A 72,089-nucleotide genomic window follows, 5' to 3' on the forward strand; every position below is an offset into this window, starting at 1 on the left:
AACAACTGTAGACATACACTTATCTGACTTTGCTGCTTTCAAAGTAGATAGTGGGAACAAGAAAGCAAGGGACGATTCAAGCTTTTAGTGACCACTCATGTTCCCATGTGGCCTAAAACAGACTTCAGCAATCGTCCTCATTTTACTAACTACTTGCGTACACATGGATGAAAAAAGTAAGGGAGATAGAAAGTGCGTGTGTGAACTGCCTATTTGCGTGTTCCCCTGCTTGAGCAGGAAGTGAACAGAGACCTTGTCCACAGGGATCTCTGTTTCCCCTTCTCGCTTTCTTGCCCCCCTCCCCCCACACACACACACACACTCAGGACCCCACCGTAATGGGGGAAAGCCTGGCTGTGTGTGTGTGTGTGTGTGTTAATTTCCTGTTTTATAGAGGAAGCAGTGTTCGCATGTACAGATCATTATTCAGATTTTCTCTGTGAGAAAAAAAGGACAGAAAAAAAGATTGTGTCAATTCTCATGATTGTTGTATGGGAAACAACGAGCATTGTTTCTGGGAAGCTGCCCTACTCTCCAAGTAAAAACATTTTGGTTCACTGGTAAAGTGCAAATGCAATGTCTAAATGAATCTGTGAAAAGCATGTCACTTCATATCCTCTCATACTGTATTAAATGTTCTTTTTTTCCCTAACTTACTAATGAAATTAAGGCCAGATTGCTTAGACACAGAAAGCTGTGGTCATTATGCAACAACAAGAATCTTAGTCCAATGCATTAGGGCATCTAAATGAAAGTTAGCTGCTGTGGTCTTAGCCAGAATGCCCTCTAACCATGGTCTGGGCCACAGGTTCACCATGCAGTGGTCTGTTGGCTTTCTGCATATACGTGTATAAAGGCCTTCTGGTTTTGACTCATTTACATGTCTTGGTTTCCTATGATGGGGGAAGAATGACTCAGCCTTGAGAGTTCAGCAGAAGATTGTTTAGAGCGTTGCCCTCCTCTACTTATCAGCACTCTTTGTATGACTGCAAGTCAATTAGGGCTCTTGTGAAAATCGCTGCTGCATAATAATAATAATAATAATAATAATAAAACATAAATGTGCAATTGTGCAAGCTATTTAGTCTGAACATCTTAATTGCAGTATTTTCCAAAAATAGAAATTAGTTTGTTGGGTGAATGTTTTTGAAAAATAAATGATTTTATGATTTCAAGACATTTCTTGAAATAGGTAAAGGTACATTCCTTTCAGAAATGATCACTGTTTTCAAGGAAAACAACATTTTAACTTAATATTTATGGCTTCAACTAACAATTGTTTTCATGTTTCATATATTCTAATTTTTGTCATTTAATCTGTGAAATATTTTGTTGATTATTGGATTTATTGTTTGGTCTATATAATGTCAGAAAATAGTGAAAAATGCCCATCGACATTTCTTCAAATCAAGGTAACATCTTAAAACAGTCCAAATCTTGGCGATATTCCCATAACTTCCTATTAGACAAATAAGAACTGCAAATCCTATCAGCAGAGAAGCTAAAGAACGGGAGAATGTTTGCTTGAAAAATGATTTTGGACAGGTAACTAATTATCAAAATAGTTGCCAATTAATTTTTTGTCAATTGATGAATCTATTTGATCATTTGTTCTGTTAATCTTAAACTTTTTAGAGTGGTCTTGCGGTGCTGCTGATAAAACATCCCTAAATTTAGAGTAGTTCTTACTTTTTTCTCAGATGAGAGTCTAAACATTTAGGAATCGCACAACTAATCTTTCTCACACACGGTGATGACCTTGAAGTTATGGTGGCATCACTCTAGATCGCCCCGATAGTGAGACTGTTTCTGCATGTGCCTCTTTGTAGGCTTTCAGTGATCCTCTGGGTCTGAGCGGGAACAGAGTCCTGGCCCCGTGGAGAGGTGCTCCACTGTGGGAACTGGGAGCTGCCTGGTGTATCGTAACGCAGAGTGGTCTCTGTAGACCCGACATGGATGAGAAACTACCTTTACTGGGATCCCTCTGAACCAGGAGAACCCTCTTTCTCTCTCTCTCTTCGTCTCTCCCTCCATATCCCGCTCCCTGTCAGCGAGGCAGCACTAGTCATCAGTGTGAGAACTGTTGCATCACAGCTCTCGTGGTTTCTTAGCCCCTGGCCCCTGTGTTTCTTGGTCAATCTGTGGGAATCCTGATTTTGGACGGCAGCCTCTGTTCCCACCACCAGTCGGGTTAGAAAATAGACTTCTGGTCGTGTACCAGGCACCCAAACCAAGCCAGTTCTAGCCCGCTCCTTCTCACGGGTTTGGGGGAGGAGAGGTCAGCGGCTGCAGAATAGGGCCTAATGGGTTTCGTATGCAGGTACCGCAGAAGCGACACGGGATACTGTGTTCATGAGAAATGAGAGGGTTTAAACGATTCTGTGCTCTTTCCAAAACACTCCCTCTCTCTGCTCTCTCTTTCTGCTTTTCTCCTGCACCTCTTCCTCTGTCTCTCTCATTTAAATTTATAAATAGCGCTTTAATCTTTCTCATCTTTCTGATTAATCGAAGATAAGCTCGTGTGAAGGACAAGGCTCGATTTTGTTAGAAGACAAAATCAAAAGACGTGCTGTTCACCAGAACACATGATTGACTTGCCAAAGTATTTTTTCCTCAATGATTCTCATTGTTTTAGGGTTTCTTTCCTGTGACGTTCACAATCATGCCTCCAGTTGTCTTTATATTTCATCCACTTAAAAGCAATTTTCTATGTCGTCTTATAAAGCAATTCATCATGCCTTTGACTACAATTGCATCCAGACAAGCAGCCTCATCCAGGCAAACGTTTCCCCTCTTTCCTGGAGTGTTTCAATTTTCGGAAGAAGAACAGTGTAGCGGGAACAGAGAGAAAGTTGAAAAAAGCAGCTCGGCTCATGTACGTCCATGACAAAGACGGAGCCAGATGAGAGCTCCTCTGCTCCCCACATGTGGACGAGAGAGACGTGTGTGTGTGTGTGTGTGTGTGTGTGTGTGTGTGTGTGTGTGAAGACAGCTGGAAAATTCCCCTGAGCCCAGTCTAATTGAAAGCTTATCATCTTCTCTTTGTGCTTCCTGAGCGGTGGGGGATCAGCAGGGAGCGACGCAGAGAGCAACTCTGTGATGAGACCTGGAGGAAATAGTTGGGAATGTTTAAGACACTGCAGATCTGTCATACACTCGCACTGTGAAGTGGAGCTCAGGCTGTCTGGGTGGAGGGTGGTGTGAGACCTGTCAGCAGGGGATTGAGCGTGAGGGAGTTTCTTGTGAGTGTGTTTGGGAAATGCTTTGAGTGTGCAGAGTTAATTGAATACAGTGTGTATCAAGACTGCGTGTGTGCGTCCTGAGGCTTTGCTGTTCTGCCAACACCGCCCCCATAGAAGGCTTGACACAGACACAGCAGAAGCCATACAGAAGGAAAGAAAGGATTGAAGTGAATAAGAAGAAAGGATAAAAGAGGAACATGTATAGATACACTACAGGAGTGTATAAACAGGAAAAAATAAGACTAATTTGAAGATGGAAAAACAAAGCATTTAGAAGTGAAAGCCCTTTCATAGTACATCAACGGGTGGCATTAGTTTAAGAGGGAGGAACTGTGGGTATTGTATTTCAGGTTAACCACATGAGACATTTGAAATCAGACCACCCGACAAGGTAGCATCTCAAGTGTTTAATCTTGTGGCTCTGCTTCAAATGGGCCAAGCAGATGCCATCAGCGCCGCACAAATTAACAACCACATAGTTGGTAAAAAAGACGGCCGACATTCCAAACTTCTCCTGTATTGTTTTTTAACAAGTGACAACTTGCCGACGTGCGCTAACATGGAGGCTGCCAGGGCGGTGTTGGATTCCTGAGCTCCGCTTCATTTATGCTCTGGGTACCGCTGTGTTGACAGCTGAGGCATTTTCAAACCCCTGAGAAGTGTGGGTAGTTGCCAGCGAGAGTGTCACTAATGGAATAGAATGAGGATAATTATTAAAAGGGAGTTATTGGGAACGAGCTGCCAATGAACTGCCAGGGTTATGAGATTGAGACAGTGGCCTGTATGGCATTTACTGTCTGAAGCTCAAGTAAGAAGAACAGAATTTGTTGGATCAGAATGTGCTGGCATGAAATTGGGTCCCATGAACGTTTTATGGATCTTTTTTTCTCTGCTCATTTGTCAGCTGATGTGATGGTGTCTGGGTTTCTGTAGGTGAATTATACCCTGGGCCTCCACATTTAATGTTTTCACTCTCAACACCCCCATATATAAAGCTATATGATTTTTCTCAAGAGGGCAGGTGGTGGCTTTGTTAAGCTGAAAGAAATATGTTGTCATAACTCTCTCCTGGAGTTCCTTTTTAATTATTGATTATTTTTTTTCAAGTCATGTTTTATTAAATAAACAGCAGCTTTCAAGACAGAAGTGAGACATGTTTTTTTTAATTAAAATGATTAAAAACTACATTATCCGCAAACTTTACAAGCACTCAATATGGAAGCATTAACGATATTATTACATACATAGATGGGATTCTTAAATTAACATATCAGTTTCAGATGTACATGCTTTGAGCATAAAGAGAAATGAAAGGAGCAAAGATGAATTAACATTTTGGTATATGAAAAGAAAAAGGGGCTTGTAAAAAAAAAAAAAAAAAAGTAACTGTTCTCTTTAATCAAATATACAATCAAATAGAACTCAATTGTATATTTTTGGCTTCCTAGTTTTGCATAAAAAATGAGATCAGGGATCAATCAAGACATCCTTTCCTATCATCCTAACAGTATTACAGGCAATTGTGAAGATCTTTGGTTTTTGTTTAAGGAACCACACAAATAAAAGTACACGTGGTTTCTCTAGCTGCATGATTTTTGCCCATAATACTGTATAAAAGCTCCAGAGGAGAGAGCAGGGAAATTATTCCTCTAAATCAAAAGGAGATAGGAATGAGACATTGTTACTGATTTAAAAAGAAAAAAAAGAGGAACAAGGCAGAAGGTCTTTATGCGAGATCTACAAAACACCTTGCATATCATATTTTTACCTGAGCTGCAGATGCAAGCCTTTTTGGATCACTATTCACTTTTGAAATTAAATCTCACTTTTGTAGCAACTAAATCCCTTCCAGAGTCATGGATGCTTCCCTCTTTTTCTAGTAGATATTAGACACCTGATACCTGCTGTAAATGTCTTTACACCGCTCCTACCCCAGATCTGTGCAGGCGTATGAATTATTGGCAGAGCCATGAGCGCCTGGCACCGATGATCAGTAAATTAGACCAAAAAAGACAGAATCTGGGCCATAAAGGCTTCAAAGCACTCACTGATTATACAGAACAAAGGGACCTGTGCACAACAAGGGAAGGTTTCTTTTTTTTTTTGCATAACTGCCCTTGGTGTTGGTAAGAAGATACCACTCCACTCTGACCCCACCTTCTCCTTCTATCCCTTTATCCTCACACTCTTCCTCCCCCAGGGATATAGGGCTCACATGTGTAACTGCTGGGGAGAAGCCCTCTGGACAGGGGGAATGTGCACACACACCTGTGTTGCAGGAATGTGTGTGTGTGTGTGTGTGTGTGTGTGTGTGTGTGTGTGTGTGTGTGTGTGTCTAATCATGACATCACTAATTACTTGGCAAATGATTTGTTTAAAAGGACACTTTAAGTGTGTGTAGCAAATACATGTTAAGGAATAATTAATATTTAGTTAGGCAGAGTTTCAGATATTTGTAAATACATAACCAAAAAAAAGAGAAATGAAAATTCAAACATAGTGCAAAAATTAAGCGAATGGCTTATTTAGCGCAGGAAGGCAATTTGGAAATTGTTTAGAGGATTATGGCTCTAGATACACCATCTCACTAACAGAATCTGTCGGGCGTGGTTCATAAGGAGTAAAGGTTTTTAGTGCATCAAAGCTTCATTGGAAGACAAAATAATTACATTAAAGGTTTTTTTTTTTTTATAATTTAGTAGCAATATATTACACAAATTCCAAATTTATACTTAACAACAAAATAAGGCATATATACTGTATATATATAAAAAAGGAAAGGAAGAGAGAAATGCTTAGGGATTTTGGGTATATGCGCACATTTCCTCACAATTTGGCTCAAATAAATATTGAAAGTAAACTGTGTCATCAAGTTCAAAAATACTAGAATAGGAGGGGTCTTTTTCTTCCATAAAAGGGCTTGGATAAGAAATGTAAGGAAAATGTAAAGAGTAGGCGCCAACAGGATTTAAATATTCCTGCAGAAAAAATAAACCAATAAACACCCCTCTGCATTAGTCTTTTACATTCCTCAAAATAGCCATTGTCCTGATGAAACTCGATACACTGATGACAGAGAATTCATTTCTTAAACGTGAGTTCTGACAGAAAAAAATGCTTTTCTTTTTAAGATGCAGCGATTGCGTTGAAAAACATCCTACGCATACTGTAGCACCAAAGGCTGTGTCCATTTGGATAATAAATTAGGCAATAAGGTACTGCATAAGTACATGTAACAGCCCTGGATCCAACTGAAGATGTTTTCATAACTGACACAATATTTTCGCTATATTCAACTTTTACAGAAATATAAAGCTTAAAAGGGCCGATTGCTACAGCAGTGCAGCCATGCCTGGAAGGATGTCGAAGTCACTCGGGAAGCAAACAGCCAGTCCAACTGCTGGTCTTCATCGACCAAATGAGTTGGATCAGTCTGAACAGTCTGTTTGATGATTGTCTTTCTGTTTTTTTCAGTTCATCAGCTGTACTGATTGATACCTCCATTGTCTTTTTGTTCTTTTGTCTTTTCACGAGTATCTGGCAAATGATCCTGAAACATTACTGTGGCTTCCCTGGTTTTACCCTCACGTCTATTTACAGCTTGAGCTGAACACCTTCTCAACTTCTATGGCTTTTATAGTCATTTTTAAGAGTATATGATTTAGCACAGTGCAGGAGTTTACTCAAAATGTACTACTAAATACATGTAAGTCTTGAGAGAGTTGGTAAAACAGAGAAAGCCTTTAAAGCGAGTGCTGGAGAAATTAAAGACAAACATGCAGCATTTCTCTTTTTTTTCTTCTTTTTTTTTTTGCTTTCAGTGTTCATCTTTTTTTTGTCATCATCCTCTTTACTTTTCCTCCCTCACTTCTCCTGCAGCTTCTGATTGTCTAGCTGTCTGTCAGTCAGTAAGGCCTCCAGACGGACTCATCCAAACGGCCTGAGGCGCTCATGGCAGTGGGGGAGTTGCTGTGGCTGCCGTCGGCCTCCACGCCCTCGCTCTGGTTGTTCAGACCCGGGTTCATCAGGCTGTTGGTCCCTCCGGTGCCCGTGGCCCCCGAGCAGGACAGCAGGCGGGTTGGGGAGCGCTCACCCCCGGTGTTCCCCGGCGCCACCATGGAGAACTGGTAGGATCCAGAGCCTGTGCCATAATACAGGTAGGAGTTGGACTGGAAGTTCTGACTTTGGTTGTTTGAGTAAGGTGGCGGCAGGTAGGTGTGGTATCTAGAAGAGGCTGACATGCTGAGGCCGCTGATGCCAGTGCTGGAGGTGTTGGTGGAGTAGGGGAAGGCCCCAGGGTAGTGCATGCGGGGGTCTGAGAAGCGAGGGTCAGTCAGCGGCGACAGAGACGGGAAGGTGGTCCTCTGGTTGAAGAGATCTGGGGTCCCTGTTGGCAGAAACAAAGAGACAAAAAAGATGGAAAGAGTCAACAAACATTCGGCACAAATGAAAACTGCTGTTGTGATTATAAAACAAGGGGCTCATAGATTTTCTCGTTTTCTATTCTAAAAAATAACCCCCATCTCCAGAACACTCTCCAAATCATCCAAATTCTGATCTCAGATTTCTTGCGATATGTCTGTCCATGGAAGTAATGAACTGAGACATTTTTTTTGCTTAATATCATCAAGCACTGACAGCACATCTTCCCACAGCACCATGTTTGCAAGACTGAATTTATGAAAAGGCCCCCTCGCCACCGCCCTCCTACCACTCCTTCAAAAGGAGAGCAACATACTGTATTCTGTCTTTCTCAGAGCAATGAAAAGAGGCATTGTCAGCTTGTTGCGCTGTTGTGCTACTCATAAATCATAGTTAGAGGCAGACGGTCACAATCGGAGACAGACAGCGAGACAGAGAAGGAAAAAGTAAAGAGGGAAGGAAGAGAAAAAAGAGAATGCTTTCCACGTGAATATCCTCTAAGCTAAAATGTATCACAGTCCAGGACCTGTCAGAGTTAACTGCTAAGTGTAATCTAACAGGTAACAGAGCGCTGTGAACCTAGCTGTTAGGGCTTCAATTTCACTGCACACTTTATAATTTACTCAGCTGACAAAAGGGGGAAATAAATTTTGCTTGAGGGTTTGACTTGGCAGTTTGCTTCTCTGAGATTAGGGGCCACTACTGTCACAATCTTTTAGTTCCTTGACTCAAACACCATATTGCCCCGTCTTACTTAACTGAGGAGTATTATTGGCTGATCTTACATCCTGAGCTTCGGATATGAACCCATTCACAGTTCTGCAGTTGGGTAAGACTTCTGAACGCTGCCTGCTGCCACCTACTGTAGTATTTGGTTTTGGACCCTGGTGCAGGAACAAATATGTTCCATAGTTCTGCTGTATTATGTAAGTTACTGTAGAAGGTGTTGTATCAGTTTTATGCAATGTTTAGTAAACCTCTGTTGTTTTTACCTCTCCTGCCGATTTCTCAGGTCAGTGTGTATTTTTTCATGAAAAAGCAACTGTCACACATCAGCATCATAAAGTAGCTGTTGTGGTCCACAAACACTGCATTATAATTCTCATTTAGAGGCGTGAATTAAGTCTTGCCTGACAAGTTAGGCATGTTGTGTCCTTGTGCTCATGACACTAGTATTATTTTAAGGAAAGTAAGGTAAGGCCGAAATACTGTACACTGTAAACGCCCTTAACCTGGTTGTACGAGACAATGACGAGGCAGAGTTCCTCATACCTGATGTCAACATACACATGCTCCTTCCACACCTACTGCTTGTGTACACACACACACACACACACACACACACACACACACACACACCTCCGTGGTTATTTGTTTGTCCGAATGTGGCTTTCATGGGTCCAATGTGCCCACATGACTGCAAGTGTAAAATGTGGATTGGATGGCAGAGAAAAGAGAGCTTGTATTCGTGAAATAGCAAGAGCTTGCACGCCATAGCCCTGAGGGGGGAGAATGCCAAAGTTGCGTGCCACAGTCTTGTTGAAATGTCTTTTCCCTATGTCTGGAGAACTGGGTCCATTTTCAGCTTCAAAAAAATCTGTTCCTTTGCTATTTCCATGGCCCCTTCTATACTTTTTATTTTTTTCAACAACACACTTCTGCAGTTGAATTTCCTCTTATTTTTGGGATGAGGGAGTTTGGTGGTGGTGGGGGGGCTGTTTCTTTTTCCAGAGTCTACCAGACATCGGAGTCGGGCTCCATATCTGATTTCACGCAAGGAAAATCCGAGCCTTCAGCTGCTGTTGATTCGGGGTGAAGTGGAGTCGGTCCACTAATTCCTACCGGACTCCCAAAAAGTCTCTCTCTCTCTCTCTCTCTCTCTCTCTCTCTCTCTCTCTCTCTCTCTCTCTGTGTCCCTTCATCTCTCTCCTCTCTGAGCTAAATTTAGGCTTCAAGGTGAAGCTGGGGAGGGGATGTGTGGCATGGGGGACTTGATGGCTCTTGCTGCTGCGGCCCACCCCGCACATGATCTCCATTTAATTGAAAAAAAAAAAGAGTCGGTGGAAACGTGTTAGCTAAACTGCGGTGGGGATTGACTCCTGTGTTCTGTCAAGGGAAACTAGTCTGGACACTTATCACAACACCTTAATGGGCTTGTGCAGTATCAGGCACTTGGCTCTGAGCCAGGACGAGCCTGCTACCACCTTAAACTCTCTACAGCACAGTAGCTCCCTCTAGGGGGGAGGGCTGAACAAACTGTTTTGTAATTGAGAAGCAAAGTTGTGCAGTCTGCTTTTTCTCTTTCTTAACCATGTTGCATACCTACTGCATCCCCACCCTCCCCCACCCAGCCAGTAAGTACAGGCTTCGCTGTTGTGGCTGTGGTAACAGTGGTGTATCTTTGGCAGAGAGGGTCTTCCTAACTGAGCCTGGTAGAAGTTGCCTGTAACCTCTGCGGCCCAAAACCACATATGATCTCCATTAGGCTCATCTGAAACGTGTTGACTAAATTGCAGGGACAGGAGAGGGGATGGACCCCAGAGGGCTAGCTGGCACAGTCTGCTGTCTGTGATGTTCCCAGTCTATGAAGCTGGGAATCAGGGTTTTTATAGAGAACATAGTGTTCCAGTGCTTTCCTCCTCTAGCTCTCCAGCATAGCGCCACGCACTTATTTAATTTTGCCACACCAAGGGTGGAGTTGTGCTCCTCCTTTCTGCTTAGCTCAAGAAGTCCACTAGTCCACAGTCAAGCGTGTAACCCAGATATGACCGGAGGTTTGCCTCATTTGCGTATGGGAGAAACTGATTTTGGTTGTTAATATAAGGCGCAAGTTTGAGGTGGTCATGGCTGTGTGTGTAATTGTGCGCGGAGATATGTGTGTGTATACGTGTGTCCGCATGTGGCGGAGCTGGCGATGGGGAGATGCAAATACAGGTGCTCACCTGTGAAATGTTTACTCAGGCTTGATGCAAACTGTGACGGCCAGCGCCCAGGGAATGGTGTCTCAGGCAAATAAGTGGAGGGACGGAAACGAGAGAGAGAGAGAAAACCCCAGACTGGTCCAGCTACACACACTGCGCTGTGCAGTGAGATTGTTTTCCTCATATGATCCGGGAAAGAAACACTGCAGCTCCTTTCAGAGGTAGAGAGCATCTGTTTGATGTATTGACTGGTTTGGGTGGTATTGTTGATAACAAGGTGATGATGACGCAACATAATGCTAGGGCAGAGCTGCCGTGCAGGCCAAAGAATAGGAGACACAAATGAACACAAATGATCTCCAGGTGTTTTTTTAGGCACCAAGGCTTTGGGGCCGGAGCATCATGTTGAATGCAAATGATAATCACCTCTGTACTGTGGCACCATGGTCAACAGCCCCAAAGCCTCATTCATGTTAGGCACTTTATCATGTGAGCACAGAGGACTTTGCATGTTGCCAACTTGTGACATGCAATACAAGCAAGGGTAAAGGACGTTTGTGATTGCAAAAAAAACTGCAATTTTCCTAATGCATCAACAAACAAGGTGACATGATTAAATTTTTTGTTTGTTAAATAAATCCTTTTCTGTGAGAGATATGATACGTCCCTGCAAAGCCACTGACGTGATGTGTGTTTTGCTGACCCTCGTCCATGTATACTGTTATTGTAAGGATGAAATATATTTGAATACAAGTAGCATCATCATTTATTATACTTTCTTACATACTCTTTACTGTCTGGATGTCCTGGCCTTTCAAGTATAGGCTGTAATGCCTCAAAATGCTTTTACTAACCATCGCTGTCGATCACATTTTTTACACCATCATGAATGCGTTGCTGTGCACTGAATCTCTGGCTAGAAAATGCCACGTACAAGCAGTAACACATGTAAATATGTAATTTCCCGGTCTCAATACTTCCTGGCTTCAGGCGTTGTCTTCTTTCTACTAAACTGTAGAAAAGAGAGCAAGATCACTGAGTCAAATCTTAAAGTCTTTTTATTCTTTTCTTTAGTGTGTCTGAATGTGTCCTCAGCACAGTGTGAGTGGATGATTCAGCATGTCTGGTGTGGTGTCGCAGTTTCTGGGTAGGAGATAGATAGGAGACTGAGGGGTCTGTTAGACAGCAGCAAAGACCCACATCCTCAAGAAACAAATTAAAGAAAGTGGGAGGGAGAGGAAGAAGAAGGCAGGCAGGTTGGTGGCGTTCTAGGAATGTTCTGGGTGTAGTACTGGCCCTACGGGCAAAACGAAACAGACTCCAAAATGGTCACAACGAATGGCATACCCTGTTATGCCCGCTTTTCCTCTTCAGTATTGTTAGTTTTAATTTGAAAGGCTGTCGCAATGTCTAATTAAAGTAAATTAGTTCGGAAGTCTTCAGTATGTTCTGAAATGTTGTTAAAGATGTACTATTTGAAAGGTGTGAACACTTTGGCAGTCCATAATGCCTCCATTATCTCCTCTATATTTTTTGCGCCTATTTGCCCACACTTAGTAATTAAGGCCATTGACTACTAGTGACCTCACCCCTCATTCTGCTTGTTGATTGCGGCGCACATGATGATTATTTCTTAGCAGCTAACAAATACCCTTCAAAACAATTTTCTCAATAACACCGAAAAGCACAGCTATGCACATGTACACACTTTTTTGAGGTCAAACTGGAAAAGCCGAGCTTTATGTGAGGAAAAGTTAAAAGAAAGAGTAGCCAAAAGCATAGTTATACAGACATCTATGGCATAGTAAAAACAGTTAGGAAGCAGGGCATTGCAGTGTCTCACCTGGCCATGGTCTCAGGTCCTCCTCCACCTTGCATGTCTTCAGAGTGGGGGTGTCCATCTGCTCCTGCCACAGGGCTGGTGTAACACACAATAAGACCAATAGGTGAGAACTAGGGTCTGCTTATCAGAAATAAGTCAGTGAAGGAATTCTGTTTGTGCAGGGATGCTAAAATTGAGTATTTTGTGGAACACAGATAAATGTTTGGGTTGTATTTGTGTACAGGGTGAGGAAGGCACTGCCTGCGCCATAGAAATTTAAAGCATGATCCAGAAAACCTCTTCATGACAGACTTGTTAAAACTGTCTTGACATCTGGCGGTTTGGAGACGTGTCTTCCTGTCACAGGTTCGCCTCTGCTGACTGAGCAGGGAAGATTGGGAAGAGGAGGGGTGGTTTTCTCACCAGAGTGAGACCAGTCTTGGAAAAACATGCTTGATGGGTGCATGGGAGATATTTTTGGGTCTTTCAGGCGAGACACTGGAGGGACAGCGGAGACCTGTGAAGTGCAGGACACTCGCTAGCCTGTCCAGCCAAGCTGTCAGGATGCGCGGGAAAGGATCGAGGACCTACTGGCCCAATGCGTGGGACCTTGCTTCACACTGAACGGCCACACCGCACCAGGGCTAACACAAGCGGGGGCTGTTTGCTCTAGGTCTGAGACAGGGCCGTTGTTACAAGACAACTAGCACGGAGCTCTGTGGACATGGGCAGTCCCAGCACATTGGTTGTCAGAGGTGTAGTCTACAAGCCTCTGAACAGCATATTGTAAAAAATGTACATGTAAGACAGAAACATGCATACAATTTTTTTCTCATGGTGCTCTACTTAAAATGACTGCAGCAGTCAGCCATGTGGTATCACTATGACTCTGCCCTCCGCTGTTGAGATACCGTGTGGTATCACTATGACTCTGCCCTCCGCTGTTGAGATACCGAAATATAGTAAACTCCTAACCTCCTGTAGTGGCAATTAGGATGGAGAAGGATGCCAGCAGCAGAGGGGATGGGGGGGGGGGTGGTTATGGGCTGTTCACCTATAGCCACACTGGGCTCAGCATGTGTAAGATCTGTGCTTCCCCTGGAGCTCCTCCACTTCCTTTGCAAAGGCCCAAATCAGCACTCAGTCACCGAGAGGTCCCGCACTATACCTCACAATGGCAAATTCTTACACATAAATGGCCTTATTCAGAAAGGCTTGCAAGCAGCTGGTGCGATTCGCTCAAGAAAATAAACATTTCCTTCAAATATTTTGATTGGCCAGCAGACAACGTCAATACCAGAGGCACAGATTACCCCTGTTAATAAGAGGACCAACCCCCTGGGCGGAGCTGAGGAGTGGGGAGGGGTGGCGCTGGAGTGGGAAGAAGAGCCCACTGCGTCACTAATAAGTAGCTTTGGGGTAGTGCCAGTGTAGTTTTGCAGAGGACACAAATAAACACATGCACTGCTTTTGAAGTGCCTGAAAAGACGATTGAGCCAAAATGGTGTCCATCCTCATGACTCCGGATCCAGCAACGCCTCTGAGACATGTAATGCGCCTGCCGTAATGAAGCGTGTCATTGAGACACAGTGAATGCCGACCCTTGTTGCTGGCTTCCTGTTTCGCTTAGGCCTTAGGCGTCGCAACGGGGAGAGAATGTGAGAGAGCAAGCAAGAGAGAAAGAAAGACGCCAGCGAGGGAAGGAGAGAGAAAGAGAGCGTGTTAGAGAGGGGAGGAACACGGCCTTGGCTCAGCTATGTGGGACATTTGATATGTCTTTTGAGCCCTCACTTATAACGTGAGCAAAAACAAACACATGGGCTGAAAAATCCTACGCTCTCTTTGAGAGCTCGTCGTCCTCCCACCCTTCCCCTCTCCCCAGACTCAATAGAGACTGTTCATGGCACACATGTAGTTTCTGTAATTGCTGAAATGTAAAACTCAGCCTGACTCTGATGTGAAATTATAACTTACACAAACAGTTGAGTCTGGTAAAAAACAACTTGCTCTCACTTCTCTTTTTCTTTCTTTTCTTTTTTTCACCAAAGAGGTGGCTTCAAAAGATTCTTTTTTTTTTGTTGAAGAACAAAAACATTTTCAGTTTGAATTATTCATCTCAGGGTCACAAAAAGAGAGTAACCACAAGTGAAGCTTTCAGGCACCATAACAAATAAACTCTGTGACGGCCATTGACATATTATGTAAATAGTGGAGTGCAGAAGTAAAACAGAGTGTCTAAAGGACTGGTCCTGATTCCTGCTCGTATTGGCCTCAGAGGGCCAGCTTCCTGCTTGGGTTTGGCAGAAATCAGCATGAAACCCAACTAGTGTGACGGCTATACTCTAAAGTCCACACCACAGCTACCTGACGGCGCTAATTTCCTGTCTCGCTCTCGCTTGTAATTGGCTGATCATGTCTTTCTGGATGTGTGAATTACTGAGAGCCTCTCGGGCCGCGGCAGTAGCAGAGTGCCGCCTCGAACCTGGGGGGGCCGACCAGCTTGTTTATGTGGTGTAAACAGTGTGGTCACTGTGGACGAGGCAGGAGGGGCACGGCTGCATCGGGCTGGTCCTCCATCAAACAGGACTTTCTCAAGTGAAGTCCAGTACTAGAGGCCACAGCATGAACATACTGAACAAGAGGGCCAAAGCACAGCTGCAGCAGATGTGTGCCAGTTGTGCAGGAGGAAGCCAGAGGTACCAACATTTGTGGAAGTGTCATTAATAGAAAGTAACTAGAACTTTCAGGATAAATGCCAAGGAGTACATTCCAAAAATGAAATCTGTAATATATTATTTCGGCAAGATTCTACTGACCTTTTTTAATAACATCACCACATGGGTCACACATCAGACAAACAGACAGGCAGACAGACAGACAGAGACACACACACACACACACACACACACACACACTTATGGGCCCTCATCAAAGCAAGCACTTGACTTGATGGCGGAACGTTATGCTAGTATCAGATATTCATCTTCAGAGAGGAACACACAGGTGTTGGAACAAATAACATGTTAAATGATACCACCTCAAAAGTGCCAGGACTTTTTTTGGATGATTAAATTGCTGCTGTATTTCTTTTTTCCCCTCTCTCACTGTTAAAACACATTTAAGTTAAAAGAGCCGCTTTCGTCTCGGCTGTCTGTTAGAGGTTGTGCCAGGGGCTTGTTGAGTTTTGTCTGCATTTTAAATGGAACAAGGTAAAATTGGAATCTGTTTTCTACTTTGAGGAAAATCTAATTTTCTATCATCGGTTTGCTTTTCTTAAGAGTGTGTCTAAAGAACTGTGTATATATTATAAATGCAGTGTCACATTGACATGTTAAAGGATTAACTACATTCTGTATCAGAGGTAGAAAAAAAACTGCCACCCACAGACACATAGTATACACATGTACCTCACTTGAGGTTTTGCAAACCAGAATAACAATTTAGTACTTGATTGTCTAAGTGTCAGATTTGCTTGAATGCACTAGATGAACCACGCATTTTCAACCACACACTCCCTCCGCCCTTGCTGAGAATCATTCCACATGTCTAGCAGGCTTACCTGTGGCAACAGAAGAACGAAAACAAGCAGCGAATGCAGCGTCTGCCAGCGTGCAGGAATCCTGTCACTGCATGCACTGTAATGAGCTCTTAATTACCCTGTCTGTCTGGGGCACTAGCGAAGAAACTTGCAACACTAGCAAACTCTGTGTGTGTGTGTGTGTGTGTGTGTGTGTTGTATTTTGTATTTTCAATGTGGCTATGGTGCAATCGTCTGTGTGTGTGTGTGTGTGATTTAAGAATCCAGAGTAGCATTGAGCAGATGTCTGGAGACACCTCCTGTTGACAAGAAAACTGAGACAGTATTTCATTGCTCAGACAACAATATGAAGCAAGGAGGCTTTAGGAGGAGATGACACTGTATTTTCTTATGTAGCTGTCTTCAAGGGGAAAAACGCAAGGTTCCAGCCCCGGATAATGGAAAACATCTTTTGTAACGGCGAGGCGGGAATCCATTTAATTATAACGTGTTGACGCGCGATCTATCACCCGGCAATTCTCAAACAAACAGGCCCCTGGATTTAAAGTATCTGCAGAATACAACAGTGTCTGGCAGTGCTGCCAAAAGCAGAGACATGTGTGCTGTTGATATGTAAACACCTCCCTGTCTCTCTGAATGGGATTTATTACAACAAGTCTATTTTTGTTTGAGCTTTGCTTGTAATACTGCGGTGTTGTTGTCTGTGCATGATTCCTACACATAACGGGAGCGCTGTGTGTGATGTGTGCCGAGACATACGTTTCCAGTCTGCTGCTCAGATGCTCCAACAGATAGACGAGGTGGGAGGGAGAAGGGCCCTTCCCTCTGTTATTTAATTATTTTACCACTCTTGCCCTGCAGTATGCCGTCATGATGGTAATACCACAGATTAAGGTGTGTGGTTTTTACAGCCCTTCCCCTCGTCTGTCTCACTCACACAGTTCTTATAGATGGCCTCCAGTCACTGGCAGCTGTAACGCGGAGCTCAAGGCCTTTACCGTCTCTGGCGGTTCCAACTGATGTTAATGTGTTGTGTCTGCTCACGGTATATGTACTGTACATGTGTGTGTTGCAACAGCACTTTGAAGCCTGGCAAGCCTATGACGCTCTAATTCCTGCCCTAATCCCGTGCGAGGCAGACGAGAGCAGAGCAAAGAGCTCCTCTTCGTCTTCTGTCTGGACCAAGTCTGCACACCTCTCCCTGCCGACCGGAGTGCTCTTCCCCCCCTATATATTCAAGTCAGCCCTCAGAAACTTGAAGCTCCCAGTATAAGCTTAGCTGCAGGGGGCTTTTTATTGGCAGACAGCCTACAGAGCTCACTCCAAACTCTAACCCATCCGAAAATTATCATCACAGTGGCTGTATTGTGTTAAAGCTCAACAGTGTTTATTTTCAGCGTAACCAGTCGGTGGTGTTTCTAAAATGGCTGACATGTTTTCTCCTCGGTACAGGCCGTGCGAGGGAACAAAATCAATATCAACAGTAAGTAAGGGCATGGGGGAGCAGGGCAAAAGACCCTAGTGTTCTCCACAGTCAGCTGTTAGATAGGCCCATACTGGTGACTCAGCGCTGGCTAAGCTAAGCACAAGGCCAAACACCGGTGTACGGCTGTACACACTGATAGAGTTCCACCCACACATGGCCCAGAGCTCCCACACAAGCAACATGCAGATACAAAGGTAATGAGATTCATTAGTTAGCATGAGAACTAGAGAGTGGGTGGGAGAGGAGGTGTGTGTGTGTGTGTGTGTGTGTGTGTGTGTGTGTGTAGTCTGTATGCTTCCAGACATGGCATCCTGTTAAGATGTTCTGACATATGACAGAGAGTGAACACTCATCCTCACTCCAACCATCACCCACACAGCTGTCCACAGCACACAAACACACACACACACACACACAAATTAAACAACCCCCTCCCCTCCATCGCACCACCTCAGTCTGAGTCTCAGCCCCCCACCCCCGCACATTCGACCATCCTGAGAGTGACGTGATTGCCAAGGTAGCGGGCGGCTGTTACATTCCTGAGGCTGTAGTCTGCGGTGTGCGGAGGCCAGCTTCGGCACCCAGGCCAAGCTCGGTTGGCAGCACCCGCCATGCCACCTGGCCGCAGACTCAAACCTGCACACTGTGGGGCCCGGACCCACCAACGCAGGGCATCCGGGGACAGAAATGACATGAGCTTCCCCTCCGACGGCCAACACATTTAACAGCTCCCAGATCAGTGGAACAGAATTCGAAAGCCCCCCGTGGAGAAAACGCACATAAAGGACTCTTGGCTTAATTGTATGCTGGGTGGACTGCATGTACTGTGTTGATATGTAATAGATTTGATGATTACTTACCATCCGGCCAAATAAAACAAAGATATGTTTGTTTTATTGAAGGAGTTTTTTACTTCTAAGTAATGGCGATTAATGTGAGCTGATATTAGTGTGTTATGGGGATGTTGGTAGGTTGTGGTTGTATGTATCAGTGGTCCTCACCTTGTGTGGTGCTTAGGTGGGTTTGGTGGATGGGGCGGGGATTATTGTTCACTGGGCCTATCCGCATAGACCGCTGGTAGCGCTCGATCTCTGACAGCCTGTCCGAGAACTGCATCTTCTGGGTGTCTTCTATCTTCACTCTGTGCCCTGAAACAGCGACATTAGAGGAGGACGGGTAAGAGAGAAATCAAGGACTTGCCAATTTAACACCTACACAACCAGGAAAATGGCACGTTATATTTCCAGAGTTGTACAAAAATAGCAAAAACAATAACAAGAGTCCTGTTGGAAAACCTTTCCTCCTCCCAAATGTCTTAATGAAGCCGGGCAGTTTGACATGTCCTGGCAAAAAAACAAAAACTTCTCTTTGCCTGTCTAAACTGTAATTAGTGTAAAATTGACTTGGACTGTGAAGACCATCAATATCCTTCATTGTAATTCACAAACACTTACACAGGATGAAATTATATAAATGGGGGGGCATTGCCACTGTCAGACACTGTTTTCAGCTTGCAAATACAAAAATATTATTAGAATGTTAGCAGACCTTGACATACATTGGCTAGACACTAAGTGTTACCCAAGCTGCACCTGCTGCCGCGTCATCTGCAGATAACGGTAGCGTAAGTGGTTGAAAATAATTGCTTGAGGAATGCAGTTTTCCCTGAACCTAAAGTCTAAGAAATAATAAACTATGAATTGTGACATTATGCACTTCTATGAACTGCTGAAGCTAAGTGATCTTTATTTTGCCATCCTGCTTTAGAAAAAACAAGAGAGTGAGTAGATCTGTCCCCCCATAACCACCCCTCTCTCTCTCACGCACAGAAACACAAACTCAGGTCTGACTGACTGACACAGCACTTAGTCAGAAAGAAACACCCAGACAAGGCTACCAGACCATATAGTCATCAGTGTTAAACTTAACAGATAAAGAAAGAGACAGACAGAGAGCTTTTTGTAGGTGTGTTTGTGTGTGTAGGTGCGTAGGTGTGTAAGTGCAGGATGTGAGAATTAACTCAGAAAAAGTGAAGCATATCTGCTGCATCTCTTTTTGCCCATGCCTGGAGAACTAACCAACACACTTAGCGCCCTTATCACTTTGATGTCCCGTTCAGGGAGATGGTAAGAAGAAAAAAACCATCTGAACATGCCTTTTATGTAGACACACGCGTACGCAGACATGTATAAATACACATGTTCACACACACACACACACACACACACACACACACACACACACACACACACACACACACACACACATACGTGCACATGCTCTACATGTGAACACACCTTAAATGTCAGACGTGAGTCCGGATGAGGGCTATGCCTCTAATGGGAGGAAGAGATTTTAATGTAACTATCAATGCACCAAAACTGTGTGTGAACCAGCATGTATACATTCTGTGGTTTTCTCCCTGGCATCTCTACAGAGTAGCCTAATGTGAAGTAATGGCTGGATTTGAATATTTTATCACTATATAAAGGGGGCAAGGCAGACGGACCAATATGGATTTTGCCCGTCCTTTTCTCTCCACATGGGCAATATATCTTCCCTCGGAGGCTGACCCATGGGTAAAGTTTCCTCTCGTTTACCGCTCTGTCCATTTGTTTGTGCCCACCACCTCCCCTCCATCCTCTCTTTACGAACTATATAGAAATATCTAGCGTCGACAGCCACAACACACATGCATACAGATACACAAAGGGTTTGCGCATTGATGCACAGACACAATGTCTAAACGCAGGCAGCCACTGATACAAAGAGCAGCACAGAATGGTACTTTTTTTATTCACACCCACTGATCAACGGATCTGTTGCACTTTATGAGTCAGTGTGTGAGAAAGACTCAGTCATGACTAATCTGTCTGACCAGAGACAGCAATTCTGTTGCTGCTCCCCAGCTGTTTGTTTTCCCTAGCATTTGGATGTTGGATGCCGAAGGAAAGGACGGAGTGTGTGATTCCATCCACTGGCCCACCGGCTCCGTGCCGTTACTCAGGAACATGGGTGGACACACGCAGACACACACTCTGTAATATCTTTTTTATTCACACTCTTATGTGGTCAGTCTGCCTTCTCTTTAAACTGTGATGGAAGGAATGAAGGCTTGCGTTCTCACTCTTTTTCTCTCACTCTCTCACTCGCTCTCTCTCTCTCACACACACACACACACACACACACACAGCGCCAGGTCCAGGCTCTATCGCCCACATAGACACTGTGGCTACTGTCTGTTCCAGGCCAGAGCAGGGGCGGCCAGGGGAAGCAGCCCTCCAAATATAGCCCCTATATGTGTCCTTGTGTAGTTATTAAGAGATTTACACCACCTCAAAAGGCTGAGGTCAGGGAAATGATACATCCCACCGCTGTCTGGTTGGGGAAAAAAAGTCAGACTGCAGGGGGAAAAAAATATAATTGGTCAGTTTTTCTGCGGCCAGTGGTGGTCCAAGATGAATTGGCTGGCTCTTTAGGGATGAAAGTGATCATTCAGCTGCCCACAAACACACGTACACACACTCAAGCCTAGCTTTGGATCCCGCGGCCCAGTTCCAGTTGGCAGGGACACACTGCGTTTGGCGACACAGCTTCCATTGGGGGGTTTAGTGGGCTGTGAGAGGGTGAGTTTTGGGGGGGAGTGGAGGCTTCATTACAGGGTTTCTGCGGGGTCTTAAAAAGTCTAAAATTTAAAAATCTAAATTTTAGGCCTTAAAAAGTCTTAACTTCGCTGAAGAATTGTGTTCTAGGTCTTAAATAATTTTAAACAGGTCTTAATTTTCCTACGTCCATGCAACGCTACCTTATGCTCTTTTAAAAAAATTGTTTTTATTCTGTGGTGTTGTAGTTCTTTCTTTCGCTAGTCCAAATATAATTTCGCTGTATTACGACTATAAAACTGATTTTGTTCTTCAGGTATGGGGAAGTGCAAGCTTAGCAATACTTTAGCGAAAAACTGAATTTAGGGCTTAGTTGATGTTGTGATCAAGGTCTTACATTTCATTCATAATGGTCTTAAAAAGGTCTTAAAATGTCTTAAATTTGACTTGGTGAAACCTGCAGAAACTCTGCATTAGAACGAGGGCTGGAGTTCATTAACGCAGGGGCCCACAGTTGCTGTTAACACCAATAATCAACAGGAGGTGGCTTTCTTTTCCCCTTCTCCTCTTTTTTTTCTCTTCTGCCTTTGTCTCTTGGATACTATAAATATACAGGAGGGCGGCACACTCACACATACTTCCTCTCATCTTTAAGACACATTTTGATTTTTAACTGTAGCTACTAAAGAATAAAACTTTTCTTTACCTTTTAATTTGTATCTGTGTGCATTTTGTAAGGCAGTTTTGTCTTTTAAACCTTTGTGACTGCCATAGGGATTGTGATAAGATTCCATAGTTCCCTCTCCACTCTATGTGCATTCCATGAAGTTAAGAGGCTTGCTATGCTTAACAATACTGAATGAAAGGGCAACTATTTAATCGTTATTATTTTCATTTTTCGTAATAAAAAGGATTGTTTAATTATTTTTCTGGACTTCGCGCATACGGGAGATCTTTGAATTACTTGGTTGTTTTCATTACCCAATACTGAAAGTGATTTTAAGAAATGAATCACGTGGCAGTCATCCTATAAACTTTTTCCCTCTGTATTATTCCCCTGCACATTGACTCTTAATTAAAGAAAACAGCGTTATTCACTGTAGACAAGTTTTTTCCCCCGACTATCTAAATCATTACAGTCTCTGCAAGATATCACCAAAGACACTCAACCTGTATATTCCAGTTAAACCTTGTGTTAATGCGCTCTCTTTGGCCAGTTGACCCTGCCTGTAGCCACAGTGTGTCTGCTCCGACCGCCAACATTTGACTGCAGGTCCGGGGGCCAGAGGGGTGCCAGCGCTCCACACCAGCCCCATTTCAGAGGGGTTTCTGTGGTTGGATGAATATTTAATGTGTCAGGGTGCACTTAGGAGAGAATGCCCTTGTTTTTCTCTCTATGATATCATAACCACAAGATAGAGCTGGGAGATGGGGGCCAATGCACACATGAGGCCTAAACAGCAGTGCTCAATAAGCACCCAGAGCTGAAATGGATGCTAAAGGTTGTAGATTTACTAGCCTCCTCTCAGAGTAGCGGCCGCATCATCTGAAAGCATTATGGAAGTCTATGAAGAACAAATAAAATGCTTGATATAAAATTTCTGGTATTAACGATGCACTGAAAGGCGATGGCTGTGTTTTAGAGAAATGGGTGTGCCGTTCTCAGAACCCGCTTTGTTTTGTGTGTGTGTGTCTTTATTTCCTGATAGTTTCATCTTTGCTGTAGAACAACTTGAAATGTTGCTTTGCTCCTTTGCCCTTGTGCTTTGAAGCACATGCAGATAGATTCAAGTGTAAGTGATGTGAATAGTGCAAAGCTATTTTTCATGAGATTGCAACCGGTGCTCTAAGACCAGATCACATGACCAGCAAACTCCACCGAGTCTTGCCCAGCCTTCCCTCCACAAACCCCATATCAGTTCAACACAGAGACAGTGTTTGCTCAGTAAGGTGACAGCCAGGCCTTAAACACCGACGCCACAGCTGAATGATCACCCAATACGACCCGTTTCCTTCCTTCATCCCCCACTTTTTCTCTGCTTCTCCTCTCTTTCTCTCTGTCTGTCTCGTGTCTCCATTGAAAGAAAGAAACATATGTTCCCGTCCAAAGGGAGACACATTAAACACAAGCTCTTTTTAGTAAAGGGCTGGGCGCTTTTTCAGGGGCAGAGTGAAACTCTATCTGGACGGCAAAGGGCAATACGTGCCTTGGCCCCGGCCCAGGTCTGCACTGAATATATTTGAAGTGTAAATATTTGTATTCAACATATAAATGGACTTGATAGGCCCTTGATAACAGACTAGAATTGATTTGCAGTGCATGTATCTCACTTAACACTGAAAACTATGTCTGGATTGTAAGGTCTATGTAAGTATGCTATAGGATTACATACAAGAATGCCTGGGCAGTGTGAGAAGCATGTGTGAGTCCAATATAAAGGCTACTACGATAGACTTTGATAGCAGCTTTCTGTAGGTTATCCCGTTTGAATGACCTTTTCTGTTGTTGTTGATGAGTCAAATCAATAGTAACGCAACTTAAAATGCATCTAGCTTCCCTCTTGGGTATGCCCATGCTTTACATGCTGAAAGCGTTGAAAAGATGTGAACACAAGAGCAGCGTCCTTATCTAACTTTTGAATCCCAACAGTGCGATGTGGGGCGACAGTTGAACATATGTTGCAGCGAGGCCTACTTGCCTGCGAGCAAACTTCCGTTTGCCCTCAACAGACACTGGGGACGTTTCAACATCTGTTGAGCAAAGACTACACCTGTCTTCCTCTTCCTCCTCGCTAGCAGACCTGAACCCCCAACGTTTTTGTTCCCACCCTGTTTCTTTCCGCCACTCTGTCTTATACTTCCCTTTTCGTTCTATTAGTGGCAGCTCAAAAAGCATCTCTGCAGAAGGGTGTTTGGCACTGTGTTTCCCAAGGCCACCAATCACACAGTTGGGTATTTACAGTGGGACGAATCAAAGTTCTTGTTTTGAGGCTGACCCTGAAGGATGTGGGTTTTACCCTTGGCTGGTGATTGTGGCTGTCTGGTCTGGGCCTAAATGAGTCGATGCTAGCCACACGCAGACGTAACACTACTATACGCTCATTTACATAACATACTTGTAACACTTTCAGTATGAATGCACTAAGTTTTACGACTATATAATTACCATGGATTAAATGCACAGACTGTTTATTTCCCGGGACATAAACTGGGTGTGAGTTTAAGTCTGTGCCATAAACAGGAGGTCAGCAAAGGTTTTGGCATTCTTTTATCAGAAGTTCAACCTCTCTGACCACAGCTGGGTGATCGTCGGTCCCTTAGGCAGATGCATCAGTCTCTCTCTGGGGACATCGGCAGTGTGAAAATTCCCCTCGCAAGTCTGAAAACAAGCTGCCTCACAGCGGAAGTTGCTACATGAGACTGTTTGAGCAAAGAGCACAGCCTTCCTTTTCTGATAAGGGGATAAAGCTCTTTGTGTGTGTGTGTGTGTGTGTGTGTGTGTGTGTTGAACAGAAGCAGTACCACACAAGGACAGCCCTACAGCGAGGCAGGTTGAGGCAGGCAAAGAGAATGAAGGGGTGTCAAAATAAGGTCCAATGCACCCGGATTCTCTGACAATACAACAAGGCCCATAGCACATTGAGAGCAATCATCCCTCTTTTGTCCCTCCATTCCATGTATGTGTGTGTGTGTGTGTCTAACTGTCTTCTACTCAGGGGCTGAGGCGTGTTGGTGTTGATAGGAGAGTGGCTGTTTTTCAGGCCGTTTTGACAGTGTGCCTGCAGATTTCATAGATTTCCCAGTGCTGCTGCTGCTGCTGCTCTGGCCTTGTCTAGCACAGAAGGCCTATTTGGCTCCGGTGACAAATCATATTAAAGCAATAAGCTGCTTTGAGTGTGTTATTTTAGCTCTAATGGTGAATGGGGTTGTTGTGTGTGTGTGTGTGTGTGTGTGTGTGTGTGTGTGTGTGTGTGTGTGTGTGTGCGTGTTTGTGAGTACGTGGTAGTCAGGTTGTTCGAAGCAGCGAGGTGGAGGGAAAGGTGGGGGCCTTGCAAGACTGTGGGAAAGGAAAGCAAGCTGCCGTTGTCACATACATCAATGCAACGCCAGCAGATGTGTCAAGCGGCTTCGTGTTCACACCTTTGTGCATACTAGTTCGCACACAATAATATGCAACAAGTGTGCATTTGCCCATAAACATGCACCCAGTGCCGCAGAATGAGAGCTGATATTCCAGGTGGGTCAAAGTAAATGTGTAAAATGTCAAATGCCACTGTGTAGGCATGCACATACTTCACTTTCAGTACTTTCTCTGAGGTTATCATGTTAGTGGACTGCTGCAGCCGTGTTGAGGTTACAAAGATTGACCTCTTCTTTTCTGTGATGTTTCCAAGGCTTCCCTCTGTGTTTACCCAGAGGATTACAACTTTCTCCGCTCCTGGAAGCAAAGGAAAGATGTCGCTACACCTATTATTTGCTCACTGTTCCTAACCATTAAGGCCTGAAGAAATAAATATTCCAAACCGCAGGGTGGTGGTACACAGCGTATTTTCCAGTAACCGGCAGGTGCCTTCTTCCCACAAACCAACCCCACCCCACCCCCGTACTGCCCCAACACAGAAAACGGTTTATTGTCATAATGCAGCGGGGGAGAAAATATTCCTCCACTCATGGGCCATTTATTTTTCTAAATGCAGAACGGAACTTTTATTGAATTACAGCTGAAAGGTCGTAATGGCTCCCTCCTGTATGGGTCAGTGTAAATAAGGAAGAGTGAGCGCACACACAGAGTGGGCATTTACTTCCCTTCATAGGTAGTAAACAGGAAAAACGCTTGGCTAGTGAGTTTAGGGGGGAGAGGGTGGAGAGACAGAGAGCGGAGTAGCGACGTTGGCCCAGCTTGTCAGTGACTCTGAGAAAATGTCTTTGACTTGCATCATCAGAATGAATTAGAAGCGCTGTCTGGGGCCTCTGTAAATAATTCGGTAGTTCCTAGTACGCCCTGCTGTTCTATCTGGCGTCAGCAAATACATGGTGGAAATTTTTGTCTAAGTGGAAAAAAGAAAGGGCATTTCGCCCCGAGGCTTTGTGCGTGTGTGTCTCCGACAGTCATCAACTGGCCTGAGGAGGTTATATCGCGCCGTTTCAAAATGTTAGACAATGCTCTTCTTTTTTTCCTTTTGGCAAAAACTTGTGCGTTAACGCTGCAGCAACATGCCGCAGAGCAAACAGAGGCAGCAAGGGAAGAAGAGAAGAAAAGTGCCAGTAATAGACTAATGGCTATATTTTCTTTGTTTATACCTCAGTTTAGTTGAGGTATTTAGACTAATTAGCTCTGCTTTCACAGGAAAGCCTAAGTACAAAAGCCTAAGTAGGATTATCAACAGCTGTGTGTGTGTGTGTGTGCATGTGTGGCCCTCAAAGGGAGTTGGCCTCAAAGCTTCTAGATATGGTTAAGGTGGCAACAGTGGTCAAAGAGCTTCCATCTCAGTCCTTTATTTACCCTCCCCCAACACAAATTTAATTATATTACAGATGCTTTCATGTCTTTCCAGTGATGCTTTAATGACTCTTACAGCAACAGTCCTGCATTCATACATATCTAACATTAAAAGACATAAAGATGTCTCCCCAAAATATTTAACAATGGAGTGTGGTTGGTTGTCTCTAATACGTAGACATCTTGCATGACTACTGGAGGAAACTGCCCTCATCTGCCCCCCCCATCACAAGCCTCAGACCTCAGAATGTGGTGAAGTTCCTCTCTGAAATCCGTACAAACCTATTCAATATGCACTGCAGCATTCCAGTGGATTTATCAGTTGGCCAATATTTGCTCTGCTTCTAATCACTAAGGCTAAGTATGACGCGTCTGAAGTGACCCCAGGGAGGGGGAACGCCGCAGTCGACTTCCTCCAGTCACTGCAGACGCCACGGAGTGTCATGTCTCTGAAGAAGACATAAAATCTCATCTTTATCTGTTCCCATCTGTCTGTCAGTGGTATTGTGGAAGACTATGTTCTCCGCCAAATCATAAATTAGGTGGTCATGAGTTTGGTTGTTGAGATAAGCTGCTATATTTGTGTGTGTGTGATTGTGTTCATGCTTAGGCCACTTAAATGTCTCCAGGTTATACGTGTGGGAGTTGTGGCAGGCCATCAGCAGTCAGGAAAGCACCCAGCACCAGACATGGCACTGTTGTTCCCCTCCCCTGGCACTGATACACCTGTAGGCCTTTTCTTTCAAAGACACCCATCTCCCTTTTCAAACATCAAAGTTGCCTTTGAGAGAGCAATTTGCACCGAGGGTGAGCCTTTCATGTGATTTGTGGTGCATGGGCGTGGCCCGGGGGGGACTTAAAGAGATGGACGCACCTGGCAGGTGTATGAACTGAGCACACGCAAATACATACGCAACAACACGCATGCTACCTTTTGTTTACTTTACAGAGAGACTGCAATATCACAGGAAAAAAAACACAGCAAATGTCATTGTTTGTCTATTTGCATACTTTGTACAGTCTGTGTGCCAAATGCAAATAGAATCAACCCGCCAACTCCAACATGCACCCCCGCCGCCCCGACTCCCTCCCCAATGCCCGTCATTCTCCTACTGGAGTTGTGTGAACACACCCAGCCGAGTAAATAGAAGCAACAAAACACGACAGCACTTGATTTCGGTGGATACGTGAGCCTATGGTTGGGAAGGTGTTCAACTCTATCTGAATGTATGCAGGTAATGCACTGTATAATTCTGTGTTAGCGTTTAGGGTGTAAGTCTCATCAGACAAATTGCCACTTTGACCTCACTACAACATGCTTCCACATCCTCAACATTCAGCAAACAACTGTCTCTCCTTTCTGTTTCTTTAACATGCTCAACCCTCAGACCTCTTGGTGGGAACAAAATGGGTCTAATAAAAAAGAAATAATAATAATAATAATAATAAAAAAAATAATAAATACCGACCAGAATCATTTGCTGATTTGCCTGGACAGTTTTAACAGGGTTAAAAAAAAAAAGGACTTTCTGATTTCCCTAACAGATGCAGCTGTAAAATTGTTCCTTGTATCTTTAGCATCACACACATAGACTTGAGCTTTGAGTGTTGATTTTCACACACAGATAGCAGCTTTGAGGTCAGTCCCCACATATTCACAAAGATGACTTTTTTTCTTCCCTCAAAATCATTCACGCACCAATTTTATTTACTTTGGGTTTTTTTTCTATATCTTAAGATGAAAAACATCTGTAAATGATATCTGTTTATCTCTATCTGTACAAATCTTTTTCTACACATTCACAAACTTGACCTTTTTCACACACTCAAATACGTTTGTGCTAATGATTTTTTTTTCCAGGCTCTAAAAAAGTGATGGCTCCCACACACTCTGAAAATTATTTCATCATTTCACAAGCTCAAAATATTTTCAACCCTTTTTTATCTCTCTCTCGCCCAGCCTGACCTGTGGTGAGTTCATCTTTTCTTACCGGGAACTGATTCATTTGGAGAGATACAGAAATACACCCCCCCCCCCCCTTTTTGAGTAAATAGGTAGGAGGTGATGTCATATGTAAGTGAGGGAGTGAGAAGAGCACCGAAAATATAGTTGTGGGAATAATTGGTGAGAATAACCCTGCACCAAGTGTGTGAGTGGTAGTGAAGAGGCATCTGATAACAGCGACAAACAGGGAGGGTCTCGACACTTCTTCATCTGCTTTCCTTTTTCTCTCTTTTTAGCGCAGCATGCTCTCTCTTGTCATTGGATGTGGTGTATTGTTAAAGCTGCTGCACAGACAGAAGTGGACGGAGTTTTTTCAGTTGCAACAGTTGTGCTTTCAGTGTGGCTTCAGCAGAAGTTTGATCATATAGTATGACAGATACATAAGGGGGTGGGGGTGAAGGGGGTATGACGAATGCCGGATGTGTGATGAGGAAATTAGCAGCAAGGGAGACAAAAATACTTAGCTGAAATGTTCAGCTAAGTATTTTTGTCTAGCCTACTTTCTGTTCAGGAACATAATGCTTACTGTGTATGTTTATTTCAGTTTACGTGTGTGCGTGTGAAGATACATTAGTGTGCACATACTATCTTATAGCCAAGATAGTGTTTTCAAAGTGTTTTCAGAAAGGATGGTGTCCTTTGTTACATTGCCGTAGGCGAACCGCTGCAGTCTTGTCCATCAGGTTCTCCTGACTGAATCAGTAAACATTAATAAAAACCTCCTCCCTCTGTGCCAACTTCTGCCTCGGCTCAGCTGGCAGCCATGCAAATGCAGGCCCTACACAAACAGGCTGTAAGGCCCGACCTGCCAGCCTGCGGACAGGTGAGCACAGCGTGGCCAAGTCTGGCTTCAGGCTGTCTGCACTTTATGAATGATAAAGCTGAGTTGCACAGGCAACATTGTGTGGCAAAACTGGGATCAAAGCAGTGTTGGAATATATAACTGTCTCTGAGAATGAGATTTGTAATGAAAAAGTGTTATTAGTTTTATGTGTTGGCAAAAGCGCCTCTCTGCTTTGGCTCTGAACGTTGTGCCACCGATATAATGTGGTGCCTTTTGGTTAGAGAAGAATCTGATTATTTTTTTGGCCCTAATAATGTCTGAATGGTAGTGTGTGTTCCTGTGCTCTGACTGTGCCGGGACATGACTGATATTATACTCTTAGAACGTGCTTCTTGTTTAAATATGAGAGGTCCTTTATCTCATCCTACAAGTTATTTCTATTTAAGGGCTACCAGTCCTTCAATGACACGGAATTGGACTGAAAAATCATGTAAACCTCAGATCTGACAGCTCATTCACAACAATATAACGATCATGATAAATAAATGTGCCACATTAAAAAAAAGCTTATTCTATTAACCATGATAAGCTGTTTGAACTTCCTGGTTGACACTGCACGGTAACTGGATGTATCATTCATATTTCAGATAAACTTTGACTTAGTATTTCAGCCATCTTAACATTTGTACTTATCAAATGATCTCTGGTTCCTGGAGGTTAAGCTAAAGGAGGTTCCTATTTGCAATGCTTTTTAAATCAGCCTCTGCAGAAGTTTATTTGCTGTCTATGAATTCCCTCTCAGCACCATGTAACAGCGTTTATTGGAGCCCTAAATTCCTCCTGTCCTATATTAAACAGTGTCACTTTATAGCACCCAGCGCCAGTGTAAAAGTAGCACGGCCACTCTGACGCCTCAGCTGGAGCCTTGACATGTTGACAGACAGACAGGAGACAACCTTAATGTACGCAGTTATTTCAAGCTGCGACACTCGCAGATGCACATGAGATGCATTTATGCACAGACACACACAATTTTTCTTTTCTTTTAACAAAAGACGATTAAATTGAAACCATCCACCCCCCCAACCCCCCACAAACAAACACACACACACACACACACACACACACACACACACAACCATACACGCACAGTGTTTATAATTATCTCCCTCCTTTATAGTCACTGTTCTCTTTAATGCCTCTGCAAATAGCATCCAGTCTGGCAGAGGAAGGTGGGGGGGGTTGATGCCCCTCTCTCTGTGCCCCTCGGCTCCCTCTCTGCCAGCCATAACCCCCCCCTCATGTGGCACTTGCTACCACTCTCTCTTCCCCTGCTGTGGTCTGTTTTGACTAGGCTAAATCCACCCTGTCCCAAATATCCCCCTCCACAGGCATGAGCACAAGCCCCAGCTATCCGCCCGTTCAGAGACCTTTAAAACCCTGCACTCTAGGACCATTACAAACACAATCCCTCCATAGGTAGATCATGAAATCCCTACCCATCTCGTTTACCCCAACTTGGGCTCACACAAAAAGAAATCTATGCACATAGCCCCTGACTCATGTGAGTAACACTACTCTCCACCATCCCTCACACCAGCAGTATTAAACCACATGAGAATGTAGCTGCGGCTGAGCGGTGGCGCTAACAGCTTTAGCACGCTGGGCCTCCCTGCCAGGCCTAACAGTGGCCAGAGTCTGCCCTGTGTTAAATCAACGAGTCACTTATGTGGTCGGTCAGGTACGACCCCTCTGACCAGCACTAGGGAAGGTAGGGAGGAGGAGGAGGAGGAGGAGGAGGAGGAGGAGGAGGGTCGACTGAGCTGAGCGACCTGCGGCTTGGAGACTCACTCAGCCCCTCTTAGTGGTCTTGGGTTATGCCTTAATATGCTTTACAGTTTCCTCTGACTGGGCCTGTCCCTGTGCCCCTGCTGCACACACACACACACACACACACACACACACACACACACACACACACACACACACACACACACACACACACACACACAAACCTTGCACTACTATACTTCTGAGGACAATGTACCACCCTGCATTTATTGTCTGGAGGCTTACCATAACCGCTACAAGCCTAACCCCAATCTTAACCTAGTTTTAATTCTAATCTTAACCCCGAAACCAAGTTTTAACCCCAAAATATATCTAGTGGAAACCGAATTTTGTCACATGTGATCGTGTGAACAGATACTCTACCACCTCAATGTGAAGAATGCATAGCACACACACAAACACACTATCAGACATGCTCACAGTGTTAGATGTTCATATATCATCTGCATATGACCCATGCAGTTAATTTAGCATGTAGAGATAGATACCCCCCACATTCAGAACCAGGAATAGCTGCTTCTGACTGGGTGGCTCTGCAACATTCACATCCCAACACAATGCATTTAAGCAACAACAAAAATAGCCTGTGTGTGTGTGTGCGCGCGTGCGTGCGGGTGTGTGTGCGTGCGTGCTTGCGTGTACTCACTGCGCGGTTCTCGGGGTCCATCCACGGTGACTTTGATGGCGCGGTGGTAGGTTGCCACTTGTGGCGGTCCGGTGAACACGGTGATGGTCAGAGTGAAGCTCTTTCCTGCAGCAAAGCAACATGTCCATACGATTTATGGAAGACTTGGCATTTGACTTTATAAACGGCCCTTACCAATTGTCTGTTTTCCCCTCTTGTTTGCAACAATACCTCGCTTGTTCAATTTCAAATCTTCACCGGCTTTTATCCCGCTGCAGCCTTTAAATTAAGGAAGGGAGGGGGGGGGTAGACCACCTCTTTTGATGGCCTGACTGCGGGTATGACTTAGATTATCGAGAGAATGTGTTCCAGATTTTCCGAAAGGGGTTTACAGCGATAGTTTATTGTTCAACAAGGCAGGATCTTGCTCCCATCTGCATCAAAGTCCGTGCAGAGGGAGGAAGGCTGTATCATAAAGCGGGTCCGGACGGTGCTCGTCCACGGCTCTGAGCAAGGCAGTCCTTGTTAAAAAGAGACTGCGTGGGAGGAAAGAAGAATCCTCGGGTGGGGTAATTGACTACAGAAATGAAAGGGAGGCTATATGCTACTTTTTTTTTATTTGAAGACGGGGACCCATTTCTCATTCATCATATCACAGCTATTTTAACATGCAATGGAAATATAAAGGGTCAGAAGAGGCTCCGGTGGGAGTGAGAGAAATTAAAATCAGGCTTTTAAAATACTTTTTTTTTAAATTTTTATTTCAGGGCATTTAATTATTCATGCCTGAAAATTGAGAGGTCGCCTATATTAATAAAGCACAACAATGTTGCCTATGCATCACAGTCCTATGCAACAACATCCCATCCTGCAAACATGCCTGTTGATGATGCTTTTTTTATTATTATTATTATTATTATTACAGCAATTAAACAAAATAGCCATGATAAATACTTCGTACTAGACTATAAGCTTTTTTTTGTGGCCAGGATTGTTTGACAAATCGCCACAGGACGTGAATTGCAAGTGGTTTTACATCCATCCCTCAGAAAATTATTTATATTCCCCTAGATTAAGAAAATTACAGTCACATCGCAACTGTTCACATGACGCAAGCCAGATGTTTCGGATGACATCCATGGACGTCAGTTGGCAGAGTGTGTGCAGTCATACCTAAATGATTCCAGATCTTTGTAATAGACAACAGAGATCAGACAATTTTTTTTTTTTTTAAGCTATATTTTAAGGAGTTTCCTATGTTGTGCAACATATCTGTTGACCTAGACGTTAAATAATTTTTCACATTTAGTAAAACATAATACCATGCTGTCAGTTGTTTTCCACTTGGGCACTTTCTATACAGAAATATGATCCATCATATTATTATAAGCGCGTTTCCAAATGTTGCTGCAAATACAATCAGTCTCAGCCATTCTCTTACTGTATGTGTGCGCCTGTGTGTGTGTGTGTGTGTGTGTGTGTGTGTGTGTGTGTGTGTGTGTGTGTGTGTGTGTGTGTGTACAGAGAGAGAGAGAGAGAGAGAGAGAGAGAGAGAATTTCAGCTCACCTCGTCCGCTCCTGCCCACGAAGCGCAGGTCGTTAAAGCGGGCCACCTGGTTCTTCATCACGGCAGAGGCGTTCCTCAGCTCGGCCGAGTAATTCTCGTCGTTGCCGGCCATCACAGTGACCAGAGTCCCGTCGGGGACATCCCCGAGAGCCACGACCTGCACAGTAGAAAGCCGACGGTCACTCTGGGTCACGAAACCAAATGTACACAATGCGCGCGTAAAACCGCATTCGACTCCCATAATATTAAGCAGGAATATCTTTACAATGTCACCAGCATGCCAGGAATAAAAACATCACAAAAATAATAAATCTGGGAGATTTCATTAAGTAGACAGCCTCCAATGTAGATTAATGACATTTCAATATAGATTATATTATAAATGTGTATAACATGCGTTTCATTCCTCTATTGTTGTTGTTAATTTATTTTCCTTGTGTTCACGGATCTGATCCAAATCCACGATTTAGACAATGTAAGGCTTTTTATTGACACAGGCCACAAATATTTACCTATGAGGCATCACAATAATATATAATACAGAACAATAAAATAATGGAGTTCAGATCTATTTGCTCAGACGTCTTGTAATTTCAGACCTCTCATCTGTAATATTTTCTGGCCCTACTCCTGATGTTATTATTCTGGATGGAGCCGTTTAAAGACAATTAAAGCAGAGCTGTTTTAATAATGTAATACCCTACACAAATACAAAATGCATAAACCAAAAAGCAACTTTCAGAGCCCACTCTTTTTTTTTCTTCTTTTTTTTTTTTTTTAAAATAAGTGCATTTAAGTATAACTTCCACATAACATGTATCTGGTTGGTTTTCAATCAGTTTTCATGCAACTTCCCACAGTTAGAAAACCACAGTGTGCGTTATTAAAATCAAAATCAAATAAAGTAAAATTAGAAGCCATGTGTCTTGCCTTGAAAGCCACGGGGAGCGTCTTGTTGCACCTCCAGTGAGACGGGAGGACGGAACAGAGGAAGTTGGGGCTGTCGGTCCTGACCAGCTCGCCAGCGTGGTCAGCCAGGACGTCCACCACGTTCCGAGAGTCCGCTCTCGACCTGAGGGGCCCCGGGGTGGCCATGGCCCCGTTGCCGTCTCCAAGCTTACTGCAGGGGAAGGACGTGGAGGGCGGCGTGAACCGTCTGGTGGTGGGCGGCTCTACGGGAATATGCATTACAACAGCTTGGGTCAGTGCCACCTGACTGGGTTGTAACACAAGAGCAGGACAGTGTTTTTATTTATTTATTTTCCTCCAGACGCTGATGGTCTCGGGAGTCCACTGTGGGAGCGCAAAGGATGGAGGCGAGAGCGCACTAAAGTCTGAGTGAAGAGAGCCTCGCTACCTTAACAGAAACAATAAAGTCTGATCACTGTGTGCTAGATCACCTGCACAGGATGTGTCAGCCTGAGGAGCATCAGGGTTACTCTGTTTTTTTTTTTTTACTAACTTCAGCAAAACACGTAGGTACAAACTACGTCCCCGAAGTCTCTCACAGTGCTGAGCCTGTCTTATAACTTGATGGACACTTTCAGCCGCGTGTAGGCTAGACACTATATCAACACCACAAACGACTTGGCCTCTCACTTTGAAATCTCAAATGAGTCGGTGAATCTTCTAAATAAATGATTGCCGATCAGTGCAAATCTGTCGGCCTTAATCAGGTAATCCAGCCGTGATGCAGAAAGTTAGACAATCCAGCTGACTGGGTTTCTCGGTTTAAGATTTTAAAAGAATGATCTCGACTGAAACAGCCAAACTGACGCCTCGTCAGGTCTCAACAGACTCCGCTGGCGGAAAAAAAGGCGTAAATCTAAATGTCTCAAACCCGAATATCTACAGCCAAACTGCCGTAGTACGTCAGTGTCCTTTTCTTGCGTAAAAGTTCTTGTAACTTTATCCTCGTTGGATCTTCACCGCCACAAAAGACAACGTTATTCTGGTACAAGAGGAACTGTTCCGTCGCTCCAGCTGAATTTCCTTTACAGTTATCCTTTAGCGCAGCAGGGTTATAGGGCGCACGAAGGAGCCGTAAGGCTGAGCGGAGTGCAGAGTGCCGCGATATTATTTTACCCGAGTCATTTTAGTGTTTAGTGGTTGGGAGTGTGGAGATGATTTCCACCAATGAATCCGCTGGGTTGGGCTTTCACCAGACCAATCAAACTCTCCGCTGCTCCTTCTTCAGCCCTGTACTGTTGTCACACACGAGCTGAATTATTGATACACATCCGTGCTTTTCTCTCTGCTTGTGTTTTTATACAGCATAGGCTATAGACAGACGTTAAAGAAGTGACAGCACGAGTTAAAAGAAGAGATGCATGGTTTTCACAGAGCTGCATGAAAAATGAATCATTTGGACATTTTAAATTATAGCCAGTAACCATAAGCACCGTTGGCATTAGATGAAGAAACTGTCTAAATGTGTAAGACATTGAATGTAATGGGATTTAAATGTTAAATTATTGACTCAACAGCCTCTGTGTTGTTAGGAATTATCAGTCTTACATGGAGCCGGCTTAATTAATGAAATAATATATAAACTGAAATATCTGCACCTTTTAACCCTGTCAATGGTTGAGTTGTTTATACTTTATATAAAGAAGGATTTAGGCTGCAAAGGCCTGTGGTTTTACTTTCATTTATTCATTTAGAAAAGCTATTATATCTGGCAGCTTCGCACCTCCTCTCCAGGTAAATAACATTTTCATAAAGTGAAATTATGAGTGCAGACAGATCTGTATCATTTTAATTGACTGAAGTGAATTAATGACAGAATTAAAGCAAACAGGCAAATGTGTTTATTCCACATCAAAAGGTGTGTGTGTGTGTGTGTGTGTGTGTGTGTGTGTGTGTGTGTGTGTGTGTGTGTGTGTGTGTGCGCGTGCGCCAGAGGCTGATTTCATTAGAATCCTGAAATGTTGATGGTTATACATCAAATGACGGCACACCCTGCAAACCCTCAGCCATGCTGCTTTCTGACACTAGTTGGCGCATTTGCCTTTTCAATCGCTGTCAGGCAGCTTAGACAGTCTGACATTTCACATGTTCAGAGGAAAGGAAACTTTTATCTGTGCTCTGAGATAGTCAGGAATCTGAATTAATTTAAACCAAATCAGATAAACGAACTCCGTTTGTGAGGTGTTCAGCTCGTTGAAAGAAGGGCCTGTGAATTTTCTTTTCGCATCTGTGTTTGAGTGTTTGCCTGAATCACAATCATCTTTATTATTGTTGAGAAATTAAATTATTATAAAAGCACTGACATTTATTCGTTGAATTACCACGCACCGAAGCTACAAGCTGGATTGGAGTCAAAATGCCCGTCTCTAAATACAGCATTTAGAGAATGTATTGCTTCATTGTTTCATCTCTTTTACTGTAAACGCATTAGCAGATGGTCAAACATCGCTGTAATCACTGTATACGTTTCCCTTCTTGGGTCTACTGACAGGATAATGTTTAGGATAGTAAGCATTATTCTGATAGATTTTTGCGATATGACTGGTGCAGAAATTATTTTATATATTACTGACAGTGTTGATTAAAAAAATATTAAAATGGCCCAAAAACATGATAAAATAATGATTTCATTTCATTTATTCACACAAGAAATTGACAATAAAATAAATATTGAACAAGCCAGGTACATTTTCGTTGAAGCGCATTTTGAAATGCATCCAATCAATCGATGTTTGTATTTTAATAATAACAATTTATTTTCGTGTGCGCGCGCCTCTGCGTGCGTGCGGCGGTTTTTAAGTTGTTTACTTGCATGAGAATAAATGAAGTGCAGTTAAGTGGCGTCAGGAGTCATCGGAGTGGCATCACATTTTCCCTTATTTTCTCCCCATCAAACTAAATTAGAGTCAGAGAGAGAGAAAGAGAGAGAGAGAGAGAGAGAGAGAGAGATGCAGAGGAAAGACAACAAGGCCTAGACAATTCCTAATTACAGAAATGTCCAAATAATGCTCGGATATTAGAGCTGTTTATGTGGGATCAAACGGGGCCAAAACCTCACACTATCAGTGGTGGTCTGTCAATGCTGCATGCACTAACACTTAGGCCTATATAGGAAAACAGCACAAAAAAATCTATAAAGTTTATAAACATTACTTCTATAAATCAAATCTACATACAACACCTTGCTAAATATGTCTTGTTTTTAAGAACACACATATATATATATATAAATAAATGTGCTTTTTTGGGGGGGGGTCACAGAAATATTAACCATTAAGCTTTTATAACACTCTGACACCTTGTTTTGTGGTTCCTTTTTATTTTGGTGATCTAGGACAGTGGTTGGGGTGTGGTGACACAAAAAAAAAATTCTCACCATTTTACTCACTAGCAGTTATACCAAAAATCCTGATGATAAAGCCATTACCATCGTCTATGTATAGGTGTAGACGACAGAAGTATTCCTTTATAAGCATCCCAGAGAAACACCTAACGATCCATGGCCTAATGTGTTTTGACTTTGATGTTTTTGAGTTGAAAATGTAGGGGAACCCCAAATCACACAAGCCCATTCCACTCAAATCACTCCATAAAACAACAGCGGCTAAATCCCCACAATCATAACTAGAAAAAAAATCACTTCTGATCAGATCGCCTGTCATGAGGCCCTCTATTTTCAGTACAGCTCGACTGGCACAATGACGATGCCGGTGATATTTTAGTCGTCCTCCTGCCCTAGTTCATAATTAATATGTGACCACACGCCCCAGCTATACCCTCCTCAGCTGTAATGTGTGCTCCGGGCGCCTGTCACATTTAGACCTCCACATTTCAACATGCAGTTTCTACTGTTTCAGCCGCACAGGCATGGAGGACGGAGCCCGCCGTGGCCCTGAACGATTTGTAATGATCCGGTGTGGGTTGAGCCTGAAATCAAGACAGAACTTGTGGAGGATATGTGAAACCCAGGGACCCACCTCAAATGGGCCACAGCATATAGTATTCTTACCATTGAAGGTTAAAAAGAAAATGGATCCTTAAGATATAAATCGAGATATCACATCATTGTTTACTGATAGTTATTCTGTGAAAACCTGTGACTGAGAGGTTGCCTTCATCCCTATATTCCTGACCTGAATCATAATGTACGCTCAGAGCAAAAAAACGGTTCCCTGTGGTATTAGAAAATGGTGTGTTGGCTATAAAAACACCACGAAGCAGCAACACAGTCAAATGGTTCTAAATGGTATCTGAACAAAATGTTTTAAAATGAAGTTAAACTAATGCTTCCATGGGGTTCTTACAAAGAAGCACATTCTCTTCTGTATGTACAAAACCAAAGGAAACCCCATTTACTTTAGGTTTTGTGTGTAATGAGTCACATTGTAAGGACTAATATGAGTATGATCCCCATTAGCAGAGAAAGCAGTGGAAGCCTTTGGGAGTGTGTGAACTTATACCTGACTCTAAATGCCACCCACACTGCTTTCAGTGCTACTTAAAAGTCACTTTGAAATGGGGACAGTCGCTGATACGTGGAGAACCCTTTAAAGTTTTTTTTTTTTACTAAATATGATCTATTAGCCTGTGTAAACTCCCGGGCTATTTTCAGACATGCACACATAAGCCTTGGGATGGGTAGCTATTCATTTGGAAAAGGGGGCTATGGGGGAAATTAGAAATAGTTTGAGGTTCGGCGATGACATAAGACAAAGATTTCTATCTTTAGAGGAGCTGTGGTGGTCACACATTTCTGTACATTCACAAATTACAGGGCAAGCTTTGGCCCTCAACCCACCGAATGCATTCCTTCCGAAAAGTGTCTGCTCGAATTTCAGCCGGGGGTTTCTGCTCAGTGGAAATATGAGTGTTCTGAATGGGCGACTTCTATGAAATGGAGTTTTATTCCTCTCGGATTAAATTAGCTCTACTTTGGGGCTCAGGGTATTTTTTGTATGAATGATGAATTCTGCGGTGGCTGTGGAACGCCGGGCTTGTTTACCCTTCCCTCCTCTTTTTGAGACATAGCTCGCTATAAAATGAACTTTTTTTTTTTGCTTGATATGACAAGAGTGTCTGTGATTAGACTTCCAGCATGATGTAAGTCACCAAAGCCATTTGTGCCAGTCCCCTCGAAACCAAATCAACTCCAAAGCATTGGAGTGTTTATATACACAAGTATATGGAGAAACTTTTAAACAACAGTGAGTGGGTAGAGACTGTTTGGGTTTTGGGCTCTCGCTGCTCTGATGGCTGATTCGCTCTCAAATTTTGATTACATAATGTGTCAGCACATTACAATTGGTGGTCATTTTTGTCCATTTTGATGTTCAGACAAGAAAATAGGAAACACATTGAACAATTTTGATCATATAAATTTGTGTTATTTTTTCTCCACCAGGGCCATCTGTGTTAGTTTTAATGATCACTGGAATGCACTTGTTTATTCAAACTTTGTTTTAGCTCTTAATGACCCTAAAACACTTTATTTTTTATTAAAATGTCTATAGTTTTCTTATATAATTTTCCCCTTCTAGTGCTTTATATATCCAGTAACTCATGACTGTCAGGCCCCAATTCCAGATCCTTGAAGGCATTTTGAGTATATATTGTCCTAAATATGATAAAGAGTATGGTGACATTTCCAAACCCAGCAGCTAATTACTATGTGAGTGTGATGAGTTGAGATGCAGCAGTCACCAGAGGAGACAATGAGCCCATTCATCTCATGCATCTTTAATATTCTGCTTACATTTTATAAAAGGTGCCGAGCGGAGCCAAGGGGTTATAAAAGCCCTTTGAATCAATTGTGCAGCATAATGGCTGTTGGGGGACGACACCAACTACGTTTTTAAATCTGTCTGCTGAATGTAAATGGACTTCTTAAAGACTGCATTCATTTTCAAACATACCAAGCGTGTGTTTGTCTATCTGACACTTAATTTCATATTGAATACATTATGGGATGAGTTGGGTAGCGGTGCCGCTTTGATCTTCTAGAGCAGTTGCGGAAAGTAACTAAGTATATTTAACTCCATTTCTATTTTATGCAACTTGACTTCTACTTCAGTACATTTCAGAGGGAAATATTGTACGTTTCACTTCACTACATTTATTTGACGTATATATGATGTTTTACCTATTAGTTACTTTTAACGTTAAGATTTTACTTTTAGAAAAAAAAGTATGATAAACCTATAAAATGCAACACATTTTTAAAGGATAAACTAGAGTTTTCCAATCTTTTTGTTTTGTGAGCCCTTACAAAAAAAGCAGTGTTAATGACTTCAGTTATCAATGAGTTGTATCAATGAGTTGTCACTATCTCACTACCCCTCTGATCTTGTGACCCATTTTGGGGGGGGGGCTTGACTAAACCAGCTCCACCTCGACCGCTGGCTGCACATGGGCAATTTTTTCCACTTTTTTTAACACCCAAAAATCAAGACTCACTTCTTTCCTGTTCACAATAACCAAATAAGTCATGAAAGGCACAGTGAGACACTGATGTGTTCACTGTGATTGGCGTTCGGGGGTTGAACGTGGTCAGGCCCCCTGCCTGTCCTTTCAGTGGCACACACCACACCCGAGGCGGGGGGGGGGGGTAAACCCCCGTGTCACGGTCGCTCCGCCCTCACATCATCCGTCGGGTACACTCACCCCAAGATGACAGTCAGCACTCTATGATGTGGTTCCCGGGCCTGTTTATTCTTTGGAAACCCACTAAAAGTAGCATTGGATGGTAAGCTCACCAAACGGCCCCAGTGCTATTATGAGAGCACTTTGGGTTGAGTTTTGATCTGGTGGGTTTGTAAATAGAGCCCTGCCTTGCTGCGGGGCACCACTTTTGGACTATATTGTTTAGTGTGACCTGAAGGAAGCTTTTTGATATTCAGGGTGATTTGTAACCTGGAACAAAATGTAAAGTCCAAAATTAATACGGCTTGTGGCGTTTAGGGTTGTGTACTTCTTGAGGCCATCAGTGTGCGTTTTTCATAATGTTGATGATGACGGACAAAGGCCTACAAAATGTACCCTGTTCTACTTTTCTTCATTTCACTGAAGGACAGATTGTATTTTTTTTCCAGGGTCTTTATTTACCCCTGAAAGTCAGTATAACCTTAAAATCTAAATGAGTCCCATAAATACGTCAACTCTCCCATTTTTTTTTTTCAGTTGTGGTTTTTAGTGTGAGCTATAATCATTTCTCATCTTTCTTTGTCTCTGTGTCTGTCTGTCTATTTGTGTGTAACAGCAAACACACAAATCCACATATACACATAAACGCGCTGTTTCTCCTTTTCTAGCGAGAGCTTCTGATGCAAGGACGGCAATCTGTAATCTGTAGTAATTGCATGTTGCAGAAAAACATTTTTCCGCTGTGGTAATCGCTGCAATATGTGCAGTTGCGTTGCCAAAGTGACAGCACCCCCACCCCCTACAGACACACACACACACACACACACACACACACACACACACACACACACACACACACACACACACACGTAGAAGAGTATCCTGACTCACTCTGACTTTGCTGAATGTGTCCAGCTAAAACTTTTGGAGACTGCTTCCCAGGATATGGCTGAGAGACTAAGACATACAGGCAAGCAACTATACTATTGTGACAAGCTTGCGACTGGTAAGCACACACACACCTGTGGTGCTGTCGTTCTGCATTCACCTTCTGCAGAAGATTTACAGTTCCTGCCAATGACAGTTTAACTGCCATGCTGCCCCGGTGCCAGAGCCCTGCCAGAGCCCAGCTGCCACACACAGATCATGAGACAAATCTTTCACAGAAGCCACATCAACTCACTCTCCCTGCTCCTTCGCACACAGCTATCGCACATTGCAAGCAGATGATGAAATTAAGTCTAATACCAATCCCCTCATATTACTTGTAAATACGTCCTGGAGAATTGAGTCAATTGTCAGAGTTCCTGCTGATTAGTAGAAGTTGTAGCCACATTAAATGTAGGGAGTGTAGTGACGGTCTGTGACTGAACCGTTAATTGCATATTTATCAAACCATTGTCTACCATTTCATCACGCTGACACCAGCGTCTACTCGGTTGGACTGTGGCGCAGGTTTATGAGGTCATCACCACCATGGGACTGAGGGAAAACTATGGTGCGTGTTGAAAAAGACAGCACGTCTTCTCACAGCCACAGCAAATAATCTCTCTCTCTCTCTCTCTCTCTCTCTCTCTCTCTCTCTCTCTCTCTCTCTCTCTCTCTCTTTCTCCCTCCCTCCCATTGTCATTGCAGCTCAGCAGTCCCGCACATTTATGATATCATTATCCACTGCGTCATCACCCCTTTGGCCAACAGAGACCTAAAATATGTCAGCCCAGTTGGGCTTTCTTATGTTGCACTCGTCAACGTGTAACCACACACACCTAGTATAAGGACAAGTTATGCTCAGAGACATTTATAGATACACAGCGAGACACCAAGATTGCAACCAGACTGTGTGTGCAAACCTTTTCCTCTCTGGGCTGCTACTCTGACTGCTGAAGCCATCCAACCTCCCAGCAGTTGAACTTCCCTGTGTCTAATGGAGTCTCTCTGTCAGATCAAACAGCTTCAACTGACGAGGAGAGGGGACAGATCGCAGCGCTGGAAGCCTTTCAGTCTGACAGCCCGAACACGTTTGACTGGCAACGCAGCCTGTGTCTACTCTTCCATCGCTAGAGATCCCACACAAATATAGTAGCGCCACCAGAGAGGGGACAAGGTGGTGGGGAGGGGGTAAGGGAGCCCAAGTCCGTCGGCTCAGAAAATAAGTTGTGAGGCGTCCCTCTCACACAAAGGCAAAGCCCCATAGCTCAGTCTTTTTTCTTTTTTTTTTAAATGAAATCGCATGTGAGTTGAATATTAGGAAGTGCGCATGGCTTCCAGCAACCACCGAGCTATTATAGCAGAGCCTGTAAATCACATTTTCACCAGCAGACAATGCCCCTTTGTGCTTGTTGTGTGGCTGTCCCCTCTCGCTGGAGCCCAAAGAGAAGCAATCTGTTTAAAAACTGTGGAGATTAGAGTTAAGGATGTGAGGAAAAGTGATTAAGATGAAGTGTCAGTTTTAGACCTCTGGTTAATTAGTGGCAGTCATGTCAGGAGGGGCAAGCAGGACAATCTGCCCTCATTTAGCCCCATGGTGAGAGGGACCTTTGATGTGGTTGCACATGGAATGCTGTTGTTCATTCCTCTCTGCAACAAAAGCCACATGTTTTTTATTTTTTGAGACTTAGGTCCCTGTTTCTTTGGACTATAAAGGAACATGGTGAGGTATGTAACTTATGAAATGAATGGCATGAACACCAACCAGCAAAACACAAGTTGGAGAGGACTCTGCCAACTAGGCACTGGGCCAAATGTATTGTTCTTAGCTGCAATGTGCTGCAGGTGGTTTAAAGGAGACAAAGTTTATTAGTCATCCCTGCTGTCTGTGCCCATATAACACCACTGCACACACACACATTCAAACATAGCCTTATGTAAACACACACAAATACACGACATGTAAACATTTTCAACTTTTTAACGAGTGTCATCAGTGTTCGTCCCTTTCCACTCCTTTCATCGCTGTTGAGGGACTGTTTCAACGGGGGTCATTCCAGGTTCTGTCACACTCATTCAAGAGCAAATGGACTTCAAAAAGACCCCAAATATTGAATTTGCATGCATTTTCCTCTTCAGAGGGGTTCAGCCTCACGAGCACCATCTGACTCAGCGTAGAATCCAACCAGATTTGAGCAGGAACCCGGCACTGGTTTCCTGACAAGTGTCCGTGCCACTTTCCTCTGCAGACGTGAGACAACTGTTGGAAAGTACTCGGCTGGCCCTCCGGGCTTTTCATCGTAAGGAAAGAAGGGTGTGGCGACCCTCAGCCTGCAAGCCAAGGAGCTCAGGAGTGCACTTAGACACATACTATTGTCACAATTCATAAATCCAGTCTTTTGCACAGTAAGTCAGTATTGTCAATCATTCCAATTGATTTCAAATTGAATCAAAAGCGATTGAATCTTCTCCAAACGTCACTGAGCCTTCCTGCAGTGACTGCAGAGAGCACTGTGCTGCATGCAACTCTGTTTCTGTGATGTCTTTGGGCTTGATTCCCAGTTCTAGATTAAGCAAACCTAATTGGAGGCTAAAACATATTTTCAATGGAGTCCCTCCATTCAAATCATTGCTTAAGTCAAGGACTTGGCTTAATTGGAGTCCGGGAAACCACCCGTGTGTCCGAAGTGACTGAATGTTTCCTCTCATCATCTCCACTGCTAATCAGTAGTGGCGTTGCCCATGTACAGTTAGCACCCTGGCCACGTGGAGCTAGCATAGTAAGGCAGGACTTTCCCCTCTTTGACTCAGAGCCTGAAGCGTCCATTGAGGCTTTGCTGTAACTGCACACTAATCCCCTGATTGCTGTGTTTAGGCCCAGCACGTCGCTGCTCCACGTCAAGGCGGCCGCGGCTAACGACGAGCTAATGACACAACGATGACAAGGAGCGTTTGTAAACCCAATCAGTAGCCTGGAGTCTGGCTGCCTGGTGATTAGGTTAATCAAACTCTATACTGACTGAGTGACTGGCTCGCTGTCTGCCTCTTATGTCATCACACTGATTAAAGGGGAAAAGTTGTGTTCAAGTCCGTCAGGCCCTTCTAACACAAACGTCTCTCTGCCAGGTTGGCAGTGTTAGCACAGCTAGCTGTCATGCTAAAACCTGAGAGGACTCCGAACTTAATTTCAGTGTAATTTTGCTAATTTTAACATGACAGAATGTGTAAAGATGCCGTTACCTTCCTGCTATACCTGCAAACTGTTAGTCTGTAACAATTCATATATAAAAGCAAGAATCAAGCTTCTTTGTGCAATTAATGTTCCTTGACATGCAAAGGTTTCAAAGTCCCTTTCTAAGTAGCACTTAGATTTTTTGACAACAAATTGAACAAGGTTATATCTTACAGAAAAGGCTCACTGGTAAGAAACTCTCACTCCTGTCAGTGTGAGTGTATAACCACAGTACACAGTAGTCCGTTAAATATTTTTTCAAGGACAACACACAAATTGGCACTTTTATAACATCAAGAAAGCACTCACTGATATTTTTCAGTTAAGTCCTGTTTAGTCACCACGTGGGTAATTCTGCTGGACTAAGGCATCGGGGAACCATATGTTAGTCCTGACCAGCTATTACGGTGAGGTCAGACAGCATTTAGAGGGGGAAAACGTCACGGTCATCATGTTGACATGCACTGCTCCTCTCTGACTCAGCATGGGGAAAAAACTCAGGCGGTGGACTTGTGTGTGTGTCTGTGTGTGCGTGCATGTAGTCTATATGTGCTTGCTGCAGTTTGTGTGCGTATACCATAAAGTTCCCTGTGCGTTTGTGCTCGTGATGGCTGAGTCTGTGACCGTGAGAAGAGTATGTGCAGCAGACGGAGTGACCTCACAGCAGATAGACTACGGAGAAGAGATGAGGGGCCACTTCTGCTCCACAGCTGAGGGGGAATCCCTGGCATGGTGTTTCCTACTGAGGCAATACAGAAGTGAGCAGCTGTAGAGAAAGTACATGCTCGCTAAAGTTTACTTCAGGGCAGAACCTGCTGTAGTACAGGGGTACTAGATAATTTTGTAATTTTTGCATGAATTTTTATGATGTAAAAAGGTTGCAGAACAAGCAAACTATATACAAGAATATGGAAATATGGGAATTTGAGGGGGAATAATGGATTTGGTTTTGTCAGTTTGTAATCATCGTGAGGTTACTAGGCTACCAGCACATGTACACAACCCCTTGGTAAAACCACAAATTGTCATTTTTGCATTTTGTTTTTTGTACAAATTAAACTAACAAGACATAATGTGTTAATTAGTGAGCTTTAGAGACGTTGGTGGGCAGATTTTGTGACCTTTGGACAGAGCCAGGCTAGCTGTTTCCTCTCTGCCCACTCTTTATGCTAAGCTAAGCTAAGTGGCTGCTGGTTTATATTTAACTGCCATATACAGATAGTGGTATCAATCATCTCATCTTACTCTCAGCAAGAGAGCAGGAGGCTTATTGCTGCACTCATCTTTTAGTCGAAACATAAATGATATTGCTAAATGCTCAAATTTGCATCCCTCATCCGCAGTGCTGAGTCGAAAAGCACAATTAGGTGGCCCATTACTGATGCAGTCAGCACAGTTAGTCAGTTATTTGTACCCCCCAATTAATAGGCAAAGAGAAAACTAAAATGCCATTTTTAAAATGGTGTCTTCACACAAATCAATTCCCTATGGTTAAAGTTATGTTTGAGGGGAGGGAAGAAGTGCCTCAAAAACATGTTTTATTGCAGCAATGCCAATTAACTGTATGTAAACAAGTTGAGAAAAAAAATTCTGGGAAAATAGAGAATCAGAAAACATTTCATAGCTAGCAGCCTCGTGCATCCTATCATTATCTGCATTTTTCCTCCACCGTAATTAAGTTTTTTTTTTTTTTATTGCTTATGGGAAGAGGGATGGGCTATAAGGATGTTTTGAGGATTAAAGTTGCTCATAATGACGCGAAGATTCAGTCTGGAGGAAGGATATTTTGTCTGTGAAAAACATTCCTTTTAATCCTTTGATGGTGATAGAATGAGTTCCTCTGAGCCTTAGATCTTTGCTAAACTTTTACACATGATAAAATAAAACCCCCCTCTTCCTCCTGTATTCCATCTTATGTAAAAAAAAAGTAGAAGAAAAAAAAAGTAGCTGTCTGCTGATATGTTTCTGAACATGTGGGATCTCCATAAGTTTGAGTCATTTTATGTGCTGCCGACCAGACCCATGCCCGCCCATTAAAGTAATTTGTGGCTTAGAATGCAACTGTAATGTTAAAAACAAAAGTGCACAGCAATCGACGTTGTGCTTAGTCACAGGCAGTTTTTGCTTTTCCTCCTTTCTTACAGCAAGAGCAAGGATGTTGTTGACATCTGTTTAACGATACAGGGAGGGGTCTAAACAATAAGTCTTCTTCATCTGAGTCAAACTCAGGTCACAGCTCTCTAATTGTAGCCAGAGTTACTGAAAACAAAGTAAACCTGTGATGACACAAATGTTTTATTTCAGGTTTAACTTTAAATTGTTTACCTTATTGCCAGCTTTGCCGGAAAATTGCAAGCAAATTCCATATACCAGCTGCATAAATTTAGGTTAATAATACATAAATTAGCTTACAATAATAATTGTGTGTTTTTCTTCAACCCCAGCCTTACCATGTAATAAGCTGTGGGGTTGGCCTGTGGTTAAGGGCGTAGGCTTAAAACAAAATTAAGAAACAGAAAATTGCGAGAAAGGCTTTTCCTTAATTTAGTCGTCCACCATGCAGGACGAATGAGATCATGATCTAGTCTAATAACAGTGATGTGGGTTTAATCATTTTAACGTAAGGGTTTATATGAAATATTATCAGCTCGTAAATTAAGCAAATAAACCATGACGAAATGAGTCATAGAAATAAAGAGCCTCATCCGGTATGGGCATTACTTTTTTATTTTTTTATTTTTTAAATCAAGTGAAATTATTTGATATTGTGATCATTTCCACCTCGTTATCCAATTATTTTCAAATAATTGAATTTTTTTCATTTAATTTTCAAAGTCTGCATGTTTTCCTGCCAACATGTAGTTCCTGTTTCAATTTCTTTTTCATGTCAAGACGGTCCCAGTTAAAGAAGCTGGCCTAGACATTATGAATTCTTTTTACATCACTTGTGTCATATTTGGACATTTGCGTCCTTCAAACCAATAACTTTCAATCGCCACTCTTTAACTATCATGTAGGACTATAGTACATATAGTCACAGTGGATGTGTTCAGCATACATCCCCTGACTTCACTGCTCTCACAGCTGCCACACACAGATCACAGAGTATAACACAGACTAACTCTGGGTGAACTGTGTGAAAGGGGGCAGAGACGCCGAGTATTCTTCCTGCCTGCTTGGCCCGACACCAGGCTCAGATCACATTCGTTGGATGCTGCTTCAGAGTCGACGCACCTACAGTTTACTTTCCAGTAGAATTACAGAAGCAACCCCAGAAGTGTTTGTTGAAAGAAGTTGATCAACCTTTCTGAACACTTCTTTTTCCCCAGTTAGAGAAACCTGTACAGCATAAATCCATATTATCAGATTGGCTGAAAAGAATCTGGCCCCTGTGGTTGCTTGTCGACCACCAGAAAATTGTATTTACTACTACACTTAGCGCAACTTTAACCTTGACCATCGCAATGCTGGAGCATGGCGTTTGAGCTAAAAAGTGTACAAGGGTGGAGGCAGGTTTGGGATTAGTCAACCACATAATCAGCAAACCCCTCGGCATACGCTACCTCGAAGCCATCTTACTGGCAACCCCTGAAAGTGTTCCCCATAAAGTCGTGTTGACAGACGGTGAAAACGGCGAGACGGACCAAAAAGTAAATAAGTACCTCCAAAAACGTTTACAGCCCTAATCAAGTCCAGAGCGTTCCCTCTATTCAGCGCGCCTTCAGAGTTTTATAAATAGATATTATACTCGGCTAAATTGGAGACAGGATTTCGCCGCTCTGTGGCTGTCATAAGTTTTCTATTATTTGCTTTCACTTTAGAATATTGAAACTCTTAATATCTGGTTTCAGCCCGCTCAGCCAGTCTTCATGTTTTGGCGTCACTCTGGGGCCTCACACTCAGCAGGATTTTGAATGGACTCCAATCAAGCATGTTAATTTAAGGGAGGGGGGGGGGTATTTACCATATGACTTTGTTATTAATAAATTCAACAGAGGCCAGCCATGTGTTCAGCCAAATTTATAGTCTTTTTTCTTTTTTGAGCTACCGTATAGCGCCTTTTTATTTGTCAGTGGTCAGCTTGAAGTTTGTCTCGGGTTTTTGTCCTGTGTGAATGATTCATTTTGATGCATTTAAAGAGTCTTTTTCTCACACTGACTGTACATGTGTCTCTCAGGCTTTTCCCTCCCAGAAACTTGTAGAACAAACCAGACCACCTCCCAGAATCCTCCAAAATAACCTTGCTACAACTGTGGTGAGGCATGGCGCATTTCTCACACACAAGCCCTCAGTTCCATTCATGCAGCGCAATAAGCCAAACATATAAAACCATTCCCACCCTAATAAACAGGGGCCCTTTTTTCTCTGCCACAAAGGGAGCTGGCTCCCAAGAGCGTAACACTCCTAAAAAAACGGACCCCTGTATAAAACAGCCTGCAGGGAAAACAGCGGCCCTTTCAAGTGAAGGGAAATGCGGTGACAGAAACTGAGCCTAGGATATGACCCACCACACAGGCCCAATGGTACCTGCTGTAACCAGGTACCCCACATGATGCAAACACTGCCAATATGTCAGGATCGGAAAACTCAGTAAAGTTTATTCAATTGTGCTTCACAGGGGGAAAGTCTTTCTTTTTTGAGCCTATTGCTTTTTTTTAGCAATGTGCTAGAGTGTAGAAGTGTCTCAGAAATGCTGCTTTCTGCGTAAATAGTGGTGCTGCTGTGTGAGGGTTAGCAGGTGTATAGCCTCATTGTGGTTATTATCAGTGAACTTCAGCAGCACTGTGAATCTGCATCAGATTAACGCCTCGTTGACGCAAAAGCTCTCCATCTTCGTTTCTCTTTCTTTCTCTAAAACCGGACTAACTGTCAGACTATTACCTTTTTTCTTGTGCTCAATACTGAATTGGACGCCATGAGAACGACAGCTGCTCTCTCTGTTCTCTTTGTGACTTGGTGTGTATGTGTCATATGTTATACGTGTGTGTGTGTGTGTGTGTGTGTGTGTGTGTGTGTGTGTGTGTGTGTCTGATCTTGAGCGGAGGACTGAGGTTTCTGAGGTAAGGCATCGTCTCGCTTCTCACGCGAAGTGCATCTGATGTCGCACATCACATGGTTACATGTGTTCTCTGTCTGCACTGTGAGATTGGCTGAGATGTATGAGAGTTACCAATATAACACCTTACAGTACAGACTAATAGTGTGTGTTGTGCTGCTGAAATGTGTGATAGTGCTGGTGTCTTTTTTTAAATCACAAATTATGCCACGGCTAAAGATAAATACGTTATTCTTTGTATTTGAATGAGGAGTTGTTTTTGTTTTTTTATGAACTTTAATCAGTATTTCCTTTTTGTCATTTTTCAAATGACTGAGATGTTGCTTACAGCAGTAATTTCTGACTTTTGAATAGATGAATACAATATTTCCATAAGCTTCATGCGCTGTATTAAAGTCATAGCTCGGGAAGCCAGAAATTTAACAGTCTCCTTAATTTTCAACAACCGTTCCTCTTAATTTCAGTTTGATTTTAGTCTAAAAAAGAGAACTTGCCAAATTGCTTTGCCTGTGTAAAGCAAGTTGTTAAACTAACCACTGGGGTATTTAGCTTACATGAGGTAGTCCCGATTTGAAATGCTTTCAGATTGAACTGGCGTATTTAGTGACTCTTGGCCTTTGTTCTCTCGCAGTTCGGTTTCAGTCTCCTGACAGAACGAATTGTAAAAGGATATTGCATATTCGCTAATGATTTCCAATGGATGCTTGCAGCTTTAAATGCTTGTCTCTTTTTCCCCTCTTGACCTACTGTCTCACATCGCGTCTCGCTGCTCAAAATCAGGCACATTATGTTAGAAGTTTAAACAGCTCAAAAGCCTGATAGACTGCATGAATGAAACCATGAAGTCGGTGACATGCAGATCTGTAAACCGTGAGGAGATAAAGGGATGCAGATCCAGCGGTTATAGAAAAGAAAAGGGGGGGGGGGGAAGGCCTGAGCCTTGTCAGGAGGAAACTATAAATGCCTGGGTGTCTGTAGAAGCTGTGAGAACACTGGAACATCATCCCCTATCGCTGCGGATATCGGAGGATTGTTCTCATGTGAGGCACAGATGTGTGTGTGTGTGTGTGTGTGTGTGTGTGTGTGTGTGTGTGTGTGTGTGTGTGTGTGTGTGTGTGTGTGTAAGGCTCCAGAGATTTTAAGATATACTCTGCAAACAATTAGGAGCTGGTAGTGCTTCTCCTGTGGCTGTCTCTAATTAACACTGCAACAAGGCCTTAATTGGGAAGGAGATTTAATTTTTTTTCTGCTGCCTTTTGGTGTCTGTCTCAGTGGTTGTGTGACGAACAGTGGGAACAACTAAGTCCCCTGGCCGCCATCAGATTAACAATGTCAAGACTGACTACTTCATGTTTGTGTTTATCATCGCTTACAGGAATACATTTGACAAGTATTCTCGTTAAAAATCAGGTAAAAGTTTCAACCTTCTACCTCACTATTTGCAAGTAAAAGCTGTCTGATTGGAATTACCATGGCAACAAATGGCTTCTTCATTTAGGCTGGCGTTTATCGTCGCCGAGTATAGTGCACTCACCTCACCACATAGACCAAAAGTACCTCCTGGAAGTAAAGCAGAGTGAGAGAGCCTAATATGTTTTTTTTCTTTGCTCTTTTATTGTATTGCCGTGTTCCAGTAAAGGGCCCAGTCACATGGAGCCTCTGAGCTCGTATTCTCACAGAGAGAGCGCCGAGTCTCACTTGATAATGAATGTCTGTGGTGAGAATCCCATTATGGCGCTACTCCATCAAGCCTACAGAAAACACAGGAGCGCAGAGGCAAAGGCATTTAAGGGCCATATCATTCAACTAGATGAGGGCTGCCGTGCAAATCAGATCCTCCCTCAGCACACGTCTGAGTGTGTGTGGACAGAGAGATGAATGCATTCACACACTACAAGAAGCACCCACCTCACATTTGAGTGAGGTCAGTGTTTTATGTCAAAAGAAGCAAGTTGTCAAACTGACAAAGCTACACATTCAAAACAACTGGACGGAGGGTGGGATGCTGGTGGGAGGGAGGTGGGTGAGTGGAGTGGAGAGGAGAGGAGGGGGAGAGAGGGGAGGATCAGCACTCACCTCTGAGTAGACTGCTGCTGTAGTTGGAGAAGGAGTCAAAGATGCTGTTTGATGCCATGACAGGGAAGCCAGAACAGTGAGGAGCCCGTTCTGCAGTCGATCTCCACTGACCTTGGAGAAAAAAAAACACAGAAACGAAGTATGAGAGTAAGAGAGAAGAGAGGGAAGGAAGGAGAGCGGAAAGGACAAAACTCCTGGAGCTCGGAGCCGATTTGCAACCAAGAATCTAGGGTTTGTGACTACCGCAGGAATCCTAAGCCACAAGCCTGCAGAGAGAGCAGCAGCATGTGTTAGCAGCAGCACCAGGAGACGTTGGAGAGAGAAGTGGAGAAAAGAGGGTCACAGGGAGAAAAGAAAAGAAGAAACTGAGAGAGAAGGCAGTTGAAAAAGAGAGAGAAGCAGTTTAAACACAGGCAACAGCAGCATTTGTGTCTCCAGGTGTCGAGGTAGACTCACCAGGGCTGGAGATGAAAGGGGGCCCACCTAATGGAGCCTGGGTGGTGGAAGCGGGCCGGCGTGGAGGGCTGGGCTTGTGGTCCTCTGTCACACAGCGGGCTGAGGGTCTGAGGTTAGCCAGCTAGCTTGATAGCGTGGTCTGTCTTTCTCTTCCACGATGGTGGTGGCCTGACTGGAGCGTCAATGCTAGTAAAAGGCTAAAAGCCACAGTCTATCTGCATCCTCCTCGCCATCCTCCACACAGAGGCACACACACTCCCCTCCGTGAGTGGTGGAGCCCACGTCACATGTCACGTGTGGTCACCGGGCCTCTCCCTCCCACTCTCTCACCCTACTTCCCCTCCCTCCTTCTCTCCCTCCCTTCTACTCCTATCGTCTTTGCTTTTTCTCTGGTTTCTCTGCATCAGTTTTTACTTTCCATGCTTCTCCTTCTTTGATTTGCCGTTTTCCCTCTCACTTTTGATTGGGCGTCCAAGTTTTGGAAACATTCTATTTTCTTTTGAGTTCAAACCAGGCAGCGGCCTGCGCCACTGTGGCTCACTGAGGTTTGCAGAGAGCACCGAAACCACTATAGAAGAGCTGGAGAGGCATTAAAATGCATTTAGCCAAACACACCCCCAAAAAAGAGAAGAAGACAGGAGCGAATCAGATGAAGAGAAAATGAGAGATAGCTGTGGCTTTAGCCGCTGCTGAGAGGCAGGAACGTGTCAGTCTAACGGCTGAACAACACTGAGCATGTTGTTCTTGACTGTATATGTATGTCCTGTGCTAGTTTTATGTTTGTCTGACTCACATAGCACATCTGTGTTTGTAAGAACTGGTGGTTTTGGGCCTGCAAAACCTCCACCCTCCCTTACCACTCGATAGTATCATAATCTCAGCCTCATTAGGAGCAGCACTGCCGTTTGCTCGACTATATTTGTGGCCTAGCCTAGTCTCTTCACTCCTGTGAAAGTGCAAAACGATTTAACCTGATTGTGGTTTTCACACTTATCCATTTTCTAGGTTTTATTTCTTTGCTCATACAGTATCTGCGTGAGATTTCATACCACTACTGCTTTTCTTTTTCTGTACTTTTTCTGCTATTTATTTGAAAGTTTCTTCTGCAGTTGTGAGAAAAAACAGGACATTATTGATATTGCTCCAGATTCATACAGAAATTAACTAACAAGCAGAGTGATAAATGTGCAGTCAGAGAGAAAGACTAACTGTGTGGTGCTGTTAATCTGACAATCAGTCCTACAGTATTACAAGCATATGTGTTTGAGTGTGTGTGTGAGTGCACAAATCACTGACATTTGCAAACCTGTGGTATCCACACTTCCTCTCTCCTTTCTCCTGTCTCTCAGTGACACACTGACCATGTCTGGCCACGGGACAACAGACCCAAACCACTGTCTGGTCACTCATATGACCCAATTGCAACCTGTGTGTGTGTGTGTGTGTGTGTGTGTGTGTGTGTGTGTGTGTGTGTGTGTGTGTGTGTGTTACTGCTTCATTCTGCTTTGTGTATGGATGTCAGCCCACGTTGTCCTTTGCTAATTGCTGGACAAAACTGCTGCATGGACCACAGCATGTGTTTGTATGTGTATATACAGTACCATGTTCTGTGTGTGTGTGTGTGTGTGTGTGTGTGAGAGAGAGCTTGCCGCTCTTCCTGGTAGCCCGCACTGCCCTGTAAATGAGCAGTTGCCGTTGAGTTAGGCGGCAGCGCGGGCTAAATGACACGGCGTGTCGGCAAGTGTGGCCGAACGCTGAGGCCACAGCCACGGCCCCAGGGCTTTTATCAGTCCGTCCAAGCGGCCACTACAGGCCTCTGACTTAACCTCACACACAGCGAGGCTTCCTCTTCTAACACCTCTGCTACCTCCCAACATGGCCTCGGCCTTGGCCTGCCAGCCCAGGGACAGATTACAGCTGTGTGACTCTCTGCTGAACAAGAGGTACTGCTGTCTAACACTGCTCTCTGCAAAGCCACGGACATGATGGCTGCTTTTGTTCTGAATCATATTTAATATTCTTCATCATAAAAAAGAATTAGATAGTTAGATAGAGGGTCTCAGCTGGGTTCTGGTCTCATCTGTGTTTGTTTAGAAAATGGGAAGCTCAAGAGTGCAGGTTTCACAGCACAAGGGCTTGTGGTTGTTTCAGTTTATAATCATTTTATATGCATGTATTTATGCAAGTGTGACTGTTGCTGGTAATAATTCATGTTGTTTTGTTGAGATTTAATTATAAGTGTGTAGCTTATTTTTCTGCTCATTGTTTTCAGAGACTGTTTCAGATTATTGACAATTTCCTTATTTTTGTTGCATCTGGATTTTCAATGAGGAATAGAGAAAAGCTAAACAAATACAGGCCCATCCCACACCATTGTGAAAGAACGGGAATTGGCTCCATTGTAGTGTAGTCCAAACTTGACATTTGAAGAAAGCACTGGAGTCAAGGCCTTTTTTCTCCATCTCTCCGCTCTGTTTTTTTCTTCTTTGTCTAGGTAAACATCTGCTTCATGTTTTGAAATGTATCTCATGGCTTTGCACTGCCCATGACTGTGGAAAATAGTCTGAAGATCATTGTGGCCGTCTTTCACTCAATTCTTTTTCCCTTGCCCAGGCCTTGTTTATCAAGCCCCTGTATTTAAGCTTAATATAACTCCTGTTTTGCTGAGAAAACTGTGGTGGTTTAATCACTGTCAGTGGTCCTACGCCTCTCGGGTGTGGCTCGCGAGGCAAAAAGGACCCAGTGCGGTCGTGCGTCCAGCTGCAAAGGGGCTTATTTTGTGGTCTAAAAATTGCAGGCTTCCCCATATGTTCCCTATAAACGTGGAATGCAGCGTGGGACTTGAGGAGGCTTTTATAATGAAGTGGCCGTCATTGCATCAAACACCATGGTCCTGCCTGTCTCTGGGATAGGCCATGGGAGCCCATTTTTTTAGCTGTGTACCCAGGTCCAATGTCCTACCTGCTCACTCACACCTCGTACTGCCCATTTTATTCTAATTATATTAAACTGCTCATTTCACTGACTGATGTTCCTGTCCACTTTCAGTACACCATACCAATAGTCTATTCTTGTTAATTATAACATTGCACAGATTTGATTTATAAACCGATTGAAAGAGAGACCCTATTGGCTTTACATGAAAGTTTTACATACAAATCCTATTGATACAAGACACAATTTCTTCTGGAATATCTTCAACTAATTTTCAGTATTTTTAGAAGTGTCGGCACTCTTAAAGAGGAAGTTGGCATAAGCCAGTGTAAGAAGCAAAAATATAAAACATGTAAAAACTCCTAACTTGTCACATTTTAAATAAACTGTTGTCAGATCACATCAGCAGCCATACAGTGGAAACCGTTATTCCAAAGAGATTCCGAAGTTTTTAGAAAGTAACACTGTTACCGACTCAGCATTGATCTCTGTGTCTACATGTGTGTGTCCATGTTGTTGTCATTGTAAGCGAGGCACTCCCAGATGCAGTGGTTTTAGCGTGCGGCATCACGGTTGGAAATGATCACCGGGCCCATTATTTATTTATTGGCTCCAGGCAGCAGACATGGAGACTTGACTGTGGTAACTACACAGAGAGGAGGGGAGTGGGAGCGCTGTCTCGCCACACTCAGTTTGGAGGAGTGCTACATGTATGCAGTAACCTGTGGTGGGACCAAGACAACTGTAAGGTTATGATGGGTATATATCAGTAGGAGAGGAGAACATTGAGAAAGATGACAAGGAGCAATGATCAAAGATGGGCGGTGTAAGGACAGATACGATTTAATGTCATAATTAAGTCCTACACATTGTGATAGTTGCCGGGTGAGGGGCGTAGCGTAGCTGTATTCCTTCAGTGCAATGTTGCACCTCTGGTACCCGCAAGACACATTACCTTGTTTACAGGTAGTAAATCCTCCATCCTACCACCTAACCCAAGCTCTTCCTGTTATTCAGAAACTGTGCCAACGCAAAGGCCGAGCATCCAGTTTCCTTTACAGCAGTTCAAAATCTTCACAACCACTGGCAAAGAGCTCTTTAGCTTACTTGACAATTCATGGGTGTCAAATAGTTCCTCCTGTGTACCTTTAGAAACACAGGAGAAACACACATAAATAGATAAGTCACATCACATCAGGCTTCAATCATAATATTTTAAATATTTAAATTAAGGTATTTAAAGAGGAACAAGTGAAGTTACGTAGTCTGCGCTTTTTAGAATTTTTATTTTCCAGCAATGTAGTGATAGCTGAAAAATATATATTGTATACTATTTTACTTATTAATAGGCATTATAGTAGATATACATGATAGTGGCACGAGAAGTAAGTCTCAATGCTTGTTAAAAGATAGGAACCTTTATCTATACACATTTAAAAAACAGTTGGCTCAACTTAAAATATAATATATAAAAATGAGTTCTAACTTGTCTATTATATCCAAGTGGTTACACTTTAATTGGATTTCTGGTACTTGAAATGATAACTCCTGGCTGCATCGTGTTCAGTTGCTATTATTTTAAAAAATCAAATCAAGAAGATGAAAACAAACTAAAAACACTAGACTCTTCATGGAGCGCCTCCATGTTTTTTTTTTTTTTTTTTAAATCAAGTTTTGTTTCACAATGGTTATCACATTGTGCTTGTGTGTTTTGTGAACCACTTGTCTTCACCAGAGTGGTAAATTTACACTCAGCTCTGAGGTACATAGAGGCACCACATCATGGCAACAGAGCAGCTGGAGGATGAAGTGCTGCAGCCTCACATAAAAGCACCCGTAAACCCGAGACCTCAGTTACCCCAAATGCCCCAATGCTCAACACACACACAGCTCAGCCCATGCCAGACCAGAATAGAGCAGACCATGGTCTTGCCACAAACCCAACGGATCCCATTGACCTCAGTGCATCATCAGGATCTTTTGAGCTAACACAGGTGGAATGTCTTTTTCCGTTCACTATTTGATCATTACCGCTGAAATGTGAAATGCATATTTTCTGAGTTGCTGAGGGGTTTTCGCTTTGCAGAGTTGCAGTTAGTATGTCAGAGTGCTACTCTCACCATGTTTTATTACCTGTGCCTGTATGCGTGCATGTGCCTGTGTGTATGTGCATACATATTTCCTGTGGTTCAGACATGGGTTGTGGATGTGACAGACGAGCCTGCTCGTCTGTGTGGGGCAGGATGTTCCTTTCCAACAGATGCACAGTGGTTTGTTTAGATACTGTGTGTGAGCATGTGTCGCTGTGTTGCTGCATTAAAAACAGTCATATGTCCAGCGTGTAGGCAGTGGCCTTTCTTCACGCTGTAAAAACAGACATCGAAGCTCAACTCAATTATAGTAGTTCCGTAGCAATTTAAGATGTAAATGAAGTGCTAAGTTGCATTGTTACAGTTTTGTAAGACATATTGAGCTCATCTACTTATGTAAAAATTGCAGTAGCACAATGAAAAACAAAAAGTTAGAGCTCTATTTATATAACAAATTTCGATCGGCCAAATTTGAACTATTTTACATATTGTTGAGTAGTTTAATAAATAACAACGTATTGCATTTTATAAGATGATCATATGTTTTTTATGTAAATTATTAATTAATTTTAAAAGTAACTGTAGCTGTCAAAGAAATTCTGTGGAGTAAAAAGTACAATATTTCCCTCTGAAATGTCGTAACCTATAAAGTAGCATACAATTGAAACACTTAGGTAAAGTTGAAGTACCTCAAACTTGTACGTAATGTAAATGTATTTTGGCAAATATCTGTATCATGAAGAGTTTGAAAACTTGTACCTGACTGAGTATGTGTTGTTCAGTCTCATTTCGACAAAGTAACAACCAGAGCATGTGGGAGATAACGTGAGAGTCTGCAGCATGATAACACATGACTGAGTGTGGTGTGAAAAACAAGTGTTTGACCAGATTAGTAGTGCAGTTTATTATTTGCTCGCATCTGAAACTCAAAAGAAATTTTCTAATATTTCATTTATTTTATTTTTCTATTTTTTTTTTTTTTTAAAAACATTATGAGAAATATTGGTGTTACCCATTAGATCTTGTAACTTGTAATGAGCAATTTCTTTGTTTTTAAACGTCAATTTAAATCATGCTCATGTGTTGACTGATCATTGTAACTCTGTTACAGTAAACACTAATTTACTTGTGATGGTGTTCTCCATATTTAGTTAACTATAGTGGCTTTAAAGCTGCTGTCATCAAATGTGGCCAATTGTCATTCCAAAAATGGTGCGAGTCAGTGTAATGGGTATCGAAACCATACTGTGTGTGTGTGTGTGTGTGTGTGGCAGTGACCTGCTTTCATATGGCAGCCCACACATTTCAGTACCTCGTGGGTTTTACTGACCTAGAACAGGGGAAGGGGCTCAGGAAACCCATGGCTGTTTGAGCGTGTGTGCACGTGTATCTGTGTGTGTCCGTGTAAATGTAAATGCAGGCAGCTTTTTATAGTTATTTGAAAGCCAGTAACATAATAGCACACTCCATTTTTCTCCAATATGTCGTTCTCACTTTCTCTTTCACCCCTCTCTTGCGCTGCCTCTCTTTCATTTGTCTCCCTCCTTGACAAATAGGAGCGACGTCCATTAGGATGCTTTATGAGGTGATGGTGACACAGGGCACTCTTGACGGCCTCTAACACTGTCTCAACTCCCCAAACACACACACACACACACACACACACACACACACACACACACACACACACACACACACTCTCTCAAGTCTCCCTGTCTCTCTGCCTCCCTGTTCATCCTCTGTGCTCTTTAATATCGGAGGTCATTGCTCTTTGTCATCCATTGCAATGTGTCTGTGCTGTCTCCTTGTGTGTGTGTGTGTGTGTAGCTGAATCCCTCGGCTCTGGCGGGACCTCCTCACTAGTCGAGAACCAGACTCAGCAGACGCTACATGTGTCTGATCTATGATCCAGGGCTGGCTTTTATTCTGAGGGAGACATACAGTGTTTCCTTTGTGGGAGGGGAGTGTATGTGTGTGTGTGAGGGGGGTGCTGCTCCTAATGAAGGCCACTCAGGGCGGCCTCTCCCCCGGCCTCTAATGCATCCCAGGCCCCCCGGCCTCGCTGGCAGGTTGGATGACTGGTGGGGCTCAAGGGTGCACACCAGCAGAGTAGGTATACTGCAAAAACCTGCTTCACTCGGCCTCTCACACCACTCTCCCCCAGTCTAAAGATGTATATACTACATAGCGTCTGTATTGTCAAAGAAAGGCCCTCTCTAATGAATCTCCTGTTCATTGTTTTTTATGAAAAGTTGCTCCCCAGGCATTTGCATCAATTGCTATTATTCACAGGAGGAAATGCAGATCGAATTCATCACCAATAGGTCTGTGTCCAATTCACTCCTATGAAAACATTTAGTTTGTCGTAGAAGAAAATAGTTATACCATACATTCTAAACCCCTACTGGTTGTGATTACATGAATAATTGTCCCACAATGCCCTTTTAAGGTCACAAACTTCCTCTTTTAAAATGGCAGGTAATGTCACTGACTGTGTTCCAGACCTTCAGCGTGGCGAAGTTCGACAAAAAAACCTAAATTCCCTCCATGTCTTCGGCCACACCAACAGTGAATTGATTGTGAACAGTAAAGTGTTGTCTATGTAGCTAAAGGCTGACGTAGTTTATTTTTAGCGTATTTAAAAAAAAAAAAAAAAAAATCCCACTTAAAATAATCCCAACAAATGCAAGGGAAAGGAAAGACAACTCAGAATTGAATTTGCAATGTTGTTGCAAATGTGAAATTACTCCACTACAAGTAAAAATCCTTAATTCAGAACCTTAAAAGTATTACCAGAAAAATGTACTTATATCAAAAGTAAAAGTATTCATTGAGCAGCAAACAGTTCCCTGTCAGTTTTTTACTTATATACATATGATGTTTTTGGATTAATATTACTGCTGCATTAATGTGTACTGTATGTTGCATTTTACTGTTTTAGGTTATCTTTATAAGATCATCATGTTTGTAGCGTCCTCCTGTGAGAACTACGTATTTCTAAAAACAGCCCTGTTTTCAGCTTTGTGGTGATGCATTTTCCAGCTCAAACTTGATTGGTCAATATTGGACTACAAACGGAAGCTAGAACGCTTCCAATACCAACATATTGTACGGTTGCCTACAGATTTGGCTGTGTAGCAGTTAGCACAGGTCCCCTCTCAATACAGTACACAGTGTGTACATAACAGACTACTAATAAATATGTCCCTTAGATCGCAAGAGCACTGCACCTCCTTGGGTCCTCAGCAATACACCCGCCAAGTGTCAAGTCGATCGGATGAACGGTTGTCGAGAAAATCCAGGGACAGAAATGCAGACGGAGACTCCTTCCATTTTAATTAGATACTTCCTTCTGCTTGTCTCTTGCAAGTACCAACACACAGACACACACACACAGACAGACACACACACACACACAGACAGACCCACACACGCACACATACACCACACTTTGCTTTCTTTATAAACATTTCTCTTGATATGCAGCGATAATAAATGAGGAGCTGGGAGCGTTTACTTGCTTCTCTAAGCAGAAAGGACAGGCAGAAACTAAATTTGAAATAATGATGCTAGTTGATCGTCACATCTGTTGGGTTTCAATGCTTAACAGGTGATGACCAACATGGAAATGAGAAAGTTGTTATCCTCACTGGTCGTGTGTTTTAACACCTTGGCTCTTGAATAAAAACTGCACACAGTGATAAGGAGTAATACAATGATGAGTTTTGCTGAGTTAAGGGCAAGTGTGTGTGTGTGTGTGTGTGTGTGTGTGTGTGTGTGTGTGTGTGTGTGTGTGCCATTATCGCAACACTGGCAAACATTTCCACTGTAATCTACTGAATCTCAATTACCATCTACTGTGACTCTAGTATGTGTGTTTGCGTGTGTGTGCAGATGCCTACGCAAGAAAGAGAACATATATGCCTATAGCTGCCTGCCTGTATCTAAGTGAGTGGCGCCTTTGCTAACTTGGAAATAAAATAATGAACCATTTTAAAACAATTATAAAACAGAGATATTTTCAATATTTTATCTAATTTGTCTTTAAAGGACACACACAGAGGGATGTGGTAGATACAGTACATATGCAGTGTATTTATGTTTATGTTGTGTGTACATGTAACACATGGTAGTACTTTAGTACAATCTCTCAGTTTAACACTGATGTTGTTTCCCACGCTCATCGCTGTAAATAGGTTGCTGGATTCTTCTGTAACACACACACACACACACACACACACACACACACACAAATACACACCAAAGCTATGTGACTCCCACTGTGATCCATGCATTGCTCCACCTATATGCATCATATGGCAAGGCTTTGAAAGAAGCAGGTGCTTTTTGTATCTTCTTCTTTAGAAGACTTAAGACAAGTCAAAGTGTGCATTTTTTGGTGCTTGTGTGCAGATTGTTGCGCGTGTGTGTGTGTGTGTGTGTGTGTGTGTGTGTGTGTGTGTGTGTGCTGTCTGTCTGTCTGGGAGCGGGTGTATAGCCAGGTGCTTGCTGACATACTGGGGATTTGTGGTTGTGGTTGGTGGCTTGCTTGCTGTGCAGACAACCGAGAAGGAACTGCCTCTTTTTTCTGTATTTCTATCTGTGTGTGTGTGTGTGTGTGTGTGTGTGTGTGTGTGTGTGTGTGTGTGTGTGTGTGTGTGAATATAACGTCAATATAAACTCTTTTTAATATCGCTCACAGACTGACAAGCATTTCGTGACAAGACTAGGGGGACTTGGTTTCCGCTGTAGGGCTACTTGAGTGCATATGAGTGTATACGCATTTGGTGCAGTCTGCCTTGTTTGTTTGCAATTGGGTTAATGTAACCCTTTATTCTTCAATTTTCCAAACACACAACCCAAATGCAACAGCACACACTGCAGACACAATATAGCATCCTGTCCTGTTTTCTGTCTGCACAGTGAACCTATCTGTTTGTCATTTTCAAATAACTGTAAAAACACAGCAGCAGGCAGTTTTACAGACATCAGGTTATAGATCAGAGAATATAGTAGCAGTGGCTTTATCAAAGGCCCCGTTGCAACCCACATAAGGAGCCTTTTGCGGGCTCACTACAAAGGGAAACAATGGTTGGAGTGGGAGTAGATAGCGCTCTGCCATTCCCACAGCCTTGGCTCAGGACCCATGCTGGCACAGTGTTAATATGATTGTGGCCTATGGGCTTGTCTGTGGGCACATGACATGGGTGCGGTATGATAAAGCTTGGCTAACCAAGGCTCAAACACTGTAAATATCTGCTTTAATCATGTGGTAAAACGGGCAGATTGCTTAGCTTAATACTCTAATATTGATTGTGACTATTTTCAGCTCATCATTCAGACACATCTCCCACTAATCAGGAATGGTTTTGACGCTTCACTCACTGATGAGTGGCTTTTTTTGGTAGATGTAGGCTTTCTACAGATGAGTGATGCACCACCACACCCCAGGGCAACATCTAATCACATCTCACCCTATTCTTTTTTATTTAATACAAGGCAGCTTTGAACTTTGCATAATTATAAATACTCAATGAAGCACTGTAACACTTTGTTTTATGCCGTATACAGAGAGAGACTAGAAACGAGGCTGACATTGCCACAGAACAGGACATATGTTGCCACATTCTCATGGTGTTGGTTAGCCAAACCTCTTTACCCAGAACTCCTGGCTAGGTTCTGCTAAATTGAGTCATCTCAACACTGCTTCAGGCTTCAGGCTTCACCCTCACTCAAACCACTATCTGAGTCACACAGATGACGTGCTTAAACCTGCACACATACACATTACATACACAGATTTAGCCACTGTCTAACTCCTGATTTGACTTCATGCAGTTGGATTAGTTGATTGGAAAATGTCTTTTTTTTTTTTCAGTTAGAGTTATCGAAAGACACTGATGTAAAACCACAGACAAAGGGCCTTTGAGAAACATATTAGTGTTTAACAGCAACCCACATGTGCTGTTCAGTTGTACCTCACAATTTAGCATAACGATCAAAGTGGTTTCTACAAACCCACACACACATCCATGCACACTTTTCCACTGCAACATCAACCTATTATACATCACCTGATATTTCAGTGAGCTGTCACTGTCTTGATTCATGTGAGTATGGGAATGACTTGTTCTGTTGCATCACTAGCAGTGTGTGAGCCATTGGTCCACAGAAGAAACTGTTCGTTTTTCATGTAGCTACAAAAACAATGTTAGTTATGAGAGCTACTATACATTACAAGATAGAAGATATGTGTGCATAGTGTAGATAAATAACATCTTGACTGGAAAGCAAATATTTGCTCATACTTTAGTTCATGGCTCTTTTGTGTCCTTCTCTGAGTCTGCTGTCACACCGGTGATATAGTATAAAAATGTCACAAAAAAATAGCTGGTAAGTGTGGAAAGAAAGAAATATGCATATTAATTTTCTGTTGGACTGAGATATTCATCATCTGAAACCTGAATCCTCTGTCAAATAAGTCATAATATAAAATATTCATGATGGAATGTCGGCAACCTTTAACAACTTGAAACTTTTGCTTAGAAAATAGAAATATATTGAAGGATACGGTTTCTTTCCTGAAGTGAATTTAAAATTTTGCTGAAAGGTTTCAGTGTGTGTGAATGTGTTTCAGGTTTGTTTGTTATGTGCAGAGTGCAGACCTGCCTGCTGCAGTTGAGTGAAATCAGAGACAGGTTGGCATGGGGAAGACTTGCCTTGGCACAGCTCAAGCCGCAGACGGGTTCTGGTATGAGTTTACAGTATAGTTTGCCTCTCTGTGGGTTGACGACTCTGCTGCTCTGAGAAAGACTTAACCATGCGACAGACATGCTATGCTCTTTCCCACAGCCACTGAGCAGCCAAGGCTACTCTTATGGTTGCTTAACATTTACACTTGGCTACGTCCTTTGGCACCCTGATATTTCAGCAGCTTTATTTTCCTTCCTCTTAAGAGAAGCACAAACTTTATTGTGTTTTTTAACCAAGAAGGCTGTGGTTGTCTCTCATCTTTCTGGCAGCCAGCTGCAACACTTCAATTGATTGCAGAACCCTTTTCATATTAAAAGTTCTAGCAGTTTCACTCCCTAAGTTGAGAGCATACGACCTTTGATTGGTTAAATATAATTAAAGAAAGGGTCTCATTTAACATTTCAAATCGTTTGGTTTGGTTTCCTTCAGGCTGCACAAGTATAGTGGAAAGCAAAGTTTACATGAGCAAATCTGTCAAAGCCAACGGTCAATACCCTGGAGATGAGAGGCAGATATGAATCACCTCATCCAACACTGGTTGTCACTCGACCAACACTGGCTGTCACAAACTCTCACTCGTTAGCTGGATGTTTCCATTATGCTAATGAGGAAAGCAGACCTGCTTCCAAACCCACGTCTGTGATCAGCCCGGTCTCAGCGACAAGCACACATGTACCCTCACAAGTTGACACACACATTTGAGAGCATTGATATGACAAATGCAGATAATAACGCTTTATATAATAATTACATAATTGTAGCATTTAACAGTTATGCATGATATAATTAAAACACTGTTCCAATTGTTGTTTAGTTGTTGCTAAACATAAGAGTTTTTTCCTACATGTTAACTGAGAGTTGTTACTTTCAGTTTTGTCAGAAATGCTGAGAGAAAGAAATCATCACAGTTACACATCACACCGGATGTATCATTTTTTAAATATATTTTTTTCTTTGGCGGGGGGGTAAACTTCCACGAGTTGCTGTGTGTTTTGTCTGTGCGTCTCCCCAGCCTTCCCTAAATCAAGAAGGCAGAAGTGAGAACCGGTTGTGAAGTACGACCAGCGTCTTCCTGTTATGTGTGCGTGAAACCTCAGACGGCTGTCTCAGTTGCTCGCACGCAAACGCCGGCCCGGGAACCATAGCAACGGCAGGTTCCAACATGCAGAAGGCGGAAGTGAGCCGACACGCTGAGGAAGTTATTGGTTTTTTGATGGCCATCACCGTGGTTTCATGAGAAAGACCGTGACTCGGCCCCTTGTGCTGCGCAGACGGTCAGCCACCGTGGGAATGTAGTCTTTATAAAGATGAGAGTGGTGACACCTATGACCAGAGGCCACTTCTGTTTTATCCTCAAACATTTGAATTAGAACAATAATCAGCATGTAGTCAACATATCAGATTAAAATACAGATTTGTCAGTCTGCAGCAAAGAGATGCTACTTCATAAATCTCTAGCGTCAATTTGCAACATCTCCCTCACCATCCTACATATATTCTCAGAAACACGTTATTGCTGCAACCTTCCTTGCAAATCCTGCATTGTCTGACATTTCCAGAGAAACTTGAGTTCACCAGCAGCTTTCCCTGATGTGAGGAGAGCCAGCCACCAGCTCTGCCGTCACCGTGTCCGTCTGCTGTCATGGAAACAGTGGCGTAGGTCTCACCTGGTCTCAGCAAACCACAGCAACCTCACCCTGTCTTTAACTCTGAAATTCTCTTACTCTAGTTTTTGTGTGTGTGTGTGTGTGTGTGTGTGTGTGTGTGTGTGTGTTGAGTTTGGAAGTGGGTGGGCCATTTACAAGTTATCGCCCAGATATACAGTGAAGTATTTTTTTGATCAATTCACCAGATTTCTTGAGACATAAAGAGGCTCACACAACCACAAAGGTTTAATGACTCCTCCCAGAGTGGTTTGAGTGGAATCACGCTAAAATGATTTGAGGCCTCCTGACCTCATGGAACTGTCATCAGTAGGATGCCTAATGACAAATTAACATTATCAAATATTGGGTAAAAAAAACAACTCTGTAACTGCAAACTCATTCCTGCGGGTCTTTGTGGTCGTCTGGCTCGTGCCTGATGTCTCTAGAAAAGGATATCTTACAACACAGATGAAATTTCATCTTCAGCTCTGCATTTCCCTCTTTTTTTTAAAGACACTTTGCTTTTTGTTTCAGTTTATATCCATTTCTGCAGGCTATGATTGAAGTGGGTAATACATCCAACATATGTCCTTCACTGACAACACAGGCCATTGCTTTGCATACTATTCAGTTGCCTTTTTATCCTGCATGAATTCTGACACTTTTGAAAACTGCAGCTTTATTGTGATATAAAAGTCATATTCTGCCCCATTTTCCTTCCTCTTTTTCTTATATTTGCTGCAGTGCCTTAAGGTTAGTCAGTTAATCTGAGGGATCAATCTGTACACTTGCATAAACAATGAGTTATCAGTAAACAACAACATCCATATATACTGTATTTCTATGTGTTTATGAATTATTTTATACCAGTGTTTGCTTCTGCAGAGCACATAAGGCATTGCATCTTGCAGCAGCAGTGTGTGGCTATGCATGTGGCTGTTTCCTCCCATATCCCATAGCCACACCTGCCACAGCCTGGCTTCTGCTTGGCCTCAAGCCTCCTGTGAGCTGTGTCTAGGTTGACCAAGCATGCCACCAAGCACCCTTGGGGGCAGGGCTCCCCTCAGCCAGAACCCCCACAACCCCCAGGCCTCAGCTTGCCACGAGAGCCAGAATGGGAGTCAGTCTGAGATGATTTGGGGAGAAACCACCCTCGCCTCTAACCCCGTTCTGTAGTGCTCAGACACCATAATCTGCAGCTGAACTGGGACAAAGACGGAACTGGAAACAGATCAAGATGAAAACAAGCACCTGATACTAACTGCAGTGTGTTTTGTGTGCATGGCTAAGAGAGAGTGAAAGAGGGGGGGAGAAGTTTATGGGCTGCTAAATGCCAGACTCACCACAGGTGGGAGCTCCTCTGTCAACCCCATTAAAACCATGCAAAATGGAGGGTCTGTTCAACTACTCTGTGACTTGACATCCAACAATGCTGCAGAAAGTGGCCACAACAGACACAGAACAACAAGTCAGCAATGAGAAAGGACACTTGCTTAGTCTTTTCAGCGTGTTGACACAGTTGTTAATGCCACGCGGTTTAGTTAGAGGGGGGACAAGCTGCTAGGGTCTTCTGGGAAGTCCCCCCGCTGTCGGAGATGTGACTGCACTCATGAAGGTTACCAGCGGCAACATTTTCCAAATTAAAGCATATACCACAGGTGACTCACTCTTTCACAGAAAAAGGGAAAAGGTTGCTGACCTACATAAGAAATATATTTTGTCTTGGACGTTTGTTTGAATTGAAAATCCCCCTCAAAAAGTACATCTGTTCTTAAACCAAAAAGCCAACCATGCTCTTCAGCTTATGATTTAGTGCAAGCATGCAAATTGTCAAATTTAGTGAGGGTGCTTATCATGTCAAATATACTGAGCTTTTCTTAATTATAGTTCTTTCCCTATTTGTCCTATATTTTACAGGTCTTCCACATTGTGGCTAGATCTTTTCAATGCCTGTGATTTTGTGGTAAGGTACGCAGATCCTATTGAGGTCCATTACATTGTCCAGTAAAAGGCCACTCCTGTGCGGCATAGTTTTAGGGCCCTGGTTAAAAACACAAAACCAAACCAGGCTTTTAGCGTTGGTGCAAAGGAAAACCACCACTCCGCGACAATGAATATTTTACCTTGCTACCGGTAGTCCAGCAGCATTTAGTGACCACAGGCAGTGTTAAGTGTTCCTGACCAGAGGCGAAGGGGGCACTTAACAAATGATAATGCCCACTATCAGTCAGTGCTCTGGGCTGCCACTGCTGCCTGAGAGCTCCGTGGTAGCTGGAGCCAGACCACTCTGGACCCACCGCTGACCTGCCAGCTAACCACATACTCCACAGCCTCCAGCACACACACCTCTACTTCCTGGTGGGAAGAGGGACATTCGTCATCCGTCAAATGACAGCTGCCACTCTGGTGGTTGGCTGACCCTCTGACCCCAGCCATCAGTAAAAAATTACAGCAGCCTGACCTTAAGAGGCTTTTTACAGTAACAACAAATAACCACGATTGCATTCAAGGAAACGGAGATGGACTACAGGTTTACATCGGATGATGCAATAAGGATTTTTAAGACTTTTCAACTTTTTACCTGATCTGAAAACATCCACAGTTCAAGTCACATAAGGAGAATATGTAAATTAACCCCACCACTAACCCCCAAAACGCTTTACACAACAGCTGAAAATACACTGTAATTGCAGTATTTCCTCAAATCTATGAAGGTTAGCTTTTGCAGACCAATGTGATTAGAGCAGAAACAAATCAAATCTGCTGCAAGTGTGTTTCAGAAGTGTTGGGGTCTTATCATCCTGTGTGATGCTGGGCAGAGGCATGGCAGCCAGTGATAACTCTTGCCTGATTGGATTTGCTACCAAGGGGGACCTCCAATGTGAGCTAATTGTTGACTTGCAGTGTGCTTGATGCCTTCGGCCCACTCTGATGGTTTCACATGACACGATAACTGTATTTTATGATCTCTGTCAGATGAGCACAACAGTGTTCATGACAACTTATATTTATTTTTAATTTAATTCACAACGTGGCATAATGTGACAAGAATGTACAGATACATTTTATTTTATTTTTTATTTAACACACGCACACACACATATATATATATATATATATATATATATATATATATAATGTATTATATTATTAAATTGTATTATTATTATGTATTATACATTATACATATATTATGTATATAGGGCGAGGAGTCAGACACTAGTAAACATCGGAGCTGCTAAATATCTATTCTGAAGCTGTAGGGGGAGCTCTAGAGAGAAACCTGCGAGCAAAAAGTGAAATGGCCAAAACTGCATAACGTCTCTTTAAGCAGCAAAACTAAAAACTGTAGTTATAAACTTGAGAGGAAACAGAACTAAAACTTCAGCTTTTTAAATAATAATAATAATAATATTGAAATCATGCTGCCCTTTCTCGTGCGTAAATGCACACAGCATCTTTTCTGGGGTTGCACTTGTCTGACAACAAATGAAGTTGTCTGCTGACAGCAGCTTTGCACCTCGGCTCTCTGCTATGCCATGAGTCATTTTTATGACCAGACTGGCCCAATCTGTGGATTAACCATGGGGTCACGAATATAACTGCAATGCGGGCATCACTACTGTTTCTATTAAGTATATATATATATTCTCTCTTTCTGTGTGTGTATCATGCTCTTTTGTTATGTCTGTAAAGGAAATACTGGTGTATCCTCCATTATAGCTCCTCTGGCGAGCATCCTCGCTCCTTGAGTCTCTTTCCTCAAGTCTCTCTCCTCGAGATCCGTTTTAGGAATAGGGACGTCCTTCAAGATGGCATGCTGAGATTGATTTCCGGTCTACAAGCCGGAGGATCGAGGAGCCAAAGAGGCACAACATTGGGAATTGGGATTATCGGGCAATATTAGCTTACTACCTAATTTTGAAATCAGCAACCAACATTGTCTGTGTTGTTTTCTGACAGCTGAGTCCAATACATGGAATTAAATAAACAAAAGGGTATCAGTTTGCAGTAAAATAAAAGAGAAAAGGGAAAAGGATGGAAGGCAGCAACTACACATCTCACTTTCCTCTAACATTGGCTCGCAAGAGCAGCCAAAGAAAAACAGTGAGAGCAGACCAAGTACTGAGTGAGGGGGAAAAGGGGGGGAAAAAAGGAGAAAGAGTAGCCAACGGGCCCTCTGTGTGGTCCTCCTTGAGAGTGTGTTCTGTTTAACTCTCGCCAAAGTGTTTTAAAGTGTTACAAGTGCATTAGTGCCGTGGGTCATGCCTTTGCTTGGCTAACCTCTGATCCCCAGCCCTTCTAGCAGCTCAAGGGCGGGAGAGTGAGCTCATGTTAAGGGGTTAGGCCTCACTGTTTGGAGAGGGAGTCGCCCCAGGGAAGTGGAGGGGTGGTTGCAGAGGAGAAGGCCGGGCAGTGGCCTGTAATGATCTCCTCATGGATCTTTAATGGCTGCCCTCAGTTAGTGTCAGTGTTCGCACTGGGGGGACACTGAATTATTCAGCAGGCTAAAACTGTGATCACACACAGGCATGGTCACAGATATGCACCCCTACACACACACACACACACACACACACACACACACACACACACACACACACAGTCAAACAAAAAGCACACTTGAATGCACACATGCACAAACACACATATACAGTACATACATTTCTCACACTGTGAACCGTTATCTTTCTTATTTATCATTCTTCCTCTTAGTGATTTCATGCAGCACCAAAATAACATCTGCACAGTTCTTTCCGAGAATTGTTGACACAGTAACTTTCCTGAATGTGCAGCTCACAGTATATTCACACGATGAGCAATGTATGAAGACATAACATCCTTTTGATGAAAACACAATGTTGCTTGTACAAAGGCCAAAGATGCATATCTCTGTCAAATCTCTCATTGATCAGCATTTACTCTTCACATAATGCTCGGAGTGCTCTGTCCTGATGTTTTTGTACTTCTCACATTTGTCAGCTGTAATCTCTTCATTAATCAGATAGGTAGCAAAACGTCTCACTCATCAAGCTGTGAACAAGATGAAATGTCACAATGCTTTGTTTATGTGTGTTCAAAGTGACCATGCCACCTAGTGGTACTCCAGCCAAAGCTCTTTCTTAGCATGGGGTATGCTTGCACTAACTTCACTATCAAACCTCACAACAATGTCACATTCACTGCAGATGAAGGTAAATACCTCTGACAGGCTGCACAGTTGATAGCGGGGGTTCAAGGCTCGACTGAAGTTTACAGTCTGAAGGATCAGGGCTGTGACGACCCCTCTGTTTCCTCTTGATCCTCAAACCAAAACCTCTCAACATATGTGAATACTGTCAGGAGCCACAGACCGTAACCACCCTTGTAAAACACACACATTCTCTGACCCCTGTGTCATTAGGAACAGTGTCAGGGAAAGGCTTCCACTCTGGCCAGCTGTGTGAGTCTTAAGGCCTGCAGCCTCTTAAGCAGCTCTGGGCTGACTTACCTAATTGCCAGCAGTAGCGAAGCAGGTTAACCCCACTGTCTGGGCCTCACTGCCTGCGCTAGAGGTCTGACCTTCATTAGTCAGGCTGTAGCGGCCCCTAATTTAGGTCCTAATTCTGCCGCCGTCACCGAAGGGAACCCGCCATGGTTTTTAATGACTGAGCTGTCGTAATATTTCCAACCCCAAATATTTTCTCACACTCAGTGTGTTTCAAGCTGTGGGAGCACAGGAGCTGAACATTTTATTTATTTATTTAACCTTTATTTAACCAGGTAGTGTGTTGAGAACAAGTTCTCATTTGCAACGGCGACCTGGCCAAGAAAAGCGTGGGCGTGCAAGACAACATACAGTTTCACATTCAATACAATACAAGAATACAGAATACAATAGGCTACATAAAGTACAGAATTAAGTGGGCATTACAAAGCCGGTGCAAAATGAGGTGTAAGGAAGTC

At 43.1% G+C, this 72,089-nt stretch overlaps 1 protein-coding gene across 5 annotated transcripts; it reads right to left on the reverse strand.

Moving 5' to 3' along the window:
- Positions 1 to 5,332: 5,332 nt before the first annotated feature.
- On the reverse strand, positions 5,333 to 53,045 carry runx3 (RUNX family transcription factor 3). Of its 5 annotated transcripts, XM_078277211.1 has the most exons (8): positions 52,721 to 53,041; positions 52,265 to 52,375; positions 34,296 to 34,537; positions 33,366 to 33,522; positions 31,820 to 31,924; positions 18,433 to 18,579; positions 12,429 to 12,503; positions 5,333 to 7,629 (listed from the first exon to the last, which is right to left on the reverse strand). In XM_078277211.1, the coding sequence occupies exons 2-8, from the start codon at positions 52,320 to 52,322 to the stop codon at positions 7,148 to 7,150; spliced, it is 1,266 nt and encodes a 421-aa protein (XP_078133337.1). In that variant the 5' UTR covers positions 52,323 to 52,375; positions 52,721 to 53,041; the 3' UTR covers positions 5,333 to 7,147. The 5 variants fall into 5 exon arrangements, with proteins under 5 accessions (XP_078133337.1, XP_078133340.1, XP_078133339.1 ...); XM_078277214.1 differs by lacking the exon at positions 18,433 to 18,579 and having other exon boundaries at positions 52,721 to 53,044; XM_078277213.1 differs by lacking the exon at positions 12,429 to 12,503 and having other exon boundaries at positions 52,721 to 53,044.
- Positions 53,046 to 72,089: the final 19,044 nt, after the last annotated feature.

The sequence above is a fragment of the Sander vitreus genome, chromosome 20, assembly GCF_031162955.1.
Source record: "Sander vitreus isolate 19-12246 chromosome 20, sanVit1, whole genome shotgun sequence".
In the NCBI taxonomy this organism is placed as follows: domain Eukaryota; kingdom Metazoa; phylum Chordata; class Actinopteri; order Perciformes; family Percidae; genus Sander; species Sander vitreus.

What these genes read in the sequence shown, in the direction of transcription:
- runx3 (XM_078277211.1), bottom strand. Translation starts at nt 52,322, where the DNA reads ATGGCATCAAACAGCATCTTTGACTCCTTCTCCAACTACAGCAGCAGT. An exon ending in CAGCAGCAGTCTACTCAGAG is followed by an intron (nt 34,538 to 52,264) that starts GTGAGTGCTGAT and finishes ATATTCCCGTAG; the next exon opens with AGCCGCCCACCACCAGACGG. An exon ending in CGCTCCCCGTGGCTTTCAAG is followed by an intron (nt 33,523 to 34,295) that starts GCAAGACACATG and finishes TCTACTGTGCAG; the next exon opens with GTCGTGGCTCTCGGGGATGT.